Below are 72,089 nucleotides of genomic sequence, written 5' to 3' on the forward strand. Positions count from 1 at the left end.
TAAGTTCTGTCTTGAGCTTATTGACCTCGGTTCTGGGACGGTACTTCTCGTTCATCAAGTGCTTGAATGCTGACCACGGTAGTGCGTACGCATCGTCTTGTCCCACTTGCTCTAGATAGGTATTCCACCATGTTAACGCAGAACCTGTGAAGGTATGCGTAGCGTACTTTACTTTGTCCTCTTCAGTACACTTACTTATGGCAAACACCGATTCGACCTTCTCGGTCCACCGTTTCAATCCGATCGGTCCTTCGGTTCCATCAAATTCCAAAGGTTTGCAGGCAGTGAATTCTTTGTAGGTGCATCCTACACGATTTCCTGTACTGCTAGATCCAAGGTTATTGTTGGTATGTAGCGCAGCCTGTACTGCGGCTATGTTTGAAGCTAGAAAAGTACGGAATTCCTCTTCATTCATATTCACGGTGTGTCGAGTAGTCGGTGCCATTTCCTTCAAAATAGTCAAATGGAACAAGTTAATCATACAGAATATTAAGAGTAGTTAATAGTATTTTGTAGCATAATATGAACTCATTTATAAAAGCTTTTTCTTCATATTAGCGTTTTATAAGTTTAAATTCGGGTAGTACCTACCCGTTAAGTTCATACTTAGTAGCTAATATACAATTCAACTACTACAATTCTATATGAAAAACTGATTATAATAATATTTCGCGTTCAAACTTTTATACAATATTTTACAAACTTACAATACCGCTTATTTTACATAAAGCATGAAATATAGCACACAATAACTTTGATACAAGATAGTTGTGAAGATAATTCTAGCTAGTACACAAGTCGTTCAGCAAAGGCAATAAAGACACGTAATTCATACGTCCAGAAACAAGTCATGCATTCTGGTTTTACTAGGACTACTTCCCATCCTTGGTCTTGTGCAACATAACCGTTATGGCCGTTGATAAGACAGCGTGTTGTAACGTCGTCAAAGGGACGAGGGTTACGTAATGTCCAACAGTCCCGTAATAATCTAAAAACCTCATTTCTTACCCCAATTACCGACTCCGTCACTTGTGGAAACGTTTTGTTTAATAGTTGTAGCCCGATGTTCTTGTTCTCACTTTGGTGAGAAGCGAACATTACTAATCCGTAAGCATAACATGCTTCTTTATGTTGCATGTTAGCTGCTTTTTCTAAATCACGAAGTCCAATATTCGGATATATTGAGTCAAAATAATTTCTTAACCCGTTGCGTAAAATAGCATTTGGGTTCCCCGCAATATATGCGTCAAAGTAAACACATCGTAACTTATGGGTTTCCCAATGTGATATCCCCCATCTTTCAAACGAAAGTCTCTTATAAACCAAGACATTCTTGGAACGTTCTTCGAATGTCTTACAAACTGATCTCGCCTTAAATAGTTGTGCCGAGGAATTCTGGCCGACTCTAGACAAGATTTCATCAATCATATCTCCGGGTAGGTCTCTTAAAATATTGGGTTGTCTATCCATTTTGTGTTTTTAAACTGTAAAATAGACAAGAGTTAGATTCATAAAAAAAAATACTTATTAATACAAGCAATTTTTACATATATCATAAAGCATACGAACACTATATTACATATATTACACCACACGAATACAACTATCTTATTCCGACTCGCTCATTTCTTCTTCTTCGGTTTTGGTTCGTTTTGCCAAGTTTCTAGGGATATATGATGTTCCCCTAATACGAGCCGTCGTTGTCCACATTGGTTTAGAAAAACCTGGTGGTTTAGAGGTTCTCGGGTCATTGTTACAACTTAAGGACTTCGGGGGTTGACGATACATATAAAGTTCATCGGGGTTGGAATTAGATTTCTCTATTTTTATGCCCTTTCCCTTATTATTTTCTTTTGCCTTTTTAAATTCAGTTGGGGTAATTTCTATAACATCATCGGAATTCTCGTCGGAATCCGATTCATCGGAGAATTGGTAATCCTCCCAATATTTTGCTTCCTTGGCGGAAACACCATTGACCATAATTAACCTTGGTCGGTTGGTTGAGGATTTTCTTTTACTTAACCGTTTTATTATTTCCCCCGCCGGTTCTATTTCTTCATCTGGTTCCGATTCTTCTTCCGGTTCCGATTCTTCTTCCGGTTCCGACTCTTCTTCCGGTTCCTCTTCGGGAACTTGTGAATCAGTCCACGAATCATTCCAATTTACATTTGACTCTTCATTATTATTAGGTGAGTCAATGGGACTTGTTCTAGAGGTAGACATCTATCACATAATATCAAACGCGTTAAGAGATTAATATATCACATAATATTCACATGTTAAAAATATATAGTTTCCAACAAAATTTGTTAAGCAATCATTTTTTTCAAGTAAACACGGTCGAAGTCCAGACTCACTAATGCATCCTAACAAACTCGATAAGACACACTAATGCAAAATTCTGGTTCTCTAAGACCAACGCTCTGATACCAACTGAAATGTCCCGTTCTTATTGATTAAAAACGTTCCATATTAATTGATTTCGTTGCGAGGTTTTGACCTCTATATGAGACGTTTTTCAAAGACTTCATTCATTTTTAAAACAAACCATAACCTTTATTTCATAAATAAAGGTTTAAAAAGCTTTACGTAGATTATCAAATAATGATAATCTAAAATATCCTGTTTACACACGACCATTACATAATGGTTTACAATACAAATATGTTACATCGAAATCAGTTTCTTGAATGCAGTTTTTACACAATATCATACAAATATGGACTCCAAATCTTGTCCTTATTTTAGTATGCAACAGCGGAAGCTCTTAATATTCACCTGAGAATAAACATGCTTTAAACGTCAACAAAAATGTTGGTGAGTTATAGGTTTAACCTATATATATCAAATCGTAACAATAGACCACAAGATTTCATATTTCAATACACATCCCATACATAGAGATAAAAATCATTCATATGGTGAACACCTGGTAACCGACATTAACAAGATGCATATATAAGAATATCCCCATCATTCCGGGACACCCTTCGGATATGATATAAATTTCGAAGTACTAAAGCATCCGGTACTTCGGATGGGGCTTGTTGGGCCCAATAGATCTATCTTTAGGATTCGCGTCAATTAGGGTGTCTGTTCCCTAATTCTTAGATTACCAGACTTAATAAAAAGGGGCATATTCGATTTCGATAATTCAACCATAGAATGTAGTTTCACGTACTTGTGTCTATTTTGTAAATCATTTATAAAACCTGCATGTATTCTCATCCCAAAAATATTAGATTTTAAAAGTGGGACTATAACTCACTTTCACAGATTTTTACTTCGTCGGGAAGTAAGACTTGGCCACTGTTGATTCACGAACCTATAACAATATATACATGTATATTAAAGTATGTTCAAAATATATTTACAACACTTTTAATATATTTTGATGTTTTAAGTTTATTAAGTCAGCTGTCCTCGTTAGTAACCTACAACTAGTTGTCCACAGTTAGATGTACAGAAATAAATCGATAAATATTATCTTGAATCAATCCACGACCCAGTGTATACGTATCTCAGTATTGATCACAACTCAAACTATATATATTTTGGAATCAACCTCAACCCTATATAGCTAACTCCAACATTCACATATAGAGTGTCTATGGTTGTTCCGAAATATATATAGATGTGTCGACATGATAGGTCGAAACATTGTATACGTGTCTATGGTATCTCAAGATTACATAATATACAATACAAGTTGATTAAGTTATGGTTGGAATAGATTTGTTACCAATTTTCACGTAGCTAAAATGAGAAAAATTATCCAATCTTGTTTTACCCATAACTTCTTCATTTTAAATCCGTTTTGAGTGAATCAAATTGCTATGGTTTCATATTGAACTCTATTTTATGAATCTAAACAGAAAAAGTATAGGTTTATAGTCGGAAAAATAAGTTACAAGTCGTTTTTGTAAAGGTAGTCATTTCAGTCGAAAGAACGACGTCTAGATGACCATTTTAGAAAACATACTTCCACTTTGAGTTTAACCATAATTTTTGGATATAGTTTCATGTTCATAATAAAAATAATTTTCTCATAATAACAACTTTTAAATCAAAGTTTATCATAGTTTTTAATTAACTAACCCAAAACAGCCCGCGGTGTTACTACGACGGCGTAAATCCGGTTTTACGGTGTTTTTCGTGTTTCCAGGTTTTAAATCATTAAGTTAGCATATCATATAGATATAGAACATGTGTTTAGTTGATTTTAAAAGTCAAGTTAGAAGGATTAACTTTTGTTTGCGAACAAGTTTAGAATTAACTAAACTATGTTCTAGTGATTACAAGTTTAAACCTTCGAATAAGATAGCTTTATATGTATGAATCGAATGATGTTATGAACATCATTACTACCTTAATTTCCTTGGATAAACCTACTGGAAAAGAGAAAAATGGATCTAGCTTCAATGGATCCTTGGATGGCTCGAAGTTCTTGAAGCAGAATCATGACACGAAAACAAGTTCAAGTAAGATCATCACTTGAAATAAGATTGTTATAGTTATAGAAATTGAACCAAAGTTTGAATATGATTATTACCTTGTATTAGAATGATAACCTACTGTAAGAAACAAAGATTTCTTGAGGTTGGATGATCACCTTACAAGATTGGAAGTGAGCTAGCAAACTTGAAAGTATTCTTGATTTTATGAAACTAGAACTTTTGGAATTTATGAAGAACACTTAGAACTTGAAGATAGAACTTGAGAGAGATCAATTAGATGAATAAAATTGAAGAATGAAAGTGTTTGTAGGTGTTTTTGGTCGTTGGTGTATGGATTAGATATAAAGGATATGTAATTTTGTTTTCATGTAAATAAGTCATGAATGATTACTCATATTTTTGTAATTTTATGAGATATTTCATGCTAGTTGCCAAATGATGGTTCCCACATGTGTTAGGTGACTCACATGGGCGGCTAAGAGCTGATCATTGGAGTGTATATACCAATAGTACATACATCTAAAAGCTGTGTATTGTACGAGTACGAATACGGGTGCATACGAGTAGAATTGTTGATGAAACTGAACGAGGATGTAATTGTAAGCATTTTTGTTAAGTAGAAGTATTTTGATAAGCGTATTGAAGTCTTTCAAAAGTGTATAAATACATATTAAAACACTACATGTATATACATTTTAACTGAGTCGTTAAGTCATCGTTAGTCGTTACATGTAAGTGTTGTTTTGAAACCTTTAGGTTAACGATCTTGTTAAATGTTGTTAACCCAATGTTTATAATATCAAATGAGATTTTAAATTATTATATTATCATGATATTATCATGTATGAATATCTCTTAATATGATATATATACATTAAATGTCTTTACAACGATAATCATTACATATATGTCTCGTTTAAAAATCATTAAGTTAGTAGTCTTGTTTTTACATATGTAGTTCATTGTTAATATACTTTATGATATGTTTTCTTATCATAGTATCATGTTAACTATATATATATATATCCATATATATGTCATCATATAGTTTTTACAAGTTTTAACGTTCGTGAATCACCGATCAACTTGGGTGGTCAATTGTCTATATGAAACATATTTCAATTAATCAAGTCTTAACAAGTTTGATTGCTTAACATGTTGGAAACATTTAATCATGTAAATATCAATCTCAATTAATATATATAAACATGGAAAAGTTCGGGTCACTACACCTTTTATCATGAATGCAAACTTGTTTTGAAAACACATATAGTGTTTGACCTTGTAATGATCCTGTTGTCGATGGTCCGTACATGTTGATTTAGTACGGGGCGTCATATATATATATATATATATATATATATATATATATATATATATATATATAATAGACAAAAGTTATAAATAGCAACTAAGGGTATTTTCGACTTTTCATTTTTCTTTTTTAAATTTTAACTAAATTTCATTTCACAACAAAACTCCCCACACTTTTTTCAAAAATTCAAATCGCCCCTCAAACAGGGGATAAACAAATAACCATTTTCATAAAAAAAAAAATTTAAATAAACTCCACCCAAATATTCAATGGGTCATATATTTTCGCTCGCAACGAGTTAAATTTTTCAGAAATTATCGTTAAACTCGAAATAATTTTAGGAACACAATGTCATTAACTATACGCAAAAAGGACGCTTTTTTAAAAAACGTTAAATATTTGGGGTACTTTTCATACACGTTGATTTTGCATTAAATTTTTAAAAATCTACAATTCCATAGCAAAACGCGGAGATGCACATATATTGTCAATTTAAAATAACGCTTCAACGATATCATCGTTAGCCACGAAATAATTTTACAAACTAAACGCAATAAAATATACTAAAAACCGAAACCCTGGCGCAAAGCGAGGGTTTGAAAACTAGTTTTTCTCTAATAATAATCTCTTTAATTTAATACTTAAAATCTTTATCAAACAAGCATATCATATTATTTTAATTATTCATTATTTAAAACTAATGACAATTTTGAATTATTGAGTGTCAATTTAATTAATCAAATTAAGATATTTTGATCATTCAAATTTTATATAATCTAAAATAAATTTTGTGTTACATAATATTTGATTAAAGTTATATGAATAAATTAAGCTTTAAATGTATATTCTTTCATATATTTTTAGTAAATATTATATATAATCTATTAATCTCTATAAATCATGAAAATGTATCCTACGTGTCATCATTAGCTTAATCCTAAACCATTTTGCTGACATGTTAATCACACACTAACTATCATTAGCAGTTAATTAATCCTTAATAATCCATGCTGGACAAACAAAAAAAAAACACACTCTTTTCTCCTTCGTGCTCCCACTTTTCTCCTTCGTGCTCCCTTACCACCATACCCGACGGCCGACGCTATATCCCCTACGCAAAACCTAAATCACTCTCTTCTTCGAATGAAACCCTAAATCCCTATCTTCAATACAAACCCTAAATCCCATCAATTCTTGATTCAAGCTCGATCTGAAACCCTAAATGTGACAACCCGGAAATTTCCAACCAAATTTAAACTTTATCTTTATATTATTCCAACACGATAAGCAAAGTTTGTTAAGTTAAATCTCAAGAATTTTAGATTGTGTTCATGCATTCATTATAACCTCGACTAAATTCCAACAATTCACAAACCGTTATATATAAATAAATATGTATATATATGTATATATATTATAACTTGAGAATATTAATAAAGTATTAAACGTATAATACTTTACATGAACGTATTTGTTTCAATATGTTTATCGATGGAATTAGAAGATAATATCAAATGATTAATTTATCAGATACATTGTGATATGATTACGGGTCTATGTTATGAGGTCCACTGTGATTTAAGAAATCTATTCTTTTTTACAACATTCGGAAAATGGTAAAGTGATTTATAAGTAAGAACGCGAAGTGTAACTAACTTAGATGTTGGATATCGACAAGTAAGTAACTCGACATTTTTCATTAAGATGATTTCATACGTTTATTTAACCTTTGAACTTTATCCCATGCTTCACCAACAGACTGTAATTTAAAAACTTGAAACCTATTATGAATATATATGATTCTACTTTTCTAAAACGTTTTATGATATAACGATTTCCATTATTTTAACCTTTAAACAAAATGATTCTTAAAAATATATTTGGTTTTGGAAAACAAAATTATTATATTTATTTGATTTAGTTTCAAACGTACAAAAACGTTTTCAGTTTAAAAAGAACTTTATTATTAAAACGTATATAACTTTTATAAATATCTAGAACCACTTTTGACAACTCATTACTTAACCAGTATGATAAAGATAACGATATTTATATTTTATTTTATTAAATATATATAACGATTTAAATTAATATTATATATATTTATACGCGTATCATACGTACATAGTTTTATACTTTTACTATACTTAAACTTTACCTTTACTTTATTTTTTACTTTACTTTGACTTTAATAATTCACTTTAATAATTCATACTTTAATAATTCACTTTAATAATTCATACTTTAATAATTCACTTTAATAATTCATACTTTAATAATTCACTTTAATAATTCATACTTTAATAATTCACTTTAATAATTCAAAAATATATTATAAATAGAATTCAATAGGTTTCATTATTTCATAGAAACTTGAAAATATTTTTCTCTAAACTCTCTCAATCGATTTACATATATATATTTACTCCGTATTATTTGAAGATATTATTAGTATACATAAAATATTACGTCGGAGTGCGGTCCGGGTGATTTCGAAATTGTTTTTCGAGTGGGATTGGATTAAGAAAATTATGGGTTATAGCTATGGAGGTGATTGGGTATGGTTCATGGGTATGCTCATGAGGTCAATATAGTGTTTATCATCTCCGTTGCGTCTACGTACCTTTCCTGCAATATTGAATCTCAATATTGATACGTGAGTACTCATAATTTAACTTTTACATACTAATAGTGTATCCCTGACTAGTGCTCGAGTATATAGGATTATGCATGTTTGTACTTTTGATATTGCCTTTAGTTAGATTATGTTGAATCCTGAATTAGTTATATATGCGACTGAGATAAGGTATAAGATATGCATGTCGTTGGAAAGCTAGCGAAAAATTAAGAACTTTTTATTTAGATATCGAATGATTTCGATGAACGGATTTGAAGTTATAGTCCATCGAATTTTTGTATTATTATTAAAAATGATTATTATTATCGTCGTTATTATCGTCGTTCTAGTTTTATCTTATTATTATTATTATTATTATCTTTATCAATAAAAGGATTTATCATTAAAAATTATTTTTTTATTATTATTACTATCGTTATTATCATTAAAGTTATAATTAGTATTATTATTATTATTATTATCTAATTATTATTATTATTATCTAATTATTATTATTATTATTATTATTATTATTATTATTATTATTATCATTATTATTATTATTATTATCATTATTAATATATATATCATTATTTAAAAATGGTTATTGTTATTATTATTATTATTATATTATCATTATCGTTAATAATGTCATAGTAATTATCATTATTAGTATTATTGTAATTAAAACTAATATTAGTAACACCTAATTATTTTGATTACTATTATTATCATTATTATGAGCACGATATAAAAGACGATTAAAAGCTATTAAACGAAATGATTAGGAAATAATGAGTAAGAGTATCATGTTGAAATTAAAATATTATAAGATATTGATTTAGATAAAATTATCGTTCTTATTATTTTTATCATTACTATTATTATTAAAAGTATCGTTAGTATCAAAACTATCATTTTAACAAAAATTATCATTTTAACAAAAATTATCATTTTAATATAAATGTCATTGTTACTATAAAATATCATTTTTATTATCATTTTAAATAGAATTATTATTTTAAAGATAATATTAAAAATTATCGTAAATATTAAAGTTATCATAATTAGAATTATCGTTTTATCATAATATCACCTTAGTAATTATAAATATTGATATTTTTATAATAATAATTATTATTACAAAATAATACAACTTTTACTTACTAACATTATAGATATTATTTTATCAAATAAATATGTAATACAAACATATTTTACTACGTGTAATAAATTACTTTAATAATACCTATCATATTATCTTTATGATATTAAATGAACCCTATAAATTTTATTACTTAATATATATAAACGTATATTTTATTATATAAATTTTAATATAAAATTTTATTTATTAATAAATGAATTATATTATTTACTCTAATAAATCTTTAAAAATATTTAAAAATATAAAACGACGATATTTAAAATATATTATAATCATGTATAAATTTTAGAAATCATTTTGAGTCAAATTGACTTTTGTTGACTTTTGCATATTAGTCTCGAGCATTAGGATTGTGGTACACTATGACCTGACCTAATTGTTAGACAAATATTGACCAACATATAATTATATATAATTAATTTAGGTTCGTGAATCCGAGGCCAACCTTGCACTAGTTCAATGATGTTATATGTATTTTCACTACGAAATACAGTATGGTGAGTTTCATTTGCCTTTTTACCCTTTATATTTTTGGGCTGAGAATACATGCGCAATTTTTATAAATATTTTACGAAATAGACACAAGTAATCGAAACTACATTATATGGTTGAATTATCGAAATCGAATATGCCCCTTTTTATTAAGTCTGGTAATCTAAGAATTAGGGAACAGACACCCTAATTGACGCGAATCCTAAAGATAGATCTATTGGGCCCAACAAGCCCCATCCAAAGTACCGGATGCTTTAGTACTTCGAAATTTATATCATGTCCGAAGGAGGATCCCGGAATGATGGGGATATTCTTATATGCATATTGTGAATGTCGGTTACCAGGTGTTCAATCCATATGAATGATTTTTGTCTCTATGCATGGGACGTATATTTATAAGAACTGGAAATGAAATTCTTGTGGTCTATTAAAATGATGAAAATGAATGATTATGATAAACTAATGAACTCACCAACCTTTTGGTTGACACTTTAAAGCATGTTTATTCTCAGGTATTAAAGAAATCTTCCGCTGTGCATTTGCTCATTTTAAAGATATTAATTGGAGTCTTTCATGGCATATTTCGAAGAACGTTGCATTCAAGTCATTGAGTTCATTAAAGATTATTATTATTAAGTCAATTTATAGTTGAATAGTGGATATTATGAAATGGTATACATGCCTATCAATTTTCGATGTAAAGAAAGTTTGTCTTTTAAAAACAAATGCAATGTTTGTAAAATGTATCATATAGAGGTCAAATACCTCGCGATGTAATCAACTATTGTGAATCGTTTATAATGTATATGAACGGGTTCTTTCAGTTGGTATCAGAGCGGTGGTCTTAGCGAACCAGGTCTGCATTAGTGTGTCTAACTGATAAGTCGTTAGGATGCATTAGTGAGTCTGGACTTCGACCGTGTCTGCATGTCAAAAGTTTTGCTTATCATTTCTAGTCGGAAATCATCTACTTATCATCCATAGGAAATTATCTGCTTATCATTATTAGTCTAGACACGTCTTGCTACATTAATTGCATGAGTAGTGTATAGACAAAATTCATATCTTAGTGTATCTGCTAAATCATATCTTATCGTATCTGTTACTTTAAACTTTGCCTGACATATCCCGCAAATTCCTCCGTAATCTATGAAATCTTTTGATCTCTATATATAGATATCCTTGGTAAATAGAATACCACCCGATAGCCGAAAAATCATTTTATATCGAAAAATCCTTTATCCAATCGTACGAAATGGAATTTGTCATCAGTTCAAGTCACTCGGATTCCGAAATAGAATCTCACTCAAGCTCCGAAAGCAGTGTGACTGGAATGGATCAACCAATTAGTCATCACCTATTCTGGATGAATTGGGGATGGGTTCGTAGCCTCCTCAATCATTGGAAACAAGAAGAAGGCGATCCTTTCCATCCACCACATTGCCCTCTTGGCGAAGAACCTGAAGCACTTACCGGCGAACCTGTTCGAGACACCATTTTCTCTCTCATTTCCAGGGTATCTCGTCACGATTATATACTACATCAAATTCTATATTTTATTTATCCGCTCGTTTCGACCGACAATCATCCTGGAATAATAGAAGAAGTCAATGACCTTCGCGCTCGGGTAGTGGCTTTGGAGAATATGGTTCAGAGATTACAAACACCAGCAGCAGCATCAGCAACATAACCAGTACCACCATCATCAACGCCAACAGTACCATTACCACCTCCAACCACAACCGCGTTGTAAACCTCAACTTCACAATCTGTCCCATGAGTATCAACGTCATACGTACCATAGATACCAAGGAGTACCAACAACAATAACTGACGAAGTATTAATTCATAACTTCATTGGAGAAACATTCCGCAGCGATTATATAATCTCTAAAGTCTTAGAGATTATCTAATCTAGCTCTAACCATAAATCAGTTAAGCGAACCAAAATGATAGAAGGAAGAGTAGAAACCCTGACAAAAATGGCGTGTGATTAACAAGTTAAACTTGTTTTACCAATAGCATCAACAGTACCGTCAGCGTCACCAGCATCGTCAGTACAGTCAACATCAGAATCAACAACACCTATAACATCACAAACTCCGTCAGTTCAAGAATCACTATTTACGTCATTACGAATCAATAACGTGTATATTGTATCAACAAGTTATGAAGAATTAACTCATTCCCTCCAAAGAAATTATATATATATTTTATATATATATATTTTGAAATAAAAAAATAAATCTTTCTGTGTTAAAGCTATTGTGTGTGAATCTTAACTACTCGGTTAATTCATATTACAAATATGAAATAATGTACGTCCCTCACCCGCGACTTAACCATCGTTAACTACAATCTCTGTCTCAATTCAACAAATTCCAATTCCTAATAAATCAAGTATATATTTGATTTTACACTTCATCATTGATGTAACCGAAACTTTTCAGATAACATCATTCGTACTTTGCGAAGTTCACAAGAATTTAACAAAAACCAGCATCACATCTCAACAAATAACGAAGTATTGATTCATAATTTCAATATTATTGAAGAAATACTTATGTAACCTCTAAAGCCTTAAAGGAATTATTCAATTCTAGTTCCAACCGTAAATCGAATGAGTTTAATTTAGTATTAACTCATTAAAATCTATGTTACATCTGAGAAGAATATATACATATATATTTTCATAAAGACTGTAATAAAATTCTTATGTACAAAATATTAATTGTGAAATTTTTTTTAACGGGTAGGTAATACCCGAGAGATATATATATAAATTCACAATTAATATGTTACATTCTTCGAATCAGATTAAGCAAATTATCAATTATACTTCCTACTTTCACAATAATATACATTCTTTCATAGAAATCAAAACAACCATACTCATTCAAACCCAATTACATATTCTGATTTTAAAATCTCAGAATTCAATTTGAGATATAACCGGTACCATCACTTTTAGATTCCTACATCTTTCAAAGCTATACTTTGACTTCAAAAGTGTGTTAGAACATCAAATGTATACAAACGATTACAATCTGTGTTCAAACCCTTCAAAAATCTCTGAAGACACTTCAAATAATGAGCAATCGATATGATGATCCAACCACATTTTACCCACAGTTATGTACTTAAAAAGCTCTCGAAACCAAAGTCATAATTCAACACATATCTGTGTCAGATCTTTTGGCATTTATTAGCAAAAATAACCTTGCAATTCCTTTGCAAAGTAGCAAATTATATCACAGCTCCAGCAAGATAACTTCGATTTTTTCATTTGGAGTAGCCTTATCATAATTTTGATATATGTGATTACCCTTTTGTTACCGGAGAACCTTTCATATTCCACCACATTAGCAATAAACTTACCAACAACTTCACTGATCTTGGGCATTCCGAAGAATCATTATATTTATCGAAACCTCATCATTTACTCATCTGCCTCTTGTAACGAGAATTGCCATATGAATCATTGGGAATTGGAAATCAGTATTTTGAAATCTCACAGCATGTTGACGCCAACAATTATACATAACGTCTATTTCCAAGGCTTACATACTTCGAATGTGAAGTTTCTGAAAAACACTCTGAACCGCGAACTAGTTCTCGAAATGCTGATGAAGTAACAAAAACTGTAAATGACCTTAGCAGTAAAAAGTTTGATGATAAAGATTAGTGTATTAGCAAAGCTCAGAAATAGAGAAGTTTTGGAACTGAAAAACGGATTGAGCAAAGTATGAAGGAGGCTGTGGACAAATCACAAAGACTGAACTTGCCTTCAAAGAATCCAAATGATTCAGTGTCTGTTGAAGTCATTAACGAATACCTTGCTCCTGACACTAAACCCTTACAGACAACATACTTCATCATCCTCTGATATTAGAAATTCTAAGATATCATCGTATCTTTCATTATAAATATCCTCCATATTTCTGAAGATATTTCCATAACTATTCTTATCTGGAATCATTTATCTCTTTGCGCTATCTGTATTACATCAAAAAGGAAACTGTTTAGTTCCTATACTCTGTAAACCTTTGAGTTTAAAATATGAATATTTTTGAAGTAGTGTTGGAAACTGAAGCATGAGTTAGTATAATATAATGACACTTGATCAACGTGATTATATTACAGTAATTCATGCTGAGTTTCTAAATGGAACGTGATGATTCACAGATCATAACATCATCATTTGCCATGTTATACGACTCTTGTATTCTATTTAACCTCTAAAATATCAAGAAAATATTTCTTGATGATTCGGCTTTTTCTGAGGTATTCTGGTAATTTGACAAGTCAAGATCGTGCCATTACAATTTTCTTCCTAGAACATTAACAATGTTCATTCCAAAATTCACATCTGCAAATTCTGGACCATTACAAGCGGTGCTTAATCGCAAGAAGAAGAAACGAAAGGACAAAACTCCGAAATAGAAATTGGGGTATAAATTGCAGCAAATAAAAGAGAGCATTAACTGTGGATGACAATGATTATAGAAGATAGAAACAGAGACTTTGAAATATAAGGGAAGATATAAAGCCCAACGACAAACCAAAAGTTATAAACCATATATATCGATGCATATAGCAATATAAAGACACGGGAGAACTAGAAACACTATAAACCCAAGAGTATAGTAGAAGTAAATAGATTCTTCCGGCGGTAGATGAAAAAGAAGAATGACCGATATGAAAGTTAGAAGTATATCGAGAATCAGAACTGGATGGAGCATATTGATGAATACTTTAAAATATGAGTTGAGGGGGAAAAAATAGAATGTGATGAAACATGACTAGGAACTTAGAAATCAACAGATTTAACTCACACAATGACGGAATAAGTGAATCAAACCCTCTAGTGAATAGGTTAAGCTTTTTGGGATTAATTTAGTCATACCACAACTAAATCAATTGTGATTAGATCAACACTTAGAGCTATTATTCACCACCTGGGTGATTTGGGTTGAGAGAGAATCGGAGGAGTTCACCAGATCTGAGTGTGTGTAACAAATGAAGGCTTAACCTAAAATGAAGAACATAAGACTTTATATACCCCTGCTATTGACTCACCCGCACGATTCATCCATCACACATATGAGTTGGCTTCATCAGCCGTACGGGTGATCACTCACTCGTGTCTTCTCATTTAGGTTGTAATTATGACTTAGCTCAGCATCAACCGTGCGTATGAGCCTGTCAGCCGTACGAGTGAGGCTTCACTCGGACGTCTGACTAAGTCTAACATAGTCAAACATCCAAATCTCGTTCCTGCAGTTCCTGTAACCACATACAAACACGGATAGGATAATAACGAACGATCATGGTGGCCTGTAAACTGTTGTACCTACAATGGACGTGGGTAGATGTCTAGGAACTTGCATAAAATGCATCAACAGAAGGTGTGAGTTGTAAGAAAATGAAGGAGGTGAATTTATAAGAAAATTTCTGACAGAACAATTAAAATGGACGATCGCATTTAAAGCGGATCCTAATTCCCTTTGTTACCGGAGAATCAAATCTTATTACAAAGATTTTCTTCAAATCCCTTGAAATCTGGAAATCAATCATATCTACGTCAAATGATAAGATGAATCTACACTTACTCATTTCACTCTTCTATGTTAGCTTCATTCGTACTCTTCATATAAATGGATTGTTTATCCAAATTATTCGCTGATGATAAAACTCTAATTTTCAGCCTGTATGCATCATGAAAACATACTTATTATCATTCACGACCTTTCCACTCAAATTTCGGGACGAAATTTCTTTAACGGGTAGGTACTGTGACAACCCGGAAATTTCCAACCAAATTTAAACTTTATCTTTATATTATTCCAACACGATAAGCAAAGTTTGTTAAGTTAAATCTCAAGAATTTTAGATTGTGTTCATGCATTCATTATAACCTCGACCAAATTCCAACAATTCACGAACCGTTATATATAAATAAATATGTATATATATGTATATATATTATAACTTAAGAATATTAATAAAGTATTAAACGTATAATACTTTACATGAACGTATTTGTTTCAATATGTTTATCGATGGAATTAGAAGATAATATCAAATGATTAATTTATCAGATACATTGTGATATGATTACGGAAATTTCCAACCAAATTTAAACTTTATCTTTATATTATTCCAACACGATAAGCAAAGTTTGTTAAGTTAAATCTCAAGAATTTTAGATTGTGTTCATGCATTCATTATAACCTCGACCAAATTCCAACAATTCACGAACCATTATATATAAATAAATATGTATATATATGTATATATATTATAACTTGAGAATATTAATAAAGTATTAAACGTATAATACTTTACATGAACGTATTTGTTTCAATATGTTTATCGATGGAATTAGAAGATAATATCAAATGATTAATTTATCAGATACATTGTGATATGATTACGGGTCTATGTTATGAGGTCCACTGTGATTTAAGAAATCTATTCTTTTTTACAACATTCGGAAAATGGTAAAGTGATTTATAAGTAAGAACGCGAAGTGTAACTAACTTAGATGTTGGATATCGACAAGTAAGTAACTCGACATTTTTCATTAAGATGATTTCATACGTTTATTTAACCTTTGAACTTTATCTCATGCTTCACCAACAGACTGTAATTTAAAAACTTGAAACCTATTATGAATATATATGATTCTAATTTTCTAAAACGTTTTATGATATAACGATTTCCATTATTTTAACCTTTAAACAAAATGATTCTTAAAAATATATTTGGTTTTGGAAAACAAAATTATTATATTTATTTGATTTAGTTTCAAACGTACAAAAACGTTTCAGTTTAAAAAGAACTTTATTATTAAAACGTATATAACTTTTATAAATATCTAGAACCACTTTTGACAACTCATTACTTAACCAGTATGATAAAGATAACGATATTTATATTTTATTTTATTAAATATATATAACGATTTAAATTAATATTATATATATTTATACGCGTATTATACGTACATAGTTTTATACTTTTACTATACTTAAACTTTACCTTTACTTTATTTTTTACTTTACTTTGACTTTAATAATTCACTTTAATAATTCATACTTTAATAATTCACTTTAATAATTCATACTTTAATAATTCACTTTAATAATTCATACTTTAATAATTCACTTTAATAATTCATACTTTAATAATTCACTTTAATAATTCAAAAATATATTATAAATAGAATTCAATAGGTTTCATTATTTCATAGAAACTTGAAAATATTTTTCTCTAAACTCTCTCAATCGATTTACATATATATATTTACTCCGTATTATTTCAAGATATTATTAGTATACATAAAATATTACGTCGAAATGCGGTCCGGGTGATTTCGAAATTGTTTTTCGAGTGGGATTGGATTAAGGAAATTATGGGTTATAGCTATGGAGGTGATTGGGTATGGTTCATGGGTATGCTCATGAGGTCAATATAGTGTTTATCATCTCCGTTGCGTCTACGTACCTTTCCTGCAATATTGAATCTCAATATTGATACGTGAGTACTCATAATTTAACTTTTACATACTAATAGTGTATCCCTGACTAGTGCTCGAGTATATAGGATTATGCATGTTTATACTTTTGATATTGCCTTTAGTTAGATTATGTTGAATCCTGAATTAGTTATATATGCGACTGAGATAAGGTATAAGATATGCATGTCGTTGGAAAGCTAGCGAAAAATTAAGAACTTTTTATTTAGATATCGAATGATTTCGATGAACGGATTTGAAGTTATAGTCCATCGAATTTTTGTATTATTATTAAAAATGATTATTATTATCGTCGTTATTATCGTCGTTCTAGTTTTATCTTATTATTATTATTATCTTTATCAATAAAAGGATTTATCATTAAAAATTATTTTTTTATTATTATTACTATCGTTATTATCATTAAAGTTATAATTAGTATTATTATTATTATTATCTAATTATTATTATTATTATCTAATTATTATTATTATTATTATTATTATTATTATTATTATTATTATTATTATTATTATTATTATTATCATTATTATTATTATTATTATCATTATTAATATATATATCATTATTTAAAAATGGTTATTGTTATTATTATTATTATATTATCATTATCGTTAATAATGTCATAGTAATTATCATTATTAGTATTATTGTAATTAAAACTAATATTAGTAACACCTAATTATTTTGATTACTATTATTATCATTATTATGAGCACGATATAAAAGACGATTAAAAGCTATTAAACGAAACGATTAGGAAATAATGAGTAAGAGTATCATGATGAAATTAAAATATTATAAGATATTGATTTAGATAAAATTATCGTTCTTATTATTTTTATCATTACTATTATTATTAAAAGTATCGTTAGTATCAAAACTATCATTTTAACAAAAATTATCATTTTAACAAAAATTATCATTTTAATATAAATGTCATTGTTACTATAAAATATCATTTTTATTATCATTTTAAATAGAATTATTATTTTAATGATAATATTAAAAATTATCGTAAATATTAAAGTTATCATAATTAGAATTATCGTTTTATCATAATATCACCTTAGTAATTATAAATATTGATATTTTTATAATAATAATTATTATTACAAAATAATACAACTTTTACTTACTAACATTATAGATATTATTTTATCAAATAAATATGTAATACAAACATATTTTACTACGTGTAATAAATTACTTTAATAATACCTATCATATTATCTTTATGATATTAAATGAACCCTATAAATTTTATTACTTAATATATATAAACGTATATTTTATTATATAAATTTTAATATAAAATTTTATTTATTAATAAATGAATTATATTATTTACTCTAATAAATCTTTAAAAATATTTAAAAATATAAAACGACGATATTTAAAATATATTATAATCATGTATAAATTTTAGAAATCATTTTGAGTCAAATTGACTTTTGTTGACTTTTGCATATTAGTCTCGAGCATTAGGATTGTGGTACACTATGACCTGACCTAATTGTTAGACAAATATTGACCAACATATAATTATATATAATTAATTTAGGTTCGTGAATCCGAGGCCAACCTTGCACTAGTTCAATGACGTTATATGTATTTTCACTACGAAATACAGTATGGTGAGTTTCATTTGCCTTTTTACCCTTTATATTTTTGGGCTGAGAATACATGCGCAATTTTTATAAATATTTTACGAAATAGACACAAGTAATCGAAACTACATTATATGGTTGAATTATCGAAATCGAATATGCCCCTTTTTATTAAGTCTGGTAATCTAAGAATTAGGGAACAGACACCCTAATTGACGTGAATCCTAAAGATAGATCTATTGGGCCCAACAAGCCCCATCCAAAGTACCGGATGCTTTAGTACTTCGAAATTTATATCATGTCCGAAGGAGGATCCCGGAATGATGGGGATATTCTTATATGCATATTGTGAATGTCGGTTACCAGGTGTTCAATCCATATGAATGATTTTTGTCTCTATGCATGGGACGTATATTTATAAGAACTGGAAATGAAATTCTTGTGGTCTATTAAAATGATGAAAATGAATGATTATGATAAACTAATGAACTCACCAACCTTTTGGTTGACACTTTAAAGCATGTTTATTCTCAGGTATTAAAGAAATCTTCCGCTGTGCATTTGCTCATTTTAAAGATATTAATTGGAGTCTTTCATGGCATATTTCGAAGAACGTTGCATTCAAGTCATTGAGTTCATTAAAGATTATTATTATTAAGTCAATTTATAGTTGAATAGTGGATATTATGAAATGGTATACATGCCTGTCAATTTTCGATGTAAAGAAAGTTTGTCTTTTAAAAACAAATGCAATGTTTGTAAAATGTATCATATAGAGGTCAAATACCTCGCGATGTAATCAACTATTGTGAATCGTTTATAATGTATATGAACGGGTTCTTTCACTAAATCCCTATCTTCAATACATACCCTAAATCCCATCAATTGATGATTCAAGTTCGATTATTTGATCCACAATCATGAAATCACACTCTTTTCTTTAATCAGGTTTGTTAGTTAAATTAAAGTAACAATTTTAGATTTTTAAACAATTATTTATGAAATCACTACATGTTTTCTGTATATTTGGTTATTTTTATTTTTTATTTTTTTGCTCTGTTAAATCATACCATTTTTAGCTATTCTACTAATACTAACTAATGAAAACATTCAAAGTTATTAGACCCCGAATAATATGTAAATAGAACAACTATATTTACAATCTTTTAAATTTGGCTAGGATTGTTTACCACGTTGAATTAAAACGTGTATACAGCAGTTTTCACCTAAAATCTTGCATACTCACAACTGTTTTCCCGCTGATTTTCAATCAAATTGATATTATCCTTAAATAACTGATTCCGTTTTATCCTGTCATTTTTTTTCCTATATATACAGATGCATCCCAGTTTGAAAATATCATATACACCATTTCTCTCTATTCTCTGTCAACTGTGTTTCTAAACCCGTTTTTATTTTTCTCTTTAATGGCTTCAAGCATCATTATGGTTAGGGGTATCAATCCACGAAAGGTAAACGTTAACTTACGTTTTAAGTTGCTTAAAAAGGAGACCATGACCAACCAAAAATTTGATGGTGGAAAACCTTATTTGGATCTAATAATCTCAGACGAGGAGGTGATCATGCTTAACTTCAGCTTTATTTTATATTTAATATTTAGAGTTGTGCAATACAGTGAAATCAAACAGTATGGAGACAAGGATGATCCCAAAAAAAAGTATATCACTCTGGATATGAAGGATTTGGAGTAATTTCTAACCTAACTATTTGAATACCTCTTTGATCAGCAACTTTAATAATATGGCATTATCCTATATATGGTATGATCCTTATTTTTAAACGTTTTAATTGTCAGTGGTAATCTGTTGTCTTGCACTTTATGGTCAAGCCATATGCTGAATTTTTTGGAATATATTAAAACAACAAAGGAAAATGCATCTGTTGTTTTGATAATTCAGTTTGGCAAAACAAAGAAGTTCGGCGGTAAGCTATACCATCAAACTTCATTTTTTTCACAATATTACCGTGTATTGTTCAATAAATGACAACTATATCGTAACTCATATATATCTCTATCTTCAATATGTAGACCAACTTACCGTAACTACAGATTGGAATTTCACTAACATACTAATTGATGCTGCTTTACAAAATGTTGAAGACTTCAGGACACGGTATACAAATCTACTGATCACCACATTGTTTTATATATTGAAACTAATTACATTACATATCTTACAGTCTTCTACAAATTCATGCAAACGATGACTCGATGACATCATTGGCTCCTTCTTTGACTCCACCCACTAATCAACTAGATGGTTGGTTTAAAAATGTCAGTTGTGTTGGTTGTAATGACTTAATCATTTGTGATGTAAGCTCTCTTCTTATACACTAACTCAATCTTAACCTATTTAAAATTCATGACAATTGATATCACTACCACTCTATTACTAATTACTTACTTATGCATGAATTAAATCTTCAGCCGGGTGTCTATGTTATTCTTGCAAAGATCATAGTTGTACAACCTGATGATGAATGGTGTTACATCGGGTGTAAAAAGTGCCATCGTAAAGCAAAGACTATTGATACTGAAGTTGACTTGACCTTAAACATCGATGCACGGTTGGAATTGAAACGTAAATGTTCTAAATGCGGCAACAATCCAGATGTTTGTCTAAGGTTCAACTACTATGAAATATTAGAATTAGGGTCAAATTATGATCAACTTCCACTATTTAACCAACTGAAACACCTGTTTGTTCAAAAATAATACAGGTTCAAGGTGGTTGTTAAAGTGGAAGATGTCACTGGTACATCGATTTGCACTATGTTTGAAACTCAGGTAATCAAGTACGTTACCCAAACGGCTTACCAGCTAATGAAAGCTTTGCCTGAAGACCAAGACCAGCCAGATGAGTTGGATGCCTTAATAGGCAATACTCTTCTTTTGAAGCTTGATGTTAGCGATTACAACCTCACTTCCCTGCATCCTAACTACACCGTCAAAGATGTCACAGATGATGCTACCTTTGTTGAAAAGTTTAATGAAGAGTATCAGAAGTGGAAGGTAAAAGAATAAATATTCAAAAATTATTCAATCTTATACTGCACACTGTGTACTACATTGCCGTAACAAACCACACTCTGTAAACGGTGTTTTTTTTTTTTTTCAGGAAGTGGAAGATAACAGAGTCAAGTCAACAAAAGAACCATCATCATCTCAAAAATCTAATTCTACAAAGGTAGCATCAATTACATTTGTTAAAACCACAAACCTAAATATAGTACATACTCTTGTGATGATGGTAAAATTTACTAATGTATTTTAAAATTCTATACCTTAGTGTGGTTCAACTGCTACTCCGGATGGAAATGTCAACTATGTTGACATTACAAGCAACACGGGTTTTACGCCACCAAAGAAGATGATAAAAAAGGAACCTGGTGCAAGCCCACTATCTGTCAAGTCTTCAACCAACAAAGCGAAGAAATCACTAACTAAAGATCTCTAAAAAGGCTTCAATCCATGGAAATCGATGTTTCATAGTAGTTGAAATTGTCTTTGATAGTACTTTCGCTTCATGTTTTATGATTTTGTCTTTCGTTATACTTTCTTGGTTTCATGTGTTTGAATTTTGTCTTTCATAACACTTTCATGTTTTTATGTGTTTTATTTTAAGTCTACTTTTTTCACATTTTCCTTCAGTTACTTATATATGCTTTCCTTTTCCATTTGCTTTTTAGCTTATCATACTTCATGCGCTATAAATAAGTAAATTTAACAGAGTTATAAGTAATTTATTATTTTCAGACACAATAATGCATTTTTATTTTTTTAAATTAAGCTTTACCTTATTCTAAATTATTATGAATTTATTATGAATTCTTAAATTATCTTCACCTTATTCTAAACCACCTAACCTTACTCTTGCTTTCTCACAACATAATCTGAACTGTATCAAAAAGTTAAATTTATTTCTATGCAGGCCAGTCCACAAAAATACGACTACAAATTAACCCAACTTAAACAGACTTACAGGCCCATTAACTTTTTTGGTCACTACTGAAATAGTTGTCCACCATTGCAAGCCAATTAGCCCATCATAACACATATATAAATTCAACGAATAGTCAGAGCTATGTAACTATCTTAGATCCGAACAATATTTTGGAATGCATGTTTAGTAATGTTCCAGTATCAGTTATTTTGAAAACTATAATGATGTAACCTTACATTTCATTGTTGTCTTATAAGATACTACACTAATATTCTATTTCAAATTTTATTTATTATAAACTTTATAAAAAATCTACATGAAACTTTCATGCAACTTTCATAAAACATATAGGAAAAAAAAAAAAAAACAAAGCTTAATAAAATTTAAATCCTATAGAGTAACTTAAATAGCTGATATGTTGTCTAAATATAAAGATCCACTTTCACGAACTCATAATTAATCCCCAATATTATAGGCAAATATTTTGCAAGTTTTTAAAATTTTTAAAAGTCAAATCAGACTCAATCTTTGAATAATAAACTGCTATTAAATTAAATCAACCTACAATATATGATACTAAAAATACGGTATTATTTGCTTCAGCACATTTTTTTTCAGTTTTTTGTTTTTTAAATTTCAAATTATACAAACCACCGCCAAGTATACCATTCATATCTTTCATCATCATCATCACCAATCCATAGCAACTGCAAGGAAAAAAGAGGACCATTGCCGATCATCACAGTCTGGTATACTTCTTAAAAACTTTTTATACTAGATTTCTGCACTCCTATCATCAGATTATATTTTTTACCATTTAATAATTCGACCATGTATTTATTATTACAGTATTGCATTGTATAGACTGCGTCGATGGAATCTACACCTTCAAAAAGAAAACCTCAACGCATCAATCGATCAAATAACGAAAATCAATCTAAAAAACCAAATGTTAGCGCCAGGAATAGAGCACCACTTGCAGAAATTGATAAAAATCAGTTCATCCCTTCAATTCATCACAACGTACCAGGTTAGTATTATTTAACTTTTTGTTCTAACTGAATAGATATACACTATACACACTACGGTATATCATTCCATGCCTGTAACCTTTTAAATTTTGCTTTGTTGTTACCTCCAACTATAAGTTGAATCATCTGCACTACCAATAAACCTTACGAAAGACACAAAGTGCAAACAATCATCTACCAAGGAAAATCAACAAAGCTTTACGCACTCGAAAAAAACGTCATTGGTAACAGGTTTGTCAGATACATATCAAAATACTCATGCTGTTATAGTGTTCTACCATTATTTGTTCCACTAATTTTTTACACTTTTAAAATGCACGTTTAAGGTTCAAGAAATGCTACTCATGAGAAAAAGAAGGGCAAACAAGCTTCGACAAATCAATTTACACCAAAAGGAAAAGAAAATTATAACAATTTTCAACCTTTTAATTCTGAGCATTTATCTACCAATTTAATATGGCCTTTCCAACCGTTTACACCAATGCCCATTCCCTTCGTGAATTACAATAGTAAGTTGTTTCAAAAACAGATTTGTTAATTTTGCTTAAATTAAATTTACCTTCAAATTTATTAAGCAGGTTCAGTTTAATCACAATTTTGTATAACCTGCACTGTTATCTGATTGTAGGTATTTGTTTCACTTCGCCTACATCCACATCAACTGTTACACCAAATACTTCTATTCAAGGTAAAAATTAAAAAAAAAAAAAAAAAAAAAAAAAAAAACATACAAATTGATTTCCATTTCAATATTCCACTAATGTAAGTGATTTATGATTTTCAAGGAAACAACAACGCATATTTGGCTAGGCAGCGAAGAAGAAAGATTTTGGATATAAAGAAAACACAATCAAATTCGAATAATTCATACGAAAAAACAAAGCTTAAAAACAATACCTCCAAATTAGGTGATTGCTTATCTTCTTATTGTTATTTAAATAAAGAGTTTTTAAGTTTCTAACAATCCCATTGTTTAAAACATTACTTTCAATAATTATGATTATTGTTTACAGCGTCAAAAAAGCCGAGGTATTTCAAAATCCATAAAAGGAAAGACTGGAAAAAGTTTTCCATTTTATCATCACCAACCTCAAAGTCATTATTTTTCAACAACATCTATACCTACTCCAAATACATATTCTGTTGCGGGCCCGTCAACACCGTCTAATGATGCCACTTCTCCATTGATGACCAGTACAATTCCAACCAAAATACCAGTTTCTGAGAAATCTAAAAGTAAGGAAATTGGTTTCACTTGATCTCATTTGTTATTATCATTACAAATGCAAGCATCCTTTAAAATTCGTAGTAGTAACAGAATTTTCTTTCATTCACAGGTCAACGATCTGAAAGAATGGATATACTGAGACAAAAAAAAAGTTGTCCTTTAAAAATATCAACAAACCTATTCCGTTTGATCTCACCGACGCAGGTTCTTCAGGAGTTAATCAGCATAAAATCTCTGGCATCTCTAAGGGTAATTACAAACCAAATACAAAACACATTTTCATTTAAGAATATAGATATATCATCCACTTGGTTCTACAGAATATTATGATGAAGGTGACATGTCCTATACTTGCTCAGCTTGTGGAGCTTTCTTGTGGTATAAAGAGACACAACGTGGTAAAACTACAAAAGGTTTGCGAGGATCTTTTTCATTATGCTGCCTAAAAGGCAAAATTGCTCTTCCCGAGTTCACAAAAGATCCTCCGAAACTTTTACTAGATTTATACACCGGCAAACATCCAAAAAGCAAACATTTTATCGATAATATAAGGCAATACAATATGGTGTTCGCTTTTACTTCCATGGGTGGAAAGGTTGACTCCAATGTCAACAAAGGTAAAGGACCGTACACATTCCGTATTCGTGGCCAGAATTGTCACAAATTAGGTGGTTTGGTTCCATCAGACGGCTACACCCCTAAGTATTCCCAGCTATATATTTATGACACAACGAATGAACCAGCAAACAGGAAAAGAGCTATCGGGTAAAAAGTTAACTTTACTTAATTCAATAAAAACTATTCCTTTAATAATCCCAACCTTCCATTTTTAACTTCTTTCTAAGCAATTTCTAATTATTTTTTTTATTCTGTCATAACAGTGGAAAGAATTGCAACCAACCAACATCAGCAAGGAACACCCTAGATGAAACACTTATTAAAGAATTGATGGAACTACTTGATCAGTGCAACCCACTTGTGAAAATGTATCGTATGGCGCGTGATCGATTTGAAAAAAATAAAAGAACTAACTTTAAAATCAAATTAATAGGGCGCAGAAGTACCGATGGACGTAACTACAATTTACCAACAGTTGATGAAGTAGCTGCTCTAATTGTAGGTGACATTGATTTGAATTTTGATAAGAGAGATATAATCGTCGACAGTCAAGCTGATGGATTACAACGAATTAGTGAACTGCATCCTCAATATTTGGCTCTGCAGTATCCTCTCTTGTTTGTCTGGGCTGAAGATGGATACAGGACAGATATCGATCATAGAGATGTTGACGGGAACACAACAAGAAAAAAGAAAAGGGTTACTATGCGAGAATTCTTTGCCTACAAAATCCAAGAAAGATCATCTCCAACACTTGCACATTTAGCGAGTAAGTTGCATCAGCAACTCTTAGTCGATGCTTATACGATGGTTGAGTCTGAACGAATATCATACATCAGAAACAATCAACATATACTAAGAGCTGATTCGTTTAACAACCTAACATAGGCAACTCTTACCGGTGATGTTGTAAACAGTATGCTTGGAAATCGGATAAAATTGCGAGCTTCATTTACCGGTAGTGCAAGGTACATGATTGAAAACTATCGAAATGCTATGGCTTTGTGTCGTGTATATGGATATCCCGACCTCTTTATAACTTTTACTTGCAACTCCAAATGGCCCGAGATAAGTAGAGCATTGGAAGGTACAAACTTTAATCCGGAGGATAAACCTATGTACCAGTCGAGAGTATTTAAAATTAAACTCGATCGACTGATGGATGACATAAAGCGTAATAAAATTTTCGGAAGGGTTAAAGCTGGTGAGTACTTCTATTAAATCACCCATAATAAATATTATATATTATATTTATCATGTAATATTGTATCAATATGAATACTATTTTTATTGACATTAAATTAATAAATTTAATACCTAAAAACAACTCTTGGAAACTTCTACTATTTACAATTTATAATTATCATTGTGCGACCAATTAATACATTGTTTATGCCTACATCATACAGAACTTTATACAGTAGAGTTTCAGAAACGAGGATTACCGCACGCATATATCTGCATTTTCTTGGATGAAAGGGACAAGTTGCCGGAACCAGAAGATATAGATGAGTTTATTAGTGCTAAACTACCAGACAAGGACGAAGACCCTGAACTATATCAACTTGTGTCCGACCTAATGATTCACGGTCCATGTGGAGAAAAAAACCCTAAATGCGCGTGCACAGACATAGAAAAAAAATGCACCAAAAGGTTCCCAAAGGCATATGCAGACGAAACAAGTGTGGATAAAGATGGATACCCAGTTTATAAAAGAAGAGACAATGGTCGAAAGGTTACTAAGCAAGGACACGATCTTGATAATGGGTCCGTTGTACCATACAATGCATTGTTACTCAAAAGATATCAAGCACACATCAATGTAGAATGGTGTAACCAAATTGGTGCATTTAGGTATTTATTTAAATACATCAACAAGGGAAACGATAGGGTCACTGCCGGGGTTTTTGACGAAGAAACCGATGAAATTAAAGAATACTATGATTGTAGATATGTATCATCATGTGAGGCTGTGTGGAGGATTCTTTCCTTTGATATACATCATAGAAATCCAACTGTAATACGCCTTGCTTTTCACTTGGAGGGTGAACAGTCTATCGTTTTTGATGAAGAAGATTATATTGAAAATGTTCTAGACAGACCTACGGTTAACAACTCTATGTTTCTTGAGTGGATGCAATGTAACAAAGTTAACGAAGAAGCGCGGCAATTAACTTATGTTGACTTTCCAACAAAGTTTGTTTGGAACAAGGATAAAAGGGTTTGGACTTCAAGAAAAAGAAAAACCGGTTCGATAGGTCGTATACATCATGTATCACCTCAATCTGGTGAACTATTTTACCTTAGAATTTTGTTGAATAAGGTTCGGGGTCCTACTTCATATGAGGATATCAGGACAGTCAATGGTAAGATATGTTCTACATTCAAAGACGCGTGCTATGAAATGGGATTGTTAGATGATGACCAAGAATACATCGATGGTATCAAGGAGACCAGCACATGGGGTTCTGGTCATGTTGTTCGTAGATTATTTGCTCAACTACTTCTCTCAGACAGTATGAGCAGGCCAGAAGTGGTATTTGATACATCTTTTGAATACTTGTCAGTCGATATAATTCATCAGCGGATATCAGGTAACATATACTACTGTTATTATATACAATAATAATATTGTATTTAATCTATGCTTATACTGTTTAAATTCATACGTGTACTACTCATTAAACTGTTTATAAAATTACACATAATGTAATCATACAACGTTATTATGATAAACCAAAAGAGGCTAACTGATTATGTAAAATAGAACCATTCTCTATGGTTCTGCTTAAACTTATAATCACAGAAACTCACAGACATATTTTTTCGTACAATCAATGTTAATTCTTGGTTAACATATCCTAGCATATATTGATAGAATACTGATGCTTATCAGTATTATTTACACATATTGAACTCTATAATTTTAAATTAAATATTTTACATATAATTTTATTTACCAGTACTTGATTATGTTATAAATGTCTCTAATATGTTACATAATTAATAATTTTATTTACCTATTATACTAATATGTATAATTTTATGCCGCAGGTATTGAACCTACACGAGAAATGCTAAAGGACCTTACTTTGATTGAGATTGAAAATATACTTCAACGTAATGGGAAATCATTAAGAAATTACAACAGAATGCCTTACCCTTCTTCAAATGGTCTTAATTTGTCTAATAATCAACTTATCATAGACGAATTGTCCTACAACATGTCTAAGCTAGAAAGTGAACATTCTGAGTGTATTGATAAGCTAACCGAAGAACAAAGGAAAGCATACGATACTATTATATCCACTATTGAAGTAGATAAAGGTGGTGTATTCTTTCTGTACGGCTATGGTGGTACCGGAAAAACTTTTCTTTGGAAAACATTGTCAGCTGCGTTACGGAGTAAAGGAGAGATTGTTTTAAATGTTGCTTCTAGCGGCATTGCAGCTCTATTGTTGAGTGGAGGAAGGACAGACCATTCCCGTTTTGGTATTCCTATAGATCCAACCGATGAATCATTTTGTAGGATTTTACCAGGTAGTAACCTTGCGGGATTAATAAGAAGAGCTAAGTTGATTATATGGGATGAAGCTCCAATGGTTAACAAACTTTGTGTTGAGACACTTGATCGTTCTTTACGGGACATTTGTAGACCAGATAATCCAAATAGCCAGGAAACACCTTTTGGAGGAAAAGTTGTCGTATTTGGTGGAGATTTTAGGCAAGTATTACCTGTTATTACAAAGGGAAGAAGAGAGGATATAGTTGCAGCTGCACTCAATTCATCATATATCTGGGATCATCTAACTGTATTAAAATTAACAGTTAATATGAGACTCTCAAGTGTATGCTCTGGTCTATCTGAAGAGGAAAATAAAAAGAAAGTCGAGGAAATACGAAGTTTTGCAGACTGGTTATTAGACATCGGTAACGGTACTATAAACCCAACAGAAGATGGAATCTCAGAAATCGATATGCCTGAAGATGTGTTAGTTACGGATATTGCAGATCCAATTGGATCGATTATTTCTTCCATATATCCAGATTTTTTAAATAATCTGGGCAATCCTACATATTACCAAGAACGTGCAATTCTAGCACCGACACACGAAATTGTTAACATCATTAACGATCGAATGATGGAATCTCTTGAAGGCGATGAGAGATCATATTTATCCTCAGACAGCATTTGTCAGTCAGATAGAGACTCTCACTTTAACAGTGAATTGTACACAACAGATTATCTGAACATCATCAACCTTGGTGGGTTACCGAAGCATAATCTTGTATTGAAAGTAGGTGTCCCAGTAATGTTGCTAAGGAATGTAGATCAAGCAGGTGGAATGTGCAACGGTACACGCTTACAGATAACCGAACTCGGTGATAAAATGATTAAAGCAAAGATATTGACCGGTACACACGTTGGGACGATAACTGCTATTCCACGCATGTTAATTGTTCCATCAGATAAAAGGATTCCATTCAGATTTCAGAGAAGACAGTACCCATTAGCTGTCTGCTTTGCAATGACAATAAATAAAAGTCAAGGTCAATCCTTAGCGCATGTTGGTTTATTTCTTCCCAAACCAGTTTTCAGTCATGGGCAGCTATATGTGGCTCTCTCTAGAGTTACATCGAAAAAAGGACTTAAAGTACTAATCTTAAACAAGGAGAATGAAATTTCAAAAACAACAAAAAATGTTGTCTACAAAGAAGTCTTACAACACCTCTAATAACAGGTTGATAAAGTTTCATCATTTTTTTTCTTCCAAAGTATTAGTATCTGAATACATTTTGTGTCACATAACCACTATTACACACCAACTATTTATACATTATTTGACATACAAAGTAATTTAATTTTTAAATATGTTATGTTTTGTTTAGACAGGTAACTTTCAGTGGATTAAGTTGTAAAACAGCAACCATTATCAGCATACGAGAGATTATGCCATGCTAAAGTCTCAATATCCTTTAAATAGGTATGTAATTTATATAACAAAGACAACTGTAAGTAGTCATTTGTTTTATCGTTTATTAGTTTCTTTCATACGTCTTTTAGATCTACAAATTATAAGTCTATCTAACGTGTTTGACTATAAAAATGATGCTATACAGTTTTGACTGACAAAATAGGCTTTATACCAAACTTTACATACTTTAGCTGTTTAATCAGTGACAACAAATTGAATTTTTAAAATTTTTTTCGCGGGCCGAATGGAATACTCTATTCATGGATTCTCAATTCTGATATGCATCCAGTACACCTGTGTTTGTCATGACTCGAAAACACCAGCTGTTTCTACTTTATTGATCTTAAGAGCACTTTATATGTATTCAATTGAATCAATCAGTTTATCTTTTTTTTTACATTTTGCTCACCAAATAAATTTTTAGCTGTACAAATTTTGGTAGTAAGGTTTTATCATTTTATTTATATTAACCATTTTTTAGGCACTTTGGGCGGGTCAGCCAGTACGATACGTGTTTAAAGGTTCTGGGCTGCTGGGCAGCAATCTTCGCTATTGCATTAATAATAGATACAATACAAATCACTAATAATCATAGTCAAATTATACCATTAAAAAAAATTACTTTCAGCCAAGTATGGTGAAAAAATGTGTTGTTCTATAAGCAACATGAACTAATGCAATCCAGAAATAAAAATTTCATAGTGAAATAAAAAAAAAAAAAAAAACCTTAAAAAACCAATAATAAGTATTCGCGATACACACAAGAATTATCTAATTATAACGCATTTCAATTTTATTGATATTCTGAAGTGGATAAACATTTTAAATTTAACTGTCTATGCTTAGCAATCCACAAAAATAGTAACTACAAATTAACCCAATTTAATAAGACTACCAGGCCCATTTATTAAGTATTTGCCAACCTTTCGAAGCCCTAAAGCCCATCATACCACTTCTTGGTAATTGAAGGACTGGTCAATGCTCTGTGTATATTACTTTGAGATTTTGGAGTTCACCGCCTTTCAAACACATCAACTTCATTACCCTGTAAGTCAATCTAATTATTTTATAATCCTTTATAATTTATGCTTTATATATTCGTTAGCACCTGCATTAAAGAACCCCTAATTTTATTGATGATACTGTTATACAATCGAATGAAGTTACTCTATCAGAACCCCTAATTTTATTCTTTGCCGCCTTCAAAATATATGTACAACTTTTAGTACGAATACAAGTACATAAATTTTTCGGAAAAGTACCCGTCCAACGGACGGGATCAAAAATCTAGTAAATAATATAAATAAAAATATTTATTGATTAAATTGACAAAGAAAATTTATGAAAAATTCACTTGTACCAGAGGGATTATGTTATCTTACATTACGTGTTACGTGTATTGCCAATAGGGTTGCATCATTTTTACGGGAGAATTAGTATATATATAAATAAATATATAAATATAAATAAGCGTATTGAATATTGATATAAGGCTAATGTTTAGTAACAAACTTGGGCTTAAACCATTTCTTTTAGGCCAATTATATTAAGGCCAACGAAATAAGTCCAATGTTTACACTCGGAAGATTACCTTTCTACACTCCATTTTTCCCCCGCAGAATCTATCATTGCCCTTCCCGCCAGAATCACACAGTCGAATTAGGGCAAAATATTTCACCCCTCTCATTTATTCATCCATCTTCAATCAAACGTTATTTCCCCAATCGATCATACGAAAATGGACATCAGTGACGAGCTTAGGGCTTCCAACAAAAAAGCTTTCAGTGATCTTTTCGAAACTAATGTAAATCACTTTAACCTAATTTTCATATATATATATATATATATATATATATATATATATATATATATATATATATATATATATATATATATATATATATATCTATATATATATTGATATTTATTTTCATCAATATATATTTACAAATAGGTGTTTCTGTTAACAGGATAGTTTAGATGAAGATATCCGGAAAATGATCTTCGAAAATCGCCACCGGTTGATTTTTCGACTGTCTCACCTATTTCAACGAGGAGCTGAGGATTTGGCGCGAAGGTAATATACTTGCACATATATACGTATATTAAGTTGAAGATGAAATTATGAAGTTTGTAAGTATTATGATTTTATTTGTTGTGAACGTGATATAAATATTAGTGTTTTTGTAATTTAGGCTGTTACGAAACCCTAGCTAATATATACAGTAGTTAGCGGATTTTGTAACAGAGAGAACACGGAGTATTAACCCTAAGTTTTTGAAAGAAGTGGAGCAAGTGTTGATTGGATTTGATGGCCAGTTTGTTTCGAGGAATGTTACTCCTAGAGATCTGCTATCTGAGTTTATTGGTTCCATGGTTAAAGTTGAGGGTATTATTACGAAATATAAGTTTTCAGTGATATGGTTGTCGTAGTTAAAGCTTTCTATCTGTGTTTGAAGTATTGTCGCTTACGATATGATCTCTACCACGTTGCTCTATTTTGCCCACACTGTGTAATAAGTAGGTTATTCCATAGAGACATAATTCTTTTCATTGTCATCTCATATCGTATTTATAAAACCTTTCAGGTCTACGTGATGACATTATTGTGTGATTCATGACTTACTATAGCTTGCATCAATCTTGTTGTATGTTAACACATAGTTCACCATTTTCTTTAGGCTCTCTTGTAAGGCCAAAGGTTGTCAAAAGTGTTCATTATTGTCCTTCAACTAAGCAGTTTACAGCTCGTGAGTATCGGGATATTACCTCTACAATGGGTTTGCCAACAGGTTCCGTGTATCCAACTCGGGTAATAGCAAAATCTTTATGACATGTCACATATCACTGTCATCATAACACATAAGTATCTCATTTTTGTTATATGATGCAGGATGCCAATGGTAATTTGTTAGTAACTGAGTATGGGCTTTGCCATTACAAAGACCATCAAACACTATCAATGCAAGAAGTGCCCGAGAAATCTGCTCCCGGTCAACTACCAAGAACCGTTGATGTCATTGCAGAAGATGATCTCGTGGACTCATGCAAACCTGGAGACCGTGTTGCAATTGTTGGAATATACAAAGCTATTCCAGGCAAAAGTCAAGGCAGTGTGAATGGAGTATTCAGGTTAATTTAACTCAACTATATCTTGTGTCACTTGTATCATTTGAAAAATGGAATATAAACCGTTTTATTATCACATGCAGGACCGTGCTTATAGCAAACAATGTTTTTATGCTGAATAAAGAGGCAACTGCTCCAGTTTATGGTGATGAAGACATCCCAAATATTAAGAAGATAGCTCAGAGGGAAGATATATTTGATCTGCTTTCTAGATCTGTTGCACCTTCTATTTATGGACATTCATGGATTAAGAAAGCAGTTATTTTATTGTTGCTTGGTGGAGCAGAGAAGAACTTGAAAAATGGGACTCACCTAAGAGGGTAAGGTGTCCTTTTTCTTTCAAGAAAGCAATTGCTGCATGAATTAATTCTCTATTTTATTTAAGTTATGGCAAATTAACTATCATGCAAATAATCAGTTTTATGATAATGATGTTTGCAGTGACATCAACATGATGATGGTTGGGGATCCTTCTGTTGCCAAGTCACAGCTTCTTAGGGCTATTATGAATATTGCGCCTTTGGCAATATCAACCACTGGTCGAGGTTCTTCTGGGGTGGGGTTGACAGCTGCTGTTACATCTGATCAAGAAACAGGTGAGAGCTTTTTTTTTAAACGATATAAAACTGAATTATATTACCTTTTTGTTACAAAACAATAAATACTGAAACTTTATAGGGGAAAGAAGACTGGAAGCTGGTGCAATGGTTCTTGCAGACATGGGTGTGATCTGCATTGATGAGTTTGACAAGATGAATGATCAAGATCGTGTAGCAATACATGAAGTTATGGAACAGCAGACTGTAACAATTGCAAAAGCTGGTATCCATGCATCGTTGAATGCTCGATGCAGTGTTGTAGCAGCTGCTAATCCCATTTATGGAACGGTAACTAGTTCAAAGCCGTTTGTTAATCTCGTATATAATTATTATTATTCTGTGAGCTATGTTCAAGTTTATGCATGTTGATTAATCGATGCAGTATGATCGCTCAATTACTCCAACAAAAAATATTGGACTTCCTGATTCTTTGCTGTCCCGATTTGATTTGCTTTTCATTGTGTTGGACCAAATGGATCCTGTTATAGATAGACGCATCTCTGATCATGTTTTGCGTATGCACCGATTTCGCTCAGCTGCAGATGGAGGTAGGGTCATGTGTGTTACAAGATTTTACCTATTTATATCATGTATGGGTGCACACGACTACACGAGCCAAGCCGAGCTCGAGCTCGGCTCATCAAATTGGAAGAGCACGAGTTGAGCTGGTCTCTTTTCGAGCATAGTAGCTCAAATCGTTTAATATGATGCAATCTCGAGCTAGTTTAAAACTCGACTCGTTTATTATATAAAATTACATCCTTTATTATTATTAAATATTATAGTTACAAATTATATTATTATATAAATGTTTTTTAACATATATAAATGAAAGACTTGTATAGGCTCGCGAGCTTGTCAGAGCTCAATATATAAAGTTGAGCTCGTTTATCAAACAAGCTCCAAAATATGTTTAACCTCTGCATCGAGGTTGTTAAGCTCAATTGGAATTGAGCTTTTAATGAGTAGAACTCGAGTAGCTCGGCTCATTTACACACATAATATCATATTCAAAATTGTTTGACATCAAGTAACATGTTTCTATAGGTGAGGATTCAATGATGTATGGAAGGGAGGATGAAGCTGACAATAATGCTTCTATTTTTGTTGAGTATAATCGGACGCTACATGGTGATAAAAGAACAAGAAGTAGGCGGCCTCACGTTGAAGCATTGAAAATCAAGTTTCTCAAGAAGTACATATATTATGCAAAGCACAGGTGTATTACGCCTGATCTTACTGATGAGGTATCACTTTTCTTGAACATTTGTATTTCTGTACTCAAACGTGGTACATTTTCATTGATAGGTAGATCATGTGGGATGGGTAATGGGCTAGATTGGTCAACTTTTACAGTGAGTTGAACTGGCTTAGGTTGTCAACTATTAATCCATTTGGGCCATTGATTTCATTTCCCCTGTTTTCAGCATTTTGTTCTATTTGACACACGTGACCCATTTGATATTAGACATGACCGTCTTTAATATTAGTAGATGGTTTGAGCTTAGCCATACTTGACGAAAAGTGTAGATTGGCAATGATGAAATTTTCTTGTTCAGGCATCTGAGTATATTGCAACTGCATATGCAGAGCTTCGAAACACAAGTGGCAGTACCAGGGTTTGTATTTAACACTCAGCTACATGTTTTACTTATATGTATAAATATAAATATGTTACTTCCTTCATCTCAATTTGGATTCATTAATTTTGTAGACAGGAGGAACCCTCCCAATAACTGCAAGAACCCTGGAGACTATTATTAGGCTCTCTACAGCACATGCTAAACTCAAATTGAGCAAACAGGTACCTTAATCTTCTCTTTCATCAATTATATGACTTTGGTTTCTTAAAGTTTACATGATGTGGGTCCCTTTTTTGTGTTGTAGGTTCTGAAATCTGATGTAGAAGCTGCCTTGAAAGTTCTCAACTTTGCCATTTACCATCAAGAGTTGACTGACATGGAAGAGCGTGAGCAACAACATGAGAGGGAGCTAGAAAGAAAACGCAAATCTGACCAATGATGGAGATAGCAATGGTGTCAGAAATACAAGGTGAGTGGGTCATTAGATGTGGGTGGAAAATATACGGGTCGGTTACTAGATAGACATTATTTTTCTAATTCACTCGGTTACTAGATTGGAACATTGAAAATTATTTATTCATATGCTTTTTTATTTGTTTTGTTCTGTCATCAAATTACATACAAATTAAATTTATGCTGCTTTTTCCTTTTCAGGGCTGCAACTGTAACTGAAACTCAAACTCAAACTGAAGCAATGGAAGTGGATGAGCCTTCAGTGACACAAACTACTTCATCTGAGAGGTTTGATTATATTTGTTTAAAGAATTAAACCCAGTGTAGCATAGTCATATACTCGTACGTAGTACTACTTACTGTTACCATGAACAATTAAGATTTTTTCGTAATGTATCTTTATCCTTTTCATCATGTAGGGTTGCTGCATTTAGGTCTGCGTTTGAGCAGCATCGACATGAGCAACGATTTGAACAAATAACTATAGCCGAAATTGAGCAGGTGGTTAACGCAAGGGCAGCAGTACCATACCAGAGGCCTGAGATTATGACTCTCTTAGAGGTATGTAATATTGCTCGGTCATTTAGCTAATTATCTCAATTGTTTTTATATTATTCTTATTATATTATCATTACTTTTTAACTTTTATGTGTGTTTTGAAGTGTCAATTAATTAATCTAAAAACATATGGTTCCTTTGTTCAGAGCTGGCGGGATGAAGGGAGTGTTATGATTGTTGATGATGTGGTTTATCCCACTTACTGAAGAAATCAGGCTGATGTTATTCTTATCATTCATGAATACCATATTGTCTTAAAAGTGTTGCAACTTTTTAACCTGCATCCTATGTGAAATTAACATCTAGAACTTGTTATTATTCAGATACTTATTACCTATTTTAGTTGATAGTTAATATGCAAACCCTTTTATAGTTGGTTAATGTTTTTATTTGTTATTACTATCATTGTTTTTATTTTTATATTATTTGGCAAATATGATTAGTATTTATATAAATATTGGTATAAAAAACTTCTAAATATTATTGCATGTTTTATAGAGTCTTGGTAGCTAGGGAAAACAAAGTGCCTTTGATGTTATTGCAACCGCAATACTGATGATGGATATTTTTATTATAATTTCTGCTAAGGGTACGAACAATCCATCAAAGTACTCTAGACAACATAATAACAAATTATTCATCATCTCAAGTTAAATGGAACTTTAGCCGCATACAGAGATAAACTCAATCTAGAAATACATCAAAGTCATACAAAGATCATAGGTTATTGATAAAAGATGCTAGAAAAAGATGCAAAGCTTTAGAAGAGGTAAGCCACCAAAGACACAATGACTGCAAGACGAGCAGGTACTTGCAACGCCACTCCAGCACTCTCCATTGATGGCGCTGGTGCCACCCCAATCTCTTGAGCCATTGTTCCGGAACTAGTGAAATTCATCAAAACTACCATCATGACGGCTAGAGCAGTGGCGAACTTCAAACTTCCCATTTTGGTGATGGTTATATTTGTATATATCTTGTATGTCAATAAAGATTGATTTATTAGTAGCTTATGTGAGTAGGGGCAGTGGGATTAATGGCTTTTATAGCTGCTGTTTAGTGGGATTATTAGTAAAAGAATCTAACAGCTAATCACAAGTAAAAAATTACTTTTAAGATAAAGGTATAATCATTTGACAGAAAGTGGGCATTAAGCAAACTCTTAAAATATACCAACCCAATCTGGCTTCTGGCCATTGTCTGTTACTTTTAGCCTGGGGAAGTTTATAGGTCTTGTTACCATACTCTGTAAGTGACTGATTTTCATCTATTTGCAAATTTATAATTTAGTTCTGACTCGGTTCAAATGAACTGGATTTGTAGAATCATATTTTATATAGAGCTGTCAACTATCATATACTCCGTATAAAATTTTCTAACAACAGAAATACATAAATTATGCTACAGTTGTGACTTTTTTAATCTTAACTGTTTTGTAGTTGTAGATTTTTGAGTTCATCACTTTAACAATATAAGCGAAGGATAATTAGTTCTTTATACTTGGGTTAAATTTTAGCTATGGTTACAATATACTCGCCAATCAACCCCCATTAGTTAATCATGGTTTACACTTTAGATTGCATAATCCTATTTTTGTATCTTGCAAAACAATGTTGAAAATATCAATTCCCCAAAAGTGTACACCTTAATTTGATGTCTTACACTTCATATGTGACTAATTTCCTCTCTTTTTTAACTTCAGTTAGATTGTTTTGAAACTTTACCATCAATTGCTTTGGAATACTTGTCCTTGGTCTCATGAACTACTTACAACTTGCTACAATACATTTTTCTTACATTGTTGAAATTTGGTATTAATAATCATGGATTATTTTTATATGGATGATGAAATGATTCATTATTTGTGACCTTTAGTGACATACACAGCTAGACATAGCTTAGTAACAGTCAGTCACACATTAGTGACACAAACCTTTGTGACTAAAGAGTTTCAACTGTTAATTCTGTTCAAATTTGTGCTGCCAAATTATTCTTGTTACACTTTCTTTTCTTCTAAATTTATTTTATTGGCCATTCTTGGTTTTCAGAAACAAGTGTATGATAGCTTGGTTGAATTTTATTAGTCAAAACCATATATAGTACCTCCTCCATTCTAGATGACAAATATTTTCTTTCCAAGGTCATTAATTCAGTAGCGGTTATTCGTTAAATCTTTCATATAAAATCATTTGAATTTTTTCCTGAAAGTTTCATACTAATGAGATAAATGCATAATATGACTTAGTAATACTAGTGTACCACTATTTCCTGTAACTGAGCTGTTGTTTGTACGCATAGTAAGGGTTATCCCCTATTTGTTAGCTAGTTAGGTATTCTTGTAAATATTCTATATAATCAATATACAGAACACCAAAAGGTGCATCGTGTTTTCACCATTCTCATATGGTATCAGCCTAAAAACAATCCTGGTTTCCTTTCTTCTTCTTCTTCACTCATGGCTGGCGAATCATCCACCACCGATACCGATTCACCCCTACCCCTAAACACTGTTCTGCACATGCTGAACATTAAACTTTCTTCCACCAATTACCTTCTTTGGCATAAGCAGATGCTTCCTCTTCCTGAATACCAAAAACTAACCGGTTATGTGACCGGAACCATTCCCAAACCGGCGGCAACAATCACCTCCGATGATACTGTTACTGCCAATCCAGCCTACTCGTCTTGGGTTGCTGCCGATCAACGGGCCCTAATTCTTCTTCAGTCTTCGTTATCCGAAGAAGCTATGGCAGAAACCCTAGGTCATAACACATCCCATGAAGTCTGGGCGGCGCTCGAGCGCAGCTATCGCCATGATTCGGTTGAACGGGTTCACACACTTCGTGACTCTCTGCGCCATCTCAAAAAGGGCTCCTCCTCCGTTGTTGAATTCTCAAAGAAATTTAAAGGTATATGTGATCAGTTACAAGCAATCGGGAATACAGTGTCCGAAGACGATAAGTTTCATTGGTTTTTGTGTGGACTTGGTTCTAACTTCGAAACCTTCTCGACCACACAAAGGCTACAGCCAACTCGATCATCGTTTCGTAACCTTTTATCTCAGGCAGAAAGCCATGAGATGTTCCTTCAATCGGTTACCGAATCCACTGCTACTCCGGTTGCTTTTAACACTACCACCACACATGCTTCTTTTTCATCCAATTATCGTGGTCGTGGTAGGAATAACTATCGTGGATCATCTCAACGCGGTCGAGGTCGTAGCAATCGTTGCCCGCCTACCTGTCAACTATGTCGCAAAGAAGGTCACTATGCTTCACAATGTCCGGACTTGCACAAGTTTTCTCGCGGGTCTCCCTCAATTGATGCTAATCTTGCTGAGGCGTTTCAAACTCAATGCAACACCTCCGATTGGTATGTTGACACGGGTGCGTCCGCACATATGACTCCATCTTCTGCCACTCTTGATACTACTACTGCATATTCCGATAATGAGTGTATTACTTTTGCTAATGGTGCACATTCATCTATTTCTCATATTGGTAAAACTGATTTATTGCCACATGTTTCCCTTTTTGATGTTCTTGTTGTACCCGACATCAAGAAAAATTTATTATCTGTTAGCAAACTTACAATGGACAATCATGTTGATGTATTATTTTATTATCCTTTGTTCTTCATTCAGACTCGCAACACCAAGGAAACACTAGCACAAAGAAGATGTAGGAATGGTCTATACATACTTGAGAAAGGACAACATGCTTTCTTGGCCAAACTCTCATCTACACGCCTTAAAGCATCTTTTGAAGTATGGCATAGTCGATTGAGACACGTTTCACATGATGTTATTTCCTTTTTAAATAAGATGGGTTGTGTAAATGTCACCTCTGTATTACCAACTCCACGTTTATGTTCACCTTGTCAGTTAGCTAAAAGCAAACGATTGTCTTTTGATTTAAATTTCAAACGTTCTTTGCATATTTTGGATTTAATTCATTGTGATTTATGGGGTCCTTCTCCTATTATCTCTGTTGATGGTTAACGTTATTACGTCATATTTATTGATGATCATTCTAGATTCACTTGGTTTTACCCTATGAAGGCAAAATCTGAATTTTATACAATTTTTGTTTCCTTCGTTGCTCTTGTTCAAACTCAATTTTCAGATAAAATCAAGACATTTCAATCTGATGGCGGAAGTGAGTTTATCAATCAGCAGGTCCGTACGTTCCTGTCTCAAAATGGAACACATCATCAAATCTCATGTCCGTATACGCCGCAACAAAATGGACGTGCCGAGCGAAAACATTGTCATATCACTGAAACGGGTTTAGCCATTATGTTCAATTCGAACATCCCATCGGCATACTGGACACACGCATTCAGTACTGTTGTCCATATCATTAACCGGCTACCCACGAAACTACTGCACAATAAGTCTCCATATGAGCTTGTTTATTCTCGGCCACCATCATATGGCAATTTTCGGGTGTTTGGTTGCTGCGTTTACCCGTATCTTCGTAATTATTCGAGTGATAAACTTTCTCCACGAAGCACTCCCTGCGTCTTTATTGGCTACAGTTCTCAATATAAGGGATATAAATGCCTCGACTTGGCTACACATCGCATTTACATCACTCGACATGCCCAATTTGATGAGACCCTTTTTCCATGTAAAGGGTCTTCTACATCATCTTCAACTAATATGCCTCTGCTATCTACCTACTGTGACGATTCTCAACTCCTAGTTAATGACCCGTTACAGTCCACTCCACCTTCACAAAACACTCCGTCACCTGTTGTTTCCTCCCCATGTAATTTGTGTGATGATTCACCACAGTCAATGTTCGATCAGCCGTCACCATCTCCATCTGCAGACCCTTCACCCCCTTCGACTCCACAAGCAGCAACATCGGCATCTACATCAACACACCCCATGATAACTCGCTCTGAAGTCGGTACTTTCAAACCTCGTCACATCGCTGATCTTACTCACGTGTCCAGATCACCGCTTCATCATGCATTATTTTCTGCCACCGAGCCGAAAGGATTCAAAACAGCAGCCAAAGATCCCCACTGGTTTGCAGCTATGTGTCATGAAATGCAGGCTCTAAAATCAAATAACACGTGGGAGTTAGTACCGAGACCGCAACACACCAACGTGGTTGGTTCAAAATGGGTATTTACCACCAAATTTTTAGCAGATGGTACCATTGATCGCCTTAAAGCTCGGCTCGTTGCTCAGGGTTTTACTCAAGTACCGAGCATCGATTTCTCGGCCACCTTCAGTCCCGTAGTAAAAGCATCTACGGTGCGTGTTATACTTTCACTTTCGGTACTCCATAAGTGGCCACTACATCAACTCGACGTAAAAAATGCCTTCTTAAATGGACACCTTACGGACGTTGTCTACATGGAACAACCTCCGGGTTTTGTGGATTCCCGTCTTCCAAATCATGTGTGCCGGTTAAAGAAGGCCTTATACGGTCTTAAACAAGCACCCCGTGCTTAGTTTCAGCGACTAAGCTCCTTTTTGGTCAGTCTTGGATTCTCGTGTAGCCGTGCCGACACTTCTTTGTTCGGTTATAAAAAGGACTCCTTTGTTATCTATCTTCTATTAGTTTATGTCGATGATGTTATTCTCACCGGTAACAATCCCTCCGTTATTCGCTATTTTATCTCTCGCTTACACAATGAATTCCACATTACAGACCCTGGCAAGTTGAATTACTTTCTAGGTCTTGAAATTACTTACCACGATTCGGGGCTGTTTCTATGTCAATCGAAATACGCACATGATATACTAGCTCGAGCAGGATTATTGGAGGCGAAACCTGCTTCAACACCATTATCTACGGCTACCTATTTCACACGAGAAGGCAAGCCATATCATGATCCGACTGAATATCGATCTTTAGTGGGTGCTCTACAATACCTTACCATCACTCGTCCCGACATATCTTACGCCGTTAATCAAGTGAGCCAATTTCTTCAGGCTCCTACTCACGATCACTTTCAAGGAGTAAAACGAATAATTCGCTATATTAAAGGGACCTTATCTTATGGCCTCTCCTTTTCTCATGCTAATGCTCCTAATATTCTCGGTTACTCTGACGCGGATTGGGCTCGGTGCATTGAAACCCGACGGTCAACTTATGGCTACTCAGTTTTTCTAGGTGGCAATCTAGTCTCTTGGAGTGCTAAGAAGCAACCAACTGTTTCTCGTTCTAGCTGTGAGTCTGAATACCGAGCAATGGCTAATACTGCTTCCGAAATCATGTGGCTTACTCACTTGCTTCGCGAATTACATGTCTTGCCTGCTGGTCGTCCTACGCTTTTATGTGACAATCGCAGTGCACTTTTCCTGAGTCAGAACCCAGTATCTCATAAACGAGCTAAACACATCGATATCGACTATCATTTTGTCCGTGAATTGGTACTTTCAGGGAAGCTGGTCACAAAATATGTCTCGACTCATCAACAACTAGCTGACATTTTTACGAAGAATCTTCTGCGACCACTGTTTGAAGAATTTCGTTACAAGCTTCGTGTTCGACCTCCTCCGACTCGCTTGAGGGGGGGGGGGGGGGGGGGGTAATGAGATAAATACATAATATGACTTAGTAATACTAGTGTACCACTATTTCCTGTAACTGAGGTGTTGTTTGTACGCATAGCAAGGGTTATCCCCTATTTGTTAGCTAGTTAGGTATTCTTGTAAATCTTCTATATAATCAATATACAGAACACCAAAAGGTGCATCGTGTTTTCACCATTCTCATACATACTTCATCCAAAAAGTTAGTTTACTCTAGCCTATGAACTATATACAACACTGGCTGCTATAAAAAGGTACTGTAAAATATAAGCTAGGTTGGTTTAATGTACTGGCCATGATTTATTGTGATCAGGTTTGACACTGTCCGGTAAAACCTCTCTATAGGGTCAATATATACCACAATTATTGGTGTTCAATTGTTTTGAAGAAAATCATGTCATTCTTAAGGATCGAACCTATGACCGTTCTCTATCCCATGACACAAAGTACATGGAGAAACCGTTGGACTATGCCCGCAAGTTCTTTAAGTACATTTAATTACATATTAGTATTTGACTAGATATAATTTCATGTTATTGTAAAGATTACTAATTAAAAAATATTATATGACTTTTTAACATGCGAAAAATTCAAGTTCAATTTTGAAATATTCTCATTAAACATGTCAACTTCGGCCCCTTTTATTAAATTGTTCAAGCTCCGTCACTGTTTGACAGCATGCATGATAAGCTCTATAGTCATTTCAGAAATCATAAGTTTTTTAGTAATATTGGTGGTTAGATAAAAATTTAACACGTGTAAGTTTTCGCAGGTTGTTAACTTCATTTATAATTGGTCAGGGATTAGTTGTATCATACCCCACATATATGTGAGATTGGATTTTGTTGTTGTTGTTAACTTCTTTTATAATTGGTGAGGGATTTGTTGTATCATACAACACTGAGTTGTGCATAGATAAGATCACACCAAACCCTCAAAAGTGCTCACCTCTACCACAAAAACTTATTTAATCTTCATCATCTCATGTTAAACAGAATTTTGCTAACAAATGAAGAGTTAATTGAACTCAAGAATTACAAGCTTTAAAAACATAAATGAAAGTCGTAATGAAAACGTAGGCGCATGATAGAAATTAATAAGCTAGCATAACTGCAAAAGAATCTATCCGTGCCCGTTTTAAAAGAGGCAAGCCACCAAAGACACAACGACGGCAAGAAAAGCAGGTACTTTCAACGCCATTCCAGCGCTCTCCATTGAAGGTGATGGTGCTGGTGCGGACCCAAACTCCTGAGCCATGGCTCCGGAACTGGTGAAGGCCATGAGGACTATCATTGTCATGGCGAGAACAGTGGCTAGCTTGACACCTTCCATTTTGGTAAGTATCAACTTGTGTATTATGTCTTGTATAGAAAGATTTTGGTTATTAGTAGCTTGTTTGAGTGGATGTAAGATGCAGTGGGATTAATGGCTTTTATAGCTGTTGTTTAGTGGAGATTAATAATAATTGATTAACAGCTAATAACATGGGAAATATTATTTTTAAAACAAAGGCATACTATTTTGACAGAAAGTGGGCATCATTTAGTCATTGTTGTCAGGCTGGAAAAAACTATACACTTTTATACCGTACTTCTTTATGATAGTTTCTTCTTCTTCTGATAAAATGTACTTCACTTCTTAGTTATATAAAGTGACCATCAGCATGAACTATTTTATTTATTTTATTCTTGTTTACAAAAAGCCTAATCATGAACTAACATGTTAGTATTGTGAGTGCTTATACTGTCATCATTAATTATGAACAAACATGTGTTCATATCAGTTTAATATCAGAGTAATCTTATAATTTTTTTTCTGTTTAACATCCTGTATGGTTTTTATCATATACTTTGACCTGTTACATTGATTGCAATCATATTACATTTGGTGACATATACTAACAAGGCATCAATTATTTCTAAGTATGTAACTCATAAAAATTATTCTGCATTACTATCATCGTATGTTGTAACAATGTTATCTTTAATTTTGTTTCTACGAATACTGTAACCATAGGCGAAACTACATGGGGGCAGAAGGGGGCGCCCGCCCCCAGTTGATTTTTTTTCCAGTGTAAAAGTTTCAGGTTTTTCGACTTTGACCCCGGTGGATTTTTCCTTTTGCCCCAAAACCTACATATTTTGCCCCAAAACCTTCAAATTTTGCCCAAAATTCTCCAACTTTTGCCCAAAAACTTTTAAATTTTGCCCAAAAACTTTCACAATTTGCCTAAAACCTTAATTTTTGCCCCAAAACCTCCATATTTTTTCCAAAAAAATTGCCAAGGTTTTAATTTTTTTTTTACCCCTGGTTAAAAAATCCTAATTGTAACTATTCAAGAATTGGGATATAATATCGTTTTGAACAGAAAAATGGATTTCATTAGCTAGCCAGGCCAGCATTTAGCACACGATGTTACATCAACGAGTTACATGACAAATGTGACATATGTATTAAAGTCAATTAAAAAAACATTAGTTTGACACAATACAGAACCAAATTGTTATTTGCCTATTAAAATAACTTAAAGAAACAAGCAACAAATAATAAGTATAGTTTCATGGGCTTTGAATTTAACCAGTCTGGAAATTAATGGCAAATAGGTTTAAAAATCTCAAGATTCAAATTTGGTTTGATGACCACAGCCCCACATTCAACCAAATAATTATGTCTTTTCTTCAAAAACAATACTTACCATAATATTAATATTCCTCCATTAATCTCCACTAAACAGCTTCTATAAAAATCCATTAATTCCTAACCTTACTTCACACTCAAACAACCTCAAAACCCCTTAATTTGTTTACAAGTAAACACACATCAAATTATATAATATTAACCAAAATGGAAAGTTTGAAGCTAGCCACTACACTCATCGTTACAATGATAGTCCTTTTGGCCTACGCAAGTTCGGTAACCATGGCTGAAGAATTTGGGTCTGCACCAGCACCATCCCCGACCATGGAGAGCGCTGGAATGACACTGCAAGTTCCTGCTTTACTTGCAGCCGTTGTGTCTCTGGCCGCTTACCTCGTTTAAAGTTATGCAGATTTTTCGATCTAGCATCTTTGATCTATTAATGAGATATGCTTTCTGTATGATTTTCTCTATGTTTCGATGTTGTATTTCTAGAGTTTAACTCTACATTTCTATCTGAATTTTGTTTCTGTCCTGAGATTATGAAGATGATTTTATTGTTTATGTGGTTGTTAACTTGATACAGCCTTATTCTGATTCAAAAAGTCATCCTGAAAATTACACAGTTATGAAATTGCAGATGTTAGGACTTAAACCACTAATATTTTCAAAAATAAGAGTGCGTTTGATAAAACTGAATGGTTTAGTACTGAATGATTCAGAGTTCTTAATGATTCGGAAGCTCTTAATCAGTATTTTTCTGAATGAAATTTCACTGTTTGATTACAACTCTGAATCAAAACTCTGAACCATATAAAATTACAATTTTAACCTTAAAAAAATATTAAATAAATGAGGATAAGCACAACATCTTCCTCTTGTAAAACATTATCCATGAGCATATTATATATTTATAGCACCCATCAACTGTAAATGTGTCATTGCTAGTCAAAATTGCAGAACTCCTCTCTTTACATCTTACCTTCATTTTCAAAATCCCACCGGTAACGTAAGTTTCTCCTTTTTTCCCGATGAGATCTTAACTTCATCTTCGTTTGGTTTACACTTCTCTTTTTTTGAGCTGCACTCCTAGTGTTCGATCATTTGTCTCAAAGAAGAAATTGGTGTTGATTTATTTTTTTACCCTCTAATACTGATTCATTAAAGGCTTCCCAAATTTTTGTTTTGATTATATAAATCTTCAAAATCAAGTAGTCAAATCTTCATTGTTGTAGGTGGATATGTGCGTGTGTATATAAGTAAAAGAGAAAATAAAAATTAGTGTTTAAAAGTGTGAGATTGTAAGGATTAGAGGAATTTACCTAGTGAAAAAGTCAATCGATTGGGAATAAGGAAGAAGGAAGCAGAGATAAGAGAGGAGGATAAGATGCAAATGAGAAATAAAAGGGGGTATTGGAGGAAATGTTTAGGCACTGGATAGTTCAGAGAGGATTTTAAAGGTGAATGATTCAGAGTTTTTTTTTTCTCGTTCAGCATGAAGCATCATTTAGAGCCACATAGCAAACACTCTGAATGCTGATCGATTCAGTGTTCAGATCTGAATGGTCCCATTCAGAAGCAAACAAACAGACCCTAACTGTAAGCCAGAGTGATAAGTAGTTAACATTTCTACACTAACAAGTACGAACAAATTGCCTAATTTTTACAACTTCTCCCACTTCTAATTATAATGTATAATTTATACTACCTTGGTGGTGTAAAAATGATTGTGCATTTCCAAGGTGAACACACTAATAGGGACCGAGGCAGTATTTTTTTTTTTCATAAGAGCATTAACGTATATCTGCAAGTGTGACAACCCGGAAATTTTCCAACCAAATTTAAACTTTATCTTTATATTATTCCGACACGATAAGCAAAGTTTGTTAAGTTAAATCTCAAGAATTTTAAACTGTGTTCATACATTCATTATAACCTCGACCAAATTCCGACGATTCACGAACCGTTATATATAAATAGATATGTATATATATGTATATATATATTATAACTTGAGAATATTAATAAAGTATTAAACGTATAATACTTTACACGAACGTATTTGTTTCAATATGTTTATCAATGGAATTAGAAGATAATATCAAATGATTGATTTATCAGATACATTGTGATATGATTACGGGTCCATGTTATGAGGTTCACTGTAATTTAAGAAATATATTCTTTTTGACAACATTCGAAAAATGGTAAAGTAATTTATAAGTAAGAACGTGGAGTATAAATAACTTAGATGTTGGATATCGACAAGTTAAGTAACTCGACATTTTTCATTAAGATGATTTCATACTTTATTTAACCTTTGGACTTTATCCCATGCTTCACCAACAGACTGTAATTTATAAACTTGAAACCTATTATGAATATATATGATTCTACTTTTCTAAAACGTTTTATGATATAACGATTTCTATTATTTTAACCTTTAAACAAAATGATTCTTAAATATATTTAGTTTTGGAAAACAAAATTATCATATTTATTTGATTTAGTTTCAAACGTACAAAAACGTTTTCAGTTTAAAAAGAACTTTATTATTAAAACGTATATAACTTTTATAAATATCTAGAACCACTTTTGACAACTCATTATTTAACCAGTATGATAAAGATAACGATATTTATATTTTATTTTATTAAATATATATAACGATTTAAATTAATATTATATATATTTATACGCGTATTATACGTATATAGTTTTATACTTTTACTATACTTAAACTTTACCTTTATTTTATTTTTACTTTACTTTAATTTAAAAATTCACTTTAATAATTCATATTTTAATAATTCACTTTAATAATTCATACTTTAATAATTCACTTTAATAATTCAAAAATCTATTATAAATAGAATGAAATAGTTTTCATTATTTCATAGAAACTTGAAAATATTTTTCTCTAAACTCTCTCAATCGATTTACATATATATATTTACTCCGTAATATTTCAAGATATTATTAGTATACATAAAATATTACGACGGAGTGCTGTCCGAGTGATTTAGAAATTATTTTTCGAGCGGGATAGAGCTAAGGAAATTATGGGTTATAGCTATGGAGGTTATGGGTATGGTTCGGGAGTAATGCTCGTGAGTTAAACTAGTGTTTATCATCCCTGTTACGTCTACGTACTTTTCCTGCAATATTGAATCTCAATATTGATACGTGAGCCCTCATAACTTAACTTTTATATATTATTAGTGTATCCCTGACTAGTGCTCGAGTATATAGGATTATGCATGCTTATACGTTCGTTATTGTCATTAGATAGGTTATTTCGAATCTTGAATTAAATACATATGCTATTAAGATAAGGTATATGATATGCATGTCGTTGGAAAGCTAGCGAAAAATTGAGAACCTTTCATTTAGATATCGAATGGTTTCGATGAACGGTTTAGAAGTTATAGTCAATTGAATTTTTGTAAAAATGATTATTATTATCGTCGTTATTATCGTCGTTATAATCTTATTATTATTATTATTATTATTATTATTATTATTATTATTATTATTATTATTATTATTATTATTATTATTATTATTATTATTATTATTATTATTATTGTCGTTATTAATAAAAGATATTATTGTTATTTTTATTATTATTATTATTATCGTTATTATCGTTAAGGTTATAATAATAATAATAATAATAATAATAATAATAATAATAATAATAATTATTATTATTATTATTATTATTATTATTATTATTATTATTATTATTATTATTATTATCATTCAAATAGTTATTAATATTATCATTAATATTATTATTATTAGTATTATTATAATTAAAACTAATATTAGTAACATCTAATTATTATGATTACTATTATTATTATTATTATTATTATTAATATGAACGCGATATAAAAGACGACTAAAAGCTATTAAACGAAGCTATTAGGAAATAATGAGTATGAGTATCATGATAAAATTAAGATATTGTAAGATATTGATTTAAAGGAAAAATATCGTTTTCATTATTTTACTATTATTATTATTATTATTATTATTATTATTATTAAAAGTATTATTAATATTAAAACTATCATTTTTACTAAAATTATTATTTTTAATAAAAATATCATTGTTAATATGAAACATCATTATTATTATCATCTTAGTACTATTATTAATAAAAAATATCATTTTATTATTTTTAAAAAATATAATTATTGTTATTTTTATTAGTAGAATAATAATAATTATTACAAAATAATACAACTTTTACTTATTATTATTCTTATCAATATTATTTTATCAAATAAATATGTAATACAAAGATATTTTACTACGTATAATATAATTACATTAATAATACCTATCATATTATTTTTATGATATTAAATGAACTTTATAAATTTTATTACTTAAGATATATAAAAGTATATTTTTATTATATAAATTTTAATATAAAATTTTATTTATTAATAAAAGAACTATATTATTTACTTTAATAAAATCTGTTAAAAATATTTAAATATATAAAATGACTATATTTAAATTATATAATAATCATGTATAAATTTTGAAAGACATTTTGGTCAATATGACTTTTGTTGACTTTTGCATATTTAGTCTCGAGCATTAAGATTGTGATACACTATGACTTGACCTAAATTGTTAGACAGATATTGATCAAACATATAAATATATATAATTAATATAGGTTCGCGTATCCAAGGCCAACCTTGCACTTGTTCAATGACGTCATATGTATTTTTACTACAAAATACAGTATTGTGAGTTTCATTTGCTCCCCTTTTAAATGGTTTTGCAATATATATATTTTTAGGACTGAGAATACATGCGCTGTTTTTATAAATGTTTTACGAAATTGTAAGACCCAAATATTTATTGTACATAATGTATTTATAGTGTACGATGCGTGTATGAAGTGTACGAAGCACGTACGTGTTGCATGCTCGAACGTCGAAGGAAACTGGACGTTGTCTGAAGTGACAAGGTGTGTACGTATCTTTTCAACCCTAAATAAAGTTTGTGTTGATGTTTCAAAGCCTTACCATTGGAAAGGAAATCTTATTACGTTTCCAACGATATTTGATTCATCGAAAACGGAGCTACGGTCAAAAAGTTATGGCCAAAACAAGTTTCTGAAAACTGACCTGCAGGTTGGAGCGGCGCTCCACCATTTGGCGCGGCGCTCCGATTGCTGCTGATGCAATTTTCAGCCTTTTTAAAAGGTTTAAATGAGGGGTACTTTGGTCTTTTCATTTAGGGTCGGTTTAGGGTCACCAAAACTGATCTAGAACTCCATTGGAGCTCATTTCTCACCCACACAAACACTCTCATCCATACCTAGAGAGAGAGGAAGAGTTCTAGAGTGAGAGAGCTTGAATTGGAGAAGAAGGAGTTGGATTCTCACCAAAGCTCGGGTTTTAAAGTTGTTCTACTCGTCAACAGCATCATTTTGGTGGTATTGGTAAGTCCTAACTCCGAATTTCATTTGTTAGATTTGATATTCAAGTTAGGGTTTGAGATTGTTAGTTGTAAAACCTATTTGGTTGATGAAGAGGGTTTATGAAAACTTGCTATTTTGATATTTGGCGGGTTGTGGGTTGGTTAATGATTTAACCATGTTTAAGACTTGTAAATGATGTATAATCACTAGTGTTAGTGATTATTGGTGTTTTGGAAACCATTAGGGTTCTTATGGTTGACTAATTTTGACTAGAGTCAAAATTAGGGTTTGTTGATGATTATGACTCAATTGCCGATTTAATAAGATTTATAAACTTAAAATGGATTAAGTTGAAGTATAAAACCAAGTTAAATATGTTTTGGTGTCAAAACTCGCTAATGGCGCGATGTTGACTCCTTTGGATCAAAATTAGGGTTTAAGTGTCATTATGGGCAAGATAGGTGTTTAACACCTATGATTGGGTTTAATTGGCGTATTAGGATCATTCTCACTTGTGTTAGTGATTATTGGTTAATTTGGGCGTGATTTGTACTTGGAAGTGCATTTGGGTCAAAATTGCACTAAGTGTCAATTGGGTTGGTTTGTAAGTCAACCCTAATTGTGTTATTGTATTTGTGATAAATGAAATAGGTACATTCCATCGGCGATTTCGGATTTTGGTTTGGCATCCATCAAGACTTCAAGGTGAGTGTTAATATCCTATGTGCATATGTATGTGTAGGATGGGTGTGAGTTGAGTGAAGCGATTCTCGGTTATCGATATCACTTCACATATAGGTTCATGATGGCTCGGTTTGCACGATCATCTTATTGTTAAGTTGTAAATTTCGGTTAGAGCGGATTCATGGTGACTCGGTTTATACGGTCATCTTATTGTTAAGGTTAAGTGTTTAGCCTTGGGTTGTAGGTTCGGGGATATTATATTATCTTATGTTTTGATATTGATGTGTTGTAGATATCCCTTCGGGTGTAGCTTGGTAGTGTTCATAACGTTGTGAGTGAACTTACATTGATGTTGTAGCTAGTGGTATCACAATTGTACGGTAAGCTTAGTTTTGCTTGCTATATGCTCGGATGATCCGGTATGTGTTATTTGATTTTATGTGGCGTGTTCATTTTATGCATATATATGTATGTAGTATATTATCACTCACTAAGCGTTAGCTTACCCTCTCGTTGTTTACATTTTTATAGATTTGCTTGGATGCGGTGGCTCGGGTAAGCGTGGGAACTAGTGACTCGTGTAGTTGCTTTAGAAGGCTTGCTTTTGGATTGATTAGGATTGGGTAGCGTATCCCAATCGCCATGCTCGGTCTTTATTTTGTATTACAAATCATGTGATTGAAAACTTGTATTTTCGTATGAAAGTCGTAAAACGACGATGTGGGCCCGGCCTCGTAAAACTTATTTTATGAATGGAACGTGTTAGTTTTTCATATATGAATAGGTTGTGAAAAGCGTTTTGTCTAAATACATCGGGAAGTGGTCAAACATTTTCGCATTTCATGACTTTTTGGACAGGCCAGTTTGGCGCGCCGCGCGGCCATATGGCGCGCCGCGCCATATGCTGTTCCAGCAAAAAAATTTTTTTTTTTATTATTCCGCGTTATTGGTTGGTTAACGGGTTGGGTTGTTACAAGTGGTATCAGAGCATGGTCTAAGGGATTTATGTGACTTGAGATAGGTGCCTAGACTTAGACTTTTGTGTGTGCTTAATTGTTGCGGGACTTGTTGGATTACGGGTTGGAATGGGTTATAGTTAGTGCCTTGTTTGTAAGTGGAGTAATGTTTATATTAGTAATGCGGATATTATTAATATATTATTGTGTTGCGATAATAATTCTCGCGTGTGTTTTTATCGCGTAGAATTTTGTTTGTGTTTGCTTATATCATCGAGCGAGGCGGTCGTTGTACTAACAAGTTGATACAGCGTGTATGCGTAATAATGTAATGACCCGCACTTTTTCGATCGTTCTATACTTATAAGATTAATATTTACATAAATTAAACCTTACCAACATGATAAGCAATCCAAATTGTTGAGACTTATGTTTTCGAAAAGAGTTTTACACAACGTTTGACCGTCTAGTTTGACCGATGATATCACGAACTATACAATATATGATAATTATACGTTTGTGTATATATATGTATATATACATATTTACATGATCTAAGAATGTTTTAATATCTCATTTTGTATTAATAACAATAAGTTATAAGTATATTTTGAAACTACTAACTCAAGTTTTCAAAACGATAACCATACGTAACGTTATTTGACTTAAATACTTATAACCTATAATGTTTATACATATATCGTATAAGTAATGTATTTAATCACTTTTAAAGGGCTTACATACATAAAACAATATAAGTATATTTACAAAAGATAGCTATATTTGAATCCTCGTTCCGTTTTCTCAAAGATTTCTATACGTATACCTAGGGTATATGTACCCGTATCATACGCAGCTTCTAGATGTATTTACTATTGGTATATACCAATAAAAATCTGCTCCTTAGCAGCCTTAAATGATTAAGAAACATGTGGAACCAACCATTTGTCAAGTAGCATGAATTATTTAGCAAGAAAACAAAGTTAGGTATCTTTTTTTTCCTTTATAACCTAAAAACGTTTTTATGCATGCACACCATTTCTTCACCCCATTTTCTCATACTTACACTTCCATTTCTCTCTCAAAATACTCTTAACTTCATACTTGATCATCTCCAAGCATTTCCCCATCATTTAGCTTCAAAAACAACACTTAAACCTCATAAGAAAACCTTACAAAAACACTTCAAGAAATCCTTCCAAGAACACCAACTTACTTCCAATCTTTCATCCACTTCCATCACCCTTTTGGTTCTAGGTTCTTACTCCTCTTTTACAGCAACCTTGTCCAAGGAACTTGAGGTAGAATCTATGTTCATAACCTTATTCGATTCATATATATATAGCTATCTTATTTTGTGGTATAAAAGTTTAACAACAAGAACATAGTTTGAAAGTTTTCAAACTTGTTTGCAAACTAAATAGATCCTTCTAACTTAACTTTTAAAATACTTCAAGACCTATAATATATCTTAAATATATGCTAATTTAACAAGGTATAACTTGGTTTTTCAAAGAACACCTTAAAAACTGAATTTACGACATCGGAGTGCAACCGGGGGCTGTTTTGGGTTGGATAATTAAAAACCATCTTAAACTTTGAATTGGAGGTTTATTTTCTGGAAAAATGATTTTTACTATAAATATGATAACACATAAAAATTTCATGATTTAACTCAAAGTATAAGTATTTTTAGAAAAATAATCATTTAAGGTTGTTTACATGATGGAAAATGATTAACTTCATAAGTTTCACTAAAGTTTGACCTATGACCTGTGATTTCGAATACAAACTAAGGTATTTACAGTTCATAGTCTTAAAGAGGGACTCGATCCAAGGAAGTGGCAAGTTGAATCAACGAAAACGGAGTTGTAACGAAGAAACTATGACCAAAACGAGATCGGATATCTAAGACTAGTTTAGCTATGAAAATAATTGGAGAAAATTAAATAAATCACATCTTTTTAAAATAACATGATATTTTATATATATGTACTCATAATTTAATTTTATATGGTTCAGGATCACCCGTAAACAATACGAGAAGATTAATCATAAGATCCCATGATTGTACGCAACACGTCATTTGACAACACCGGTACTTTATGTACGCAACACGTCATTTGACAACACCGGTACCATGGGTCAAGATTAATCTCGACCAATACATATACGATGGGGTTTTATTTATTTCGTTGGGGGTTTTATTTATTTCATTGCGGGTATATTAAACATCTAAAAATGAACCATTAAAATTGAATTACTAACAACGAACTGCTAACTACGGACTAAGGAATTATTAAAAGTATTAAAAGTATAACAAGTATATATATGTGACGTTTGTTTAAAAAGAAAAGGTATTGATATATTATATATGGATAGGTTCGTGATATCAACCGGAGACCAAGTCAAATTATATATATCTTCAAGACGAAAGTGAGTATATAGTCCCACTTTTAAACTCTAAATATTTCGGGATGAGAATACATGTATTTTATGTTTTACGTTATGGACACAAGTAACTGAAAATATATTCTACGTTGAGTTGTACCACTGGCATACTTCCCTGTAGCTTGGTAACTAATATTTACAGCGGTATTGTAAACGCGAATCCTGTTGATAGATCTATCGGGCCTGACAACCCCAACCGGACTGGACGACCAGTATCCAACGGTTGCACAGTACTTCGTTTTGTGACTACACTTGGTACGGTGTAGTAAGATTTCATATTAAAGGGAATATGCGACGTGATTAAATGTTAAGTATGGTTACCAGGTGCTCAACCACTTAGAATATTTTTATGAAAATGTTTATATATGAAATTTTGTGGTCTATATATATATATATTGCTGCCGGCACTAAACCTATATCTCACCAACTTTATGTTGACGTTTTAAACATGTTTATTCTCAGGTGATAATTAGAAGCTTCCGCTGCATTATGTTGAATTTGAGCAAGATCTTGCGTACGCATATATGTGTCAAAAACAAAACTGCATATCCAAGAACTTGTGTTGTAAAATATGCTAGAAATCGGGTTGTTATTATCATTTGTAAAGTTTGTAAGTCGAAGATTATCGCTAAACGATAATCATCTTTATTTTGTCCAAAGTTTGTATCAAAAATAAGGATCATGGTTTGTAATGTATAATATATGCAGTTTTTCTTTTAAAAATGTCGCATATAGAGGTCAATACCTCGCAATGAAATCATACGTTATCTAACACGTTCTTATGGTTAAGGACGGGTTATGACATGTGGTATCAGAGCGGTGGTCTTAGCGAACCAGGTTTGCATTAGTGTGTCTAACTGATAAGTCGTTAGGATACATTAGTAAGTCTGGACTTTGACCGGGTCTGATTTAAAAACCATTGCTTATCATTGTTGGTTAAAATTTATATGTAAATATTATGTAGTACTAATGGGTTAGTTGTTGTGTGATAGATGTCGGGCTCAAAACTTGTTATCACATTCAGCGACTCCGAACCAGAATCTTCAGATGGTGTTCCAGTCATTAACCTATCCGATGACGAAAATAATTTCTTTGGGGAAGACTCACAAATTCCGGATGAACCGACTATAGAGAACCCGGAAAGTGAACCCGAGGAGGAAAGTGAACCCGAGGAGGAAAGTGAACCCGAGGAGGAAAGTGAACCCGAGGAGGAAAGTGAACCCGAGGGGGAAAGTGAACCCGAGGAAGAAATACAGGAAATTACAAAAGAAGAGTTCGAACTAGGAAAGAAACGAAAGGCTAATGAATTAGAAAATTCAAATCCTGAGTTTAATAAGGATGATGTGGCACCAACTCCACTAGACACTACCACCCCTATTCCCGCTATTCCTATTCGTTCTATCCCGGCATCCAGTTCTTCAGTCCCACAGCCAAAATATAGGCAGACAGCCAGGATAAGCGTTAAGCGATTCTTTGAACCTAAACGTCCTAGAAAATAGACCAAACGATGCGCTGCCGTATTAAACCATGAGATCATATAATGTTTTATATAATATTATTAGTGTGGTTTGTTTAAAGTTCGATGTAAGATAAGCATATGTAAAATAGTGAAGTGTGAAATGCAATAATTTTCCATGGTTAAGTATTATTTAGATGGTAGTAATTGATTCTGTACTAAGCTATTAAGTATGGACATTAACGGGTAGGTACTACCCTAGATATAATTATAAAACGCTAATAAGAAGAAAAGGCTTTTATAATAATACCTGATTCATATTATTAATAAGCTATAATGTACTGTAAATATACACTACATCTATAATATTCCATGTGAATAATTATTTTCTTTTCATTCTTATAGAAGAATATGGCGCGATTGAACCGAATGACGGAACAAGAAATCCAGGAACTCATCAATCAGCGAGTGAACGACAGAATGTTATGGGTCGAGGCTGCAAGAGGTGCTGCAGTTAACCCAAATCCTCGTGTGGGGTGCACTTACAAAACTTTTCAAGCTTGCAAGCCCTCATCATTCAGTGGAACAGAAGGACCGATCGGTTTAACCCGGTGGATAGAAAAGATGGAGACTGTGTTTAAAATCAGTGGTTGTGTTGAAAAGGACATGACCAAGTATGCATCGTGCACTTTACAAGATAGTGCACTCACGTGGTGGAAAAATTATGTGAAGGCTGTAGGAGGAGATGTAGCTTATGATACTCCGTGGGAAGAATTCAAAACAATGTTAATCAACGAATATTGTCCAAGGAACGAGGTTAGGAAGTTGGAAGATGAGTTACGAAGTCTGAAGGTTATTGGTACTGAAATCACCAACTACAATCAGCGATTCATGGAATTAGTTTTGCTATGTCCTGAATTAGTTCCAACCGAAGAACGGAAGATTGAAATGTACAAAGATGGTTTGCCCAAAAAGGTCAAGGCAAATGTTACAGCATCGAAACCTAAGACAATTCATGAAGCTATAACTATGGCAAACGAGCTAATGGATCAGGTCATCATGGATAAGAAAGTATCCAATACTGATGTGAAGGTATCAGGTAACAAAAGAAAGTGGAATGGAAATTATGATCGAGGTAACCAACAACAATCTTTTAAGAAACAAGAAAACACGCAAGGTGCGGGTAGTGGTTTAAGTTTTGGTTATAAAGGACAAAATCCTTTATGTAACCGATGCCACAAACATCACTCTGGTTACTGTAATGTGGTATGCAACAAATGTAATCGAAAGGGTCATCTTGCTGAAGATTGTAGGGCTCTCGTTACAAATACAAATGGTACCAAGACTCCTGCCACCAATGCAAATAGAACTGCTTTGGCTACCATTACTTGTTTTGGGTGTGGAAAACAAGGTCACTATAAGAGCCAGTGCCCGAATCCAGAGAAGAATATCGGACCTGCACGAGGGAGAGCATTTGTTATTAATGCTAGAGAGGCGTGTGAAGACCCGGAGCTTGTTACGGGTACGTTTACCATTAATAACTTATCCGCATCTATTATATTTGATACTGGTGCTGATAGAAGTTACGTGTGTAGAGACTTTCACGCTAAATTGAATTGTTCATCATTACCTCTAGATGCTAAGTACATGATTGAGTTAGCTAATGGTAAACTAATTAAAGCCGATAAAATTTGTCGTGATTGTAAAATAAATTTAGCCGGAGAAACGTTTAAAATTGACTTAATACCCGTAGAATTAGGAAGTTTTGATATAATAGTCAGCATGGACTGGATGTCCAAAATAGGAGCTGAAGTTGTGTGTGCCAAGAAGGCAATTCGCATTCCTCGTAAGAATAAAACGCCCGTAATGATTTATGGTGAGAAGGGTAACTCAAAGCTAAAACTCATTAGTTATTTGAAAGCTCAAAAGTGCTTGAAGAAAGGGTGCTATGCTATCTTAGCACATGTTAATAAAGTCGAAAAGAAAGAAAAAGAGAAGTGCATCAATGACGTGCCTGTGACAAGAGATTTTCCTGAAGTATTTCCGGAAGAGTTGCCGGGATTACCTCCATTTAGATCTGTAGAATTTCAAATAGAGTTAGTACCAGGAGCTGCACCAGTGGCTCGTGCTCCATATAGACTTGCACCGTCCGAATTAAAAGAACTTCAAAGTCAGTTAAAAGAATTACTAGACCGTGGATTCATACGACCAAGTACTTCACCGTGGGGAGCTCCAATTTTATTCGTCAAGAAGAAAGACGGATCTTTCCGAATGTGTATAGATTATCGTGAATTAAATAAGTTAACTATCAAGAATCGGTATCCACTACCGAGAATTGACGACTTATTTGATCAACTCCAAGGATCATGTGTGTACTCGAAAATTGACCTAAGATCGGGTTATCATCAATTACGTGTCAAAGAAGAAGATATACCGAAAACTGCTTTTCGGACACGCTACAGTCATTACGAATTTTTGGTCATGCCGTTTGGATTGACGAATGCGCCAGCTGTATTCATGGACCTCATGAATCGAGTTTGTAGTCCATATTTAGATAAGTTTGTTATCGTTTTCATTGATGATATTCTTATCTATTCCAAGAGTGAGCAAGAGCATGAACAGCATTTAAGGTTGATATTAGAGTTATTGAGAAAAGAACAGCTATATGCTAAATTTTCTAAATGTGCTTTCTGGTTGAAAGAAGTGCAATTTCTTGGCCACGTTGTTAGTAGCAAAGGAATTCAGGTTGATCCAGCAAAAATTGAAGCCATTGAAAAATGGGAGACTCCTAAGACACCAATGCAGATACGCCAATTTTTGGGTTTAGCCGGTTATTATAGAAGGTTTATTCAAGATTTTTCCCGAATAGCTAAGCCGTTGACAGCGTTAACGCAAAAAGGGAAGAAATATGAATGGACTTCTGAGCAGGAGAGTGCATTTCAATTACTGAAAAAGAAGTTGACTACGGCGCCTATTTTATCGTTACCAGAAGGGAACGATGATTTTGAAATATATTGTGACGCTTCGCGACAAGGTTTTGGTTGCGTTCTTATGCAACGGAAGAAAGTTATTGCATACGCATCCCGACAATTAAAGATTCACGAGCGGAATTATACGACACATGATCTAGAACTGGGAGCAGTCGTGTTCGCATTGAAGATATGGAGACACTACTTGTATGGGGTTAAATGCACTGTGTTTACTGATCATAAAAGCCTTCAACATATTTTCGATCAAAAACAGCTGAACATGAGGCAACGTAGGTGGGTCGAGTTAATAAACGACTATGATTGTGAAATTCGTTATCATCCCGGAAAAGCGAATGTGGTGGCTGACGCTTTAAGCAGAAAGGAAGGAGAACCAATTCGAGTACGAGCGATGAACATAAAAATCCGCATGAATCTCAACTCACAAATCAAAGAAGTTCAACGAGAAGCACTTACTAAAGAAAATATAGGAAATGAAATAATGAAGAAGTATGAGAAGCAACTCGTTATACGGGAAGATGGAATTCGATATTTTGCAAACCGTATTTGGGTACCGAAGTTGGGTGGATTAAGGAAGTTGATATTGAATGAGGCACATAAGACAAGATACTCGATACATCCTGGAGTTGGAAAGATGTACCAAGATCTTAAGACACATTATTGGTGGCCTAATTTAAAGACAGACGTTGCAACATATGTTGGGGAATGTTTAACTTGTTCCAAAGTCAAAGCTGAACACCAGAAGCCGTCAGGGTTACTTCAACAACCAGAAATCCCAGAATGGAAATGGGATGGTATTACCATGGATTTCATCACGAAGTTACCTAAGACTGCCTGGGGATACGACACCATTTGGGTGATTGTTGATCGTCTCACTAAGTCTGCACATTTCTTGCCTATAAAGGAAACGGATAGAATGGAGAAACTATTACGATTGTATATAAAGGAAATTGTTTCAAGGCATGGAATACCTATTTCCATTATATCCGATCGTGATAGTAGATTTACCTCAAAATTCTGGCAATCACTACAGGAGGCACTAGGAACTCGTTTGGATATGAGTACCCCATATCATCCGCAAACCGACGGGCAGAGTGAAAGAACGATTCAGACCCTCGAAGACATGCTCAGGGCATGTGTGATCGACTTTGGAAACGGATGGGATAAGTATTTACCGTTAGCAGAATTCTCGTATAATAATAGTTATCATGCGAGCATTAAAGCTGCACCATTCGAAGCATTGTATGGAAGGAAGTGTAGATCTCCTATCTGTTGGAATGAAGTAGGAGATCGACAATTAACTGGTCCCGAGATCATACACGAAACGACTGAGAAGATAGTACAAATTAAGGAGAGATTGAAAACAGCCCGTAGTCGCCAAAAGAGCTACGCCGATGTCCGAAGGAAACCATTAGAGTTTCAGATCGGTGACATGGTTATGCTAAAGGTGTCACCTTGGAAAGGTGTGATACGTTTCGGTAAAAGAGGTAAACTGAACCCAAGATATGTAGGCCCATTCAAGATCATTGAACGCATTGGACCGGTAGCTTATCGACTCGAGTTACCGCAACAACTCACCGGAGTACATAATACATTTCACGTTTCGAATCTTAAGAAGTGTCTTGCAAAGGAAGACCTCACCATTCCTCTTGAAGAAATCCATGTCGACGAGAAACTACAATTCATCGAAGAACCAATCGAAATCATGGATCGTGAAGTTAAACAGCTCAAGCAGAGCAACATACCGATCGTTAAGGTTCGTTGGAGTGCTAGAAGAGGTCCCGAGTTTACGTGGGAACGAGAGGATCAGATGAAACAAAAGTATCCACACTTGTTTCTCGATGACGCAAAATAGGTACAATTTTAAAATTTCGGGACGAAATTTATTTAACGGGGAGGTAATGTAACGACCCGCACTTTTTTGATCGTTCTATACTTATAAGATTAATATTTACATAAATTAAACCTTACCAACATGATAAGCAATCCAAATTGTTGAGACTTATGTTTTCGAAAAGAGTTTTACACAACGTTTGACCGTCTAGTTTGACCGATGATATCACGAACTATACAATATATGATAATTATACGTTTGTGTATATATATGTATATATACATATTTACATGATCTAAGAATGTTTTAATATCTCATTTTGTATTAATAACAATAAGTTATAAGTATATTTTGAAACTACTAACTCAAGTTTTCAAAACGATAACCATACGTAACGTTATTTGACTTAAATACTTATAACCTATAATGTTTATACATATATCGTATAAGTAATGTATTTAATCACTTTTAAAGGGCTTACATACATAAAACAATATAAGTATATTTACAAAAGATAGCTATATTTGAATCCTCGTTCCGTTTTCTCAAAGATTTCTATACGTATACCTAGGGTATATGTACCCGTATCATACGCAGCTTCTAGATGTATTTACTATTGGTATATACCAATAAAAATCTGCTCCTTGACAGCCTTAAATGATTAAGAAACATGTGGAACCAACCATTTGTCAAGTAGCATGAATTATTTAGCAAGAAAACAAAGTTAGGTATCTTTTTTTTCCTTTATAACCTAAAAACATTTTTATGCATGCACACCATTTCTTCACCCCATTTTCTCATACTTACACTTCCATTTCTCTCTCAAAATACTCTTAACTTCATACTTGATCATCTCCAAGCATTTTCCCCATCATTTAGCTTCAAAAACAACACTTAAACCTCATAAGAAAACCTTACAAAAACACTTCAAGAAATCCTTCCAAGAACACCAACTTACTTCCAATCTTTCATCCACTTCCATCACCCTTTTGGTTCTAGGTTCTTACTCCTCTTTTACAGCAACCTTGTCCAAGGAACTTGAGGTAGAATCTATGTTCATAACCTTATTCGATTCATATATATATAGCTATCTTATTTTGTGGTATAAAAGTTTAACAACAAGAACATAGTTTGAAAGTTTTCAAACTTGTTTGCAAACTAAATAGATCCTTCTAACTTAACTTTTAAAATACTTCAAGACCTGTAATATATCTTAAATATATGCTAATTTAACAAGGTATAACTTGGTTTTTCAAAGAACACCTTAAAAACTGAATTTACGACATCAGAGTGCAACCGGGGGCTGTTTTAGGTTGGATAATTAAAAACCATCTTAAACTTTGAATTGGAGGTTTATTTTCTGGAAAAATGATTTTTACTATAAATATGATAACACATAAAAATTTCATGATTTAACTCAAAGTATAAGTATTTTTAGAAAAATAATCATTTAAGGTTGTTTACATGATGGAAAATGATTAACTTCATAAGTTTCACTAAAGTTTGACCTATGACCTGTGATTTCGAATACAAACTAAGGTATTTACAGTTCATAGTCTTAAAGAGGGACTCGATCCAAGGAAGTGGCAAGTTGAATCAACGAAAACGGAGTTGTAACGAAGAAACTATGACCAAAACGAGATCGGATATCTAAGACTAGTTTAGCTACGAAAATAATTGGAGAAAATTAAATAAATCACATCTTTTTAAAATAACATGATATTTTATATATATGTACTCATAATTTAATTTTATATGGTTCAGGATCACCCGTAAACAATACGAGAAGATTAATCATAAGATCCCATGATTGTACGCAACACATCATTTGACAACACCGGTACTTTATGTACGCAACACGTCATTTGACAACACCGGTACCATGGGTCAAGATTAATCTCGACCAATACATATACGATGGGGTTTTATTTATTTCGTTGGGGGTTTTATTTATTTCATTGCGGGTATATTAAACATCTAAAAATGAACCATTAAAATTGAATTACTAACAACGAACTGCTAACTACGGACTAAGGAATTATTAAAAGTATTAAAAGTATAACAAGTATATATATGTAACGTTTGTTTAAAAAGAAAAGGTATTGATATATTATATATGGATAGGTTCGTGATATCAACCGGAGACCAAGTCAAATTATATATATCTTCAAGACGAAAGTGAGTATATAGTCCCACTTTTAAACTCTAAATATTTCGGGATGAGAATACATGTATTTTATGTTTTACGTTATGGACACAAGTAACTGAAAATATATTCTACGTTGAGTTGTACCACTGGCATACTTCCCTGTAGCTTGGTAACTAATATTTACAGCGGTATTGTAAACGCGAATCCTGTTGATAGATCTATCGGGCCTGACAACCCCAACCGGACTGGACGACCAGTATTCAACGGTTGCACAGTACTTCGTTTTGTGACTACACTTGGTATGGTGTAGTAAGATTTCATATTAAAGGGAATATGCGACGTGATTAAATGTTAAGTATGGTTACCAGGTGCTCAACCACTTAGAATATTTTTATGAAAATGTTTATATATGAAATTTTGTGGTCTATATATATATATATTGCTGCCGGCACTAAACCTATATCTCACCAACTTTATGTTGACGTTTTAAACATGTTTATTCTCAGGTGATAATTAGAAGCTTCCGCTGCATTATGTTGAATTTGAGCAAGATCTTGCGTACGCATATATGTGTCAAAAACAAAACTGCATATCCAAGAACTTGTGTTGTAAAATATGCTAGAAATCGGGTTGTTATTATCATTTGTAAAGTTTGTAAGTCGAAGATTATCGCTAAACGATAATCATCTTTATTTTGTCCAAAGCTTGTATCAAAAATAAGGATCATGGTTTGTAATGTATAATAAGGATCATGATAAAGATAACGATATTTATATTTTATTTTATTAAATATATATAACGATTTAAATTAATATTATATATTTTTATACGCGTATTATACGTACATAGTTTTATACTTTTACTATACTTTAACTTTACTTTTACTTTACTTTTACTTTACTTTAACTTTAATAATTCATACTTTAATAATTCACTTTAACAATTCATACTTTAATAATTCACTTTAATAATTCATACTTTAATAATTCACTTTAATAATTCATACTTTAATAATTCACTTTAATAATTCATACTTTAATAATTCACTTTAATAATTCATACTTTAATAATTCACTTTAATAATTCATACTTTAATAATTCACTTTAATAATTTAAAAATCTATTATAAATAGAATTCAATAGGTTTCATTATTTCATAGAAACTTGAAAATATATTTCTCTAAACTCTCTCAATCGAATTACATATATATATATATATATATATTTACTTAGTACTATTTCAAGATATTATTAGTATACATAAAATACTACGACGGAGTTATATTCAGACGATTTCAAAATAAGTTTTCAAATGGGATATAGCTAAGGAAATTATGGGTTATAGCTATAAAGGTTATGGGTATTGATCGAGGGTATTGCTCGTGAGGTCAACCTAACGTTTATCATTTTTGTTGCGTCTACGTACTTTCCTGCAATATTGAATCTCAATATTGATACGTTCGTGAATCCGAGGCCAACCTTGCACTTGTTAAATGACGTTATATGTATTTTTACTACGAAATACAGTATGGTGAGTTTCATTTGCTCCCTTTTTAATTGCTTTTGCAATATATATTTTTGGGCTGAGAATACATGCGCTGTTTTATAAATGTTTTACGAAATAGGCACACGTACTAAAACTAATTCTATGTGGGTTTAAACCAGAAATATACCCTTAGCTTGGTAACATTAAACTACTTGTCTATGTACGGTAGGCGCGAATCCTAAAGATAGATCTATTGGGCCTGACAAACCCCATCCTGACTATGGGATGCTTTAGTACTTCGAGGTTATTTTAAACACACCTGATCTGGTGTACTTCAGAGGGTAAAACATGAACGTTAAGGCTTGTTACCGGGTGCCTACAACTTATAGAATACTTTTATACACTTGCGAGTGTACATATATTTATAAACGAAAATCTTGTGGTCTATTAATATATTGAAATAATTCTTATGATAAACCTATGAACTCACCAACCTTTTGGTTGACACTTTAAAGCATGTTTATTCTCAGGTATTAAAGAAATCTTCCGCTGTGCATTAGCTCATTTTAAGGATAATACTTGGAGTCATTCATGACATATTTTGAAAGACGTTGCATTCGAGTCATTGAGTTCATCAAGATTATTATTAAGCCAATTATAGTTGGATGTATTATGAAATGGTGTGCATGCCGTCAACTTTCGTTGTAAAGAAATTTTGTCTTTTAAAAACGAATGCAATGTTTGTAAAATGTATCATATAGAGGTCCAATACCTCGCGATGTAATCAACTATTGTGAATCGTTTATAATGTATATGAACGGGTCCTTTCAGTTGGTATCAGAGCGGTGGTCTTAGCGAACCAGGTCTTGCATTAGTGTGTCTAACTGATAGTTGTTAAGATGCATTAGTGAGTCTGGACTTCGACCGTATCTGCATGTCAAAATTTTTGCTTATCATTTTTAGTCGGAAATCATCTACTTACCATCCTTAGGAAATTACGTGCTTATCATTCTTAAGTCTAGACGCGTTTTCCTACATTTATTGCATAATAGTATATAGACGAATTCTTATCTTAGCATATCTGTTACTGTGAACTTTGACTGACATATTTCAAAGATTCCTCCGTAATTTATGGGATTTTGGTATTATATATACATATGTAAATTATGTATTGAAGAATACCAAATCTAAATTCTACATTCTATTTCATACCAAAAAAATTCTTTCCCTGATCATACAAGATGGATCCCTCAACCAGTTCGAGTTCCTCGGATTCCAACAGCTATGCCGATATGGATTTCCACATGAGCTCCGAAAGCAGCGTGACCGGAATGAATCAACCAATTAGCCATCATCTATTCTGAATGAATTGGGGATGGGTTCGTAATCTACTTAACCATTGGAGACAAGAAGAAGGCGATCCCTTTCATCCACCACATTGCCCTCTTGGCAATGAAACTGAAGCACTTACCGGCGAACCTGTACGAAACACCATTTTCTCTCTCATTTCCAGAGTATCTCGTCATGATTGTATACTACACCAAATTCTAGATCTTATTTATCCGCTCGTCCGAACCGACAATTACCCCGGTGTAATAGAAGAAGTCAACGAGCTTCGCGCTCGGGTAGTGGCTTTGGAGAATATGGTGCAAAGGTTACAAACACCAGCAGCAGCACCAACAGCATAACCAGTACCACCATCAACAACATCAACAGTACCATTACCACCACCAACAACAACCGCATCGCAAACCTCAACTTCACAATCTGTCCCACGAGCATCGACGTCATACGCCATGTAGATACCAAGGAATACCACAACGATGAAGTATTGATTCATAACTTCATTGGGGAAACATTCTACGGCGATTATGTAATTTCTAAAGTTTAGAATCTATCTATCCTCGCCTTAACCATAAAACAAATGAGTTTAATTTAATATTAACTCATTAAATCTATATTACATCTAAAGAAAATATACACATATATTTTCATAAAGACTGTAATAAAATTCTTTTGTACAAAATATTAATTGTGAATTTTTTTTAACGGGTAGGTAATACCCGAGAGATATATAAATTCACAATTAATATGTTACATTCTTCGAATCTGATTCAGTAAATCATCCATTATACTCCCTACTTTCACAACAATATACATTCTTTTATAAAAATCAAAACAACCATACTCATTCAAAATCTAATTACATATTCTGATTTTGAAATCTCAGAATTCGATTCAAGATATAACTGAAATCGTCACTCTTAGATTCCTACATCTTTCAAAACTATACTTTGACTTCAAAACTGTCCTAGAACCTCATTTCTATTCATGGAACTCACAAAAATATTTGTATCATTCAAAATCTTAGAACATCATATGTATATTAACAATTACAATATGTGTTCAAACACTTCGAAATTCCTAAAGACATGCGAGATGATGATCCAACCACATATTACCCACTGTCATGCATCTGAAAAGCTCTTGAAACCAAAGTTATAGTTTAACACGTATCCATGTCAGATCCTTTGATATTTATTACCAAATATAATTTTTCAATCTCTTTCCAAAATAGACAGTTTTGTCACAGCTGCAGCAAATCACCTTCATTTGTTTATATGAATAAACCTTATTATAACAATTACCCCTTCATCATTGTTACCGGGGAACCTTTCATATCTCGCCACATTAGCAGTAAACTTATCAACAACTTCATTAACCTTCGACTTAAGCCTCTCCGAAAAGCTACTATACTTATTCATTAAAACCCCATCATGTACTCACCTACATCCTGTAACAATAATTGTCACACCAACTACTGGGAATTAGCAATCAGTATTTTGAATTTCGTGACAATTTTACGTCAAAAGTTATACATATAACGTCTATCTCCTAGACTTACATACTTCGAATGTGAATTTTCTGAAAAACATCCCAAACCATGAACTAGTTCTTCGAAATTGGAAAAATGCTGATGAAGCAGCAAAAACTGTAAACGACTTTAACAGTCAAAAGTTTGATGATAAAGAATAGTATGGTGGTAAAGCTGAGAAAAAGAGAAGGTTTGAAACTGGAAAACGGATTGAGCAGACCATGAAGGAGGCTGTGGACAAATCACAAAGACTAAACCTGCCTTCAAAGGATCCAAATGATTCAGTGTCTACTGAAATCGTTAGCAAACAACTTACTTCTTATTCTAAATCTTCACAGACAAATCTTCTTCATCATCCATATTATCGTATCTTTTATTATAATATCTTCGATATTCCTGAAGATATTTTCACAACTATTCTTATCTGAAATCTTTTATCTCTTCGCAATATCTGTGTTACAACATAAAAAGAAACTGTGTTAGTTTCTAAATTCTAAAAAAAAAAAAAAATTTGAATTTAAAATAGGAATGTTTTTGAAGTAGTGCTGGGAACTGAAGCATGAGTTTGTATAATATAATGACACTTGATCAACGTGATTATATTACAGTAAGTCATGCTGAGTTTCTAATGGAACGTGATGATTCACAGAACATACCGTCATCATGTACTGTTTACACGACTCTTACATTCTACCCAATTTCCAAACATATTAAGAACATATCATCTTGATAGCTCTATATTTTCGGATATTCTGGTAATTTTCCAAATCAAGATCGTGCCATTACGATTTTCTTCTTGGAACATTAACTATGTTCATCCAAAAATTCATATCTACGAATTCTGGACCATTATCCGCTTGACTTAAGGTCGGAAAGAGAAAACGAAAGCATGAAGCTCCGAAATATAATGGAGAATATAAAGCCCGATAACAACCCTGAAATTACAAACCGTGTATATCAATGCGTATAGCAATATAAAGACACGGGAGAATGAAAAACACAATAACCCCAAGGTAATGGTAGAAGAAAATAACTTCCTCCGGTGGTAGATGAAAAAGAAGAATGACATATATGAAAGTTAAGAGTATATCAAGAATCAATACTGGATGAAGCATATTAACGAATGCTTTAAAGTATGAATTGGGGAGAAAGACTAGAAGGTGTGAGATGTGGAAATAAAGAAACGAAGGGGGTGGAATTATAGTAAAATATCAGACAGAGAAATTGAGACAGATTATCGCATTTAATCAAAGAAGATCCTGATTTCCTTAATCGCCGAAGAACCAAATCTTATTGCAAAGATTTTCTTTAAATCCCATGAATTCCGAAAATCAATCATAACTACGTCATCGGTTAAAACGAATATATGTTTACTCATTTCACTCTCTTGGGATAGCTTCACTTATACTCTTCGCGTAATCAAATTATTTTATCTATATTACTCAATGATGATAAAACTCTATTTATCAACTCATATTCATCATGAAAATATTTTTATAGTTAGCCATGACGACCTCGATCAAATTTCGGGACGAAATTTCTTTAACGGGTAGGTACTGTGACGACCCGGAAATTTCCGACCAAATTTAAACTTAACCTTTATATGTTTCCGACACGATAAGTAGAATTTGTAATGTTGAATCTTAAAAAGTTTGGAACTACATTCATGTAATCAATTACCCTTTGACCGTGTTCGACGATTCACGAACAATTATGTGTATATAGATATGTATATATAATATATAATATTAACTGAAAACATTAACAAAGTATTAGATATATGATACTTTACATGAACATATTTGTTTCGATATATTTATCGACAGAATTAAGAGATAATATCAAATGATTGAATTATCAGATACATTATGATATGATTACGGGCCTATGTTATAAGGTCCACTGTGATTTAAGAAATCTATTCTTTTTGACAACTCATTACTTAACCAGTATGATAAAGATAACGATATTTATATTTTATTTTATTAAATATATATAACGATTTAAATTAATATTATATGTTTTTATACGCGTATTATACGTACATAGTTTTATACTTTTACTATACTTTAACTTTACCTTTACTTTACTTTTACTTTACTTTAACTTTAATAATTCATACTTTAATAATTCACTTTAATAATTCATACTTTAATAATTCACTTTAATAATTCATACTTTAATAATTCACTTTAATAATTCATACTTTAATAATTCACTTTAATAATTCATACTTTAATAATTCACTTTAATAATTCAAAAATCTATTATAAATAGAATTCAATAGGTTTTATTATTTCATAGAAACTTGAAAATATATTTCTCTAAACTATCTCAATCGAATTACATATATATATATTTACTTAGTACTATTTCAAGATATTATTAGTATACATAAAATACTACGACAGAGTTATATTCAGACGATTTCAAAATAAGTTTTCAAATGGGATATAGCTAAAGAAATTATGGGTTATAGCTATGAAGGTTATGGGTATTGATCGAGGGTATTGCTCGTGAGGTCAACCTAACGTTTATCATTTTTGTTGCGTCTACGTACTTTCCTGCAATATTGAATCTCAATATTGATACGTTCGTGAATCCGAGGCCAACCTTGCACTTATTAAATGACGTTATATGTATTTTTACTACGAAATACAGTATGGTGAGTTTCATTTTGAAATGTCCCGTTCTTATTGATTAAAAACGTTCCATATTAATTGATTTCGTTGCGAGGTTTTGACCTCTATATGAGACATTTTTCAAAGACTACATTCATTTTAAAACAAACCATAACCTTTATTTCATCAATAAAGGTTTAAAAAGCTTTACGTAGATTATCAAATAATGATAATCTAAAATATCCTGTTTACACACGACCATTACATAATGGTTTACAATACAAATATGTTACATCGAAATCAGTTTCTTGAATGCAGTTTTTACACAATATCATACAAACATGGACTCCAAATCTTGTCCTTATTTTAGTATGCAACAACGGAAGCTCTTAGTATTCACCTGAGAATAAAAATGCTTTAAACGTCAACAAAATGTTGGTGGGTTATAGGTTTAACCTATATATATCAAATCGTAACAATAGACCACAAGATTTCATATTTCAATACACATCCCATACATAGAGATAAAAGTCATTCATATGGTGAACACCTGGTAACCGACAATAACAAGATGCATATATAAGAATATCCCCATCATTCCGGGAC

General features: G+C 32.5%; 3 protein-coding genes across 3 annotated transcripts; all 3 read left to right on the forward strand.

Annotated features, from left to right (window-relative positions):
• The first annotated feature begins 20,626 nt into the window (after window positions 1-20,626).
• Window positions 20,627-22,678, forward strand: LOC139854313 (uncharacterized). The gene is made up of 8 exons (XM_071843624.1): window positions 20,627-20,907; window positions 21,016-21,143; window positions 21,250-21,334; window positions 21,402-21,495; window positions 21,649-21,845; window positions 21,942-22,233; window positions 22,340-22,408; window positions 22,511-22,678. Exons 1-8 carry the CDS (start codon window positions 20,627-20,629, stop codon window positions 22,676-22,678), a joined length of 1,314 nt encoding a protein of 437 aa, XP_071699725.1.
• Window positions 22,679-27,037: 4,359 nt separating this feature from the next.
• LOC139854314 (uncharacterized) lies at window positions 27,038-30,777 on the forward strand. The gene is made up of 3 exons (XM_071843625.1): window positions 27,038-27,245; window positions 27,451-28,635; window positions 29,096-30,777. Exons 1-3 carry the CDS (start codon window positions 27,038-27,040, stop codon window positions 30,775-30,777), a joined length of 3,075 nt encoding a protein of 1,024 aa, XP_071699726.1.
• Window positions 30,778-32,049: 1,272 nt separating this feature from the next.
• Window positions 32,050-37,669, forward strand: LOC139853316 (DNA replication licensing factor MCM3-like). Its single transcript, XM_071842689.1, is given in 17 exon segments — window positions 32,050-32,064; window positions 32,637-32,821; window positions 32,988-33,094; window positions 33,213-33,421; window positions 33,699-33,829; window positions 33,911-34,149; window positions 34,230-34,466; window positions 34,588-34,742; window positions 34,825-35,033; window positions 35,128-35,293; window positions 35,793-35,992; window positions 36,305-36,364; window positions 36,460-36,549; window positions 36,633-36,763; window positions 36,992-37,069; window positions 37,201-37,342; window positions 37,486-37,669. Coding segments are annotated over 16 exon segments (2,280 nt in total). The 5' UTR covers window positions 32,050-32,064; window positions 32,637-32,755; the 3' UTR covers window positions 37,546-37,669.
• The last annotated feature ends 34,420 nt before the right edge of the window (window positions 37,670-72,089 follow it).

This window comes from Rutidosis leptorrhynchoides, chromosome 6, assembly GCF_046630445.1.
Source record: "Rutidosis leptorrhynchoides isolate AG116_Rl617_1_P2 chromosome 6, CSIRO_AGI_Rlap_v1, whole genome shotgun sequence".
NCBI classification, from domain to species: Eukaryota; Viridiplantae; Streptophyta; class Magnoliopsida; order Asterales; family Asteraceae; genus Rutidosis; species Rutidosis leptorrhynchoides.

What these genes read in the sequence shown, in the direction of transcription:
- LOC139854313 (XM_071843624.1), top strand. Translation starts at nt 20,627, where the DNA reads ATGGCTTCAAGCATCATTATGGTTAGGGGTATCAATCCACGAAAGGTA. An exon ending in CTGGATATGAAGGATTTGGA is followed by an intron (nt 20,908 to 21,015) that starts GTAATTTCTAAC and finishes TTTAATTGTCAG; the next exon opens with TGGTAATCTGTTGTCTTGCA. An exon ending in GTTGAAGACTTCAGGACACG is followed by an intron (nt 21,335 to 21,401) that starts GTATACAAATCT and finishes CATATCTTACAG; the next exon opens with TCTTCTACAAATTCATGCAA.
- LOC139854314 (XM_071843625.1), top strand. Translation starts at nt 27,038, where the DNA reads ATGGCTTTGTGTCGTGTATATGGATATCCCGACCTCTTTATAACTTTT. An exon ending in TTTCGGAAGGGTTAAAGCTG is followed by an intron (nt 27,246 to 27,450) that starts GTGAGTACTTCT and finishes TACATCATACAG; the next exon opens with AACTTTATACAGTAGAGTTT. An exon ending in AATTCATCAGCGGATATCAG is followed by an intron (nt 28,636 to 29,095) that starts GTAACATATACT and finishes TTTATGCCGCAG; the next exon opens with GTATTGAACCTACACGAGAA.